The 72,089-nt window shown below is 38.2% G+C and overlaps 1 protein-coding gene and 1 long non-coding RNA gene across 2 annotated transcripts; both read right to left on the bottom strand.

Moving 5' to 3' along the window:
- Nucleotides 1-24,227: 24,227 nt before the first annotated feature.
- LOC121133266 (60S ribosomal protein L35a-like) lies at nucleotides 24,228-24,652 on the bottom strand. Its single transcript, XM_040729256.1, has one exon. The coding sequence runs from the start codon at nucleotides 24,592-24,594 to the stop codon at nucleotides 24,262-24,264; it is 333 nt and encodes a 110-aa protein (XP_040585190.1). The 5' UTR covers nucleotides 24,595-24,652; the 3' UTR covers nucleotides 24,228-24,261.
- Nucleotides 24,653-29,899: 5,247 nt separating this feature from the next.
- On the bottom strand, nucleotides 29,900-32,395 carry LOC121133338. The gene is made up of 2 exons (XR_005870170.1): nucleotides 32,238-32,395; nucleotides 29,900-30,133 (listed from the first exon to the last, which is right to left on the bottom strand). It is a non-coding gene; the product is annotated as an uncharacterized LOC121133338 (long non-coding RNA).
- Nucleotides 32,396-72,089: the final 39,694 nt, after the last annotated feature.

Raw genomic sequence — 72,089 nt, forward strand, 5'->3', positions numbered from 1 at the left:
AACACATGAGACTGAGCCTATGGTGACTATAACACAATCAAACCCTAACAAGAATGAAACATATTTGCTTATATTACCAGGATGTCCTTAGAAGATTGTAGTCCGAAAGATAGATATAGAGCCATTGGATCTGACCAAGTTCTTGTTTCACTGCAAAGGAGAAGGACACAAGAAAATGTCACCAGTAGTGTCCTTGGAGGATGCTCCTATCCTGTCTGAGCCAAAACCAAACAAAAAGAAAATGTAGGTTTACAGAAATGAATGAAACAACAATAAATATGTTGGTGAGAGAACTGAACAAAGACAACAATAGACATGATGAAGTGGACTAAGGAAAACCTGTGAGACTTCAGCTTCACACAAAGAAGTATAAGCGACTAAGGAATGTTAAAAGCAGAAGACATATTTTTCCCCAGGGAAGAGTATACCAAATGGTTATCAAATACCAAATGGTCAGCCTTGAGAACACACATACGAGTAACATTTTATAGTCAGAGCAGGCTGTATTTGTGTGTGTGTGTGTGTGTGTGTGTGTGTGTGTGTGTACATATAAACATACAAATACAAATAAATATACAAATATACAAGCCTGTGGAGAATATAACATAATCAAACTATACATATATATATATATATATGTAAAATTAATGACAAAAGTGGCCATGATTTTGAAGAGAGAAAAGAGGGATAAATGGGCAGGCATGGAAGGAGAAGGAAAGAGGAGAGGAAAATTATATAACTATATTTTAATCTCAAAAATAAAAGAATTTTTTAGAATCATGTTCTATAAAATTTTATATCTTGAAGCCATGCACATCTGTTTCTACTCTCTCGATTAGCAATGAAGAAACCCACCTCTTGGCATTTAAAGGGAGAGTGGTCTGCTAAAGTCAGACACCCTCACATTTAGTCACACTCTCATGGACACAGTAGCCCTTGATGGTCCTAACTCCAGACTACAGAGCTGCAGAGCACTTTCTCCATCCTTAAGGGAGGAAAGAGCACCATGCTCTCCTACAGAAGTAAATAGTCAACAGAGACATCACAGGATGTGTTATAGTTTTATCACCACATTAAATAAAGTATAAAGAGAACGTTTAAAATAGTTTTGAAAACAGCAAAATGACTAATGTGCAGCCTGCCTGAGACAAGGACTAAGTAAGAAGAAAAAGAAAAACTCAGGAGAAAAGAGCCTTCACTTTTTAAGTCAAGAAGCCCTCAGCCACCATTATATATGATATTTTATGCTCTTGGAAAAGCCCATTTTCCAGTCACAGAGTAACTCTTGATGCAGTGCCACACCACAATGTGAGAGGACTCTGAGAGGGCTGGTTAACAAATTCACAGAATGTCCTGCTGTCGACAAGGAACAGAGCTTTGGTTGGGAATAGGCTCAGCTTCAGATGCCACGCTGTTCGTGTGGCCTGACCTCCTGAAACTGCTTCTTTGATGTGTCTTATTCACTGGAGTTTGTTGAAAATAAGCTTGCATCAATCAGTGTCCAAGGTAGCGTGTTTCCCTAATGATTGTAGCAATATTCACAAGTGGGTAAATACAAACCTGACCTTAACACTTCCTTTTCAGAGGTAAGGCAGAAGAATGTCACATCTGCTTTGTAGACTCTAAGAGGAAGGTGCTTCCATCTTAGTAAGCTGGGAACATGCCACATGTTAATATAATTTGCATATTTCTTGAATCTTCAGAAAAATATGTTCCTTATTTTTATCCCCCTGTCAAATTATAAATCCCCATGTCCCACGGTGTATTAATTTATTATACTTTCATTCATTTAATTAAGCATTTGGTTCCTCAGTAAAGGCCTATTCCCTCTATCTTCTGTCACTGGTAACAAAATTCTACTCTATTTTTATGAGACGATTCCACACAGATATGGACCATGATATTTGTCTTTCTGTAGTTGACTTGTCTCACTTCATGCAATGTCCTACAGGTTCATCCAATAACAGAATGCTATTATTTTAAGAGGTGGATAGTGTCTTGTTGTGAATGTGTGGTGAACATAGTTAATAATCTTTCACACCAGGAAATTATTAAGTGAGAGTGTTTAAAATATTATTACACATACAAAATAATACTTGTTAATTTGACTCAGTTATTGTATTGGTTCTAAAACCTATTTTGCACATTTATATCATTCTCTCTAAGGCTTAGGAAGATGGGAGAGAAAGATATGCGAGAGTCCTTTAAGCAAGGGAGAAAGGGCTGAGAAATGCCATTTGCCGGACAAGACACTGAAATTAGAGCCGTGAACTCCTGGGCTGTGGATTCTGCACTGCATTTGCATGAGACAGCGTCCATCAATATTGTGTTAGGGAAAGTGGAGAGGCTCAGAGTGGTATCTCTTAGGATGCATGATTTGCTGTTGATAAACCGAGGAGAGTCACTTTTTTCTGTTGTATGGCCACTGATGAACCCACCAAGCTCCAGTGGAAAATTCTAACCCCTCCTTCACACAGAAGGCCCTGGTAAAACTAACTAACTGGGACACAAAACCTAAAGTCTTCAGTATGTAAAAGGGACTGGTAGGGATGGGGGTGAGGTTGGTAAGCATGGGATGGAGCCAGGAGAAGGTGGGATGGGACAGTAGTCAAAAAGTGTTGTTTGCATGTATATAATTGTCAAAGAAGAAACTTAGTAGAAAAACCTACATTGTTTTCAAGTCACCTTAAGACAAAAATAAATTCCCTTGTCCTTTAAGCAGTATTTTGCTGTGTGCTGGCAAAAGTAACTTTCTTGCTACTACTTGATTCACCTGGCTCAGAATAGATGCTTAGCATTCCCGAAATAGATTCAAAATTGCCTTACCCTTTGTGCTGTGTGTTACCAGGTAGAACAGTCAATATTATCATTCATTTTGTAAGGTGAAGAATGAAAATCTTAGGGCACTGAATAAACATTGTTCAGGTTATACAACAATATGCCTAACTGAATTCCACAGTCCTAAGGTGAAGAAAACAAGGTTAAAATGGAAACAAGACACGCTTTAAGCAAGAACAGAAATGCCGATATAGAAGTCTGTAGCAGAGCTACTCCAAGTTTGCTTGCAGCTGCCTGTTCTCTGCTTCTCTGATTGTAGTTCATTTACTCCTCAGAGTTCTCTCACCGAACTTTTCCCGTCCTTACATTTCTTACTTGAAAGTTCAACACTAACAATTGGAAGGAAATGCCAGCCCACTGTGAATTTAAATTTAGAAACAATAACCTGGCACATTCAAGAAGTACTCAAATTTACAGGTTTCCTTAATCTTGGGGATGAATCATTAGGCAATTTCAATTCTTTTACCATAATTTGAGTCACATAAATCAGTTTTTTCATGAGTGCTTTAGAAATTGTTCTTGTAGCTTTGATCATGAACATCAATTGCATTGAATAAATTTTTGTCAGGTGAGCAATGGAGAGTGCTGTGATGCTGATTCTCTGAGTCTAACCTGGCCAGCCTTTTAAGTCTCAGCATGAAATAGTGCATCCCCAGTGACTGATGAATATGCATTTGAAAGGAATGCAAAAAGTTGGATATAGGAATGGCTAGAAAACTGGCTTACTGTTTGGAGGTTGAAATTGTTTTATGATTTAAAGAACCAGTTAGGGACATAACCAAGGCTCTGTATGTGGTCATATCTGTCAGTTCAGAGACACCAGCATTGAAGAGATACATCTGTCAGGGCAGGCAGGACTGCAGACACTCCAGGCACTTACCATGATGCATTTGTCTTTTTCTCACCTTATATCACCAAAGTTAGAGGTATCATTGTGTAGGCTTCAAGGTGTATTTATCAACATTCCACTGAAAATGTCATTGCATCTGGAATACCTTGCTGCATCTCTTAAGTTCATCCTCAGTAGTGATTTCTGGATTTAGTCTTCTGGGAGTCAATCACAGAATACCAACAGTGTAGGCAACATCATTAACACTCCAGAATCTGCAGAGGATTCCTTGCAGGTGGTCCGAGCTTCTCTTTAAAGAGCATATGTGAGTGAGGAAGGAAGTTGATTGTACAGAAAAATCACACAGTTGCAAAGTGCTGTGGTTACCCGGCTGAGTATCACACCCGTGTTTTGAAAGTGCATTGTCATTTATAACAAAAAGCCCCAAGTGTAAGATTATTGGACCAGCAAGCAAATTTACAAAACACTTGTATAAACTTGAATCTCTATAAGTACAATGAAATTTCATAGTATAAGTATTGCTAAACAACATTTTGGGCATGTTTAAACCAAAAATATTGCTTGATTTACACATAGAGACCCACACCTATAATATGGGTAGGTTTGAGGATAAGGCTAAAGAATCTTAAGTTCAAGGTCATCATAGACCACATAGACTCTGTTTCAGAAGACATTTGCTTATATAAAATCCTGCTTCAATTGTCAGTTTTATAGTTCATTTAGCAATCCTATATAAGTGCAATAGCCTAGCTATGCCTCTACAGATAGTCAGAGGCAGGCCTACTGACTATGGTAGTGTTTGTGACCTACGCATGCCCTTGTCCATTTGTAGACTCAATCACAATCCCATTTTTGCTCTTTTTCCCAATCAGAATCCTCCACGAAGTTATATGAATGAGGTATACCTACCAGTACTTCAGATGACAAGACCAATCACTTTGCTCCTGGCAGATCCCAAAGAAGCCCTCAAACACAGCAGTTGCCCCTCTCAGCAATAGTATGAGAACAGTCACACCTGATGTAGGGCCCATCATGTTAAGTCCATCCTTACTCTGTAAGGCAAGCCTGCTGACCTTTGTTCCACTGCAGACTCAGGTACTATAACTATGCTCTAGCCCATCTTAACCATCTTAGCTGTTACATGTAAAGAGTGTTGCCTTATAAAAGACTTACTGGGTAGCTTGACCATCCATTCTGATGGCATAGGCTTGCTGACCTTGGACCCAAAACAGATCCCAAAATGACTGTGAAACATTGATTTTTTTCTTTGCTGGGCTATGATCATAGTCAGTACTGCTAACACTCCTACTTCATGTCACTCCCACACACAGGAATTTAGAACACTATCTAGGGACCTTAGCATTAGCTGTAATTCCTACATCCACCCAAAATTCTATTTCATCTTATTTGTGACACAAGTGGACTGTGACCTGTTCAGAGACTAACTGAATTACATAATATATACCCTGACAAGGACCAAGAGAAAGCCATATCTGCCCGTGTGCTTGATAACGTGCCTGAAACCTGTCAAGCTTTTCCTCTACTAATTGCACTGACCTAGGAATCAGGCAGTGACCCCAAGGAAAGGGATATAAAAAAATGACCTGACAAAGAATGCAGAAGAGTTGTCTATGAGACTCTCTTTAAGATGCAAGAGGAAAAAGTGATAAATAACTAAATGAAACACAAAGTAATGTAAAAAGAAAGAAGTTTAAGAAATTGCTAAAAAAGACTCAAAAGAAATTCTACAGCTAAACAATATGATGATGTAAATGCAAAATATAGCACAGTGAGTGCCTCAGAAGCAGACTAGACAATATGGAAAGGAACCAGAAAAAATTTAAGACACATTACTGGAAATTAGCCATTTAGAGGAAGAGAAGATAAAAGTAAATGAGAGAAGATGAAGAAAGGTACAAGAACTATAAGATGTTGTGATAGGAACAAATACATAAATTATGGGACTGAAAAAAAATGAGAAAAGGGCCGAAACCTTAAAGAAACAATGATTGAAGACATTTGTCAATTTTTATGAAGGACATCTATGTTAGTGAATTAAATCAACTTGAAGCAATGATTACATTATTCAAAAGAAGAAAATTTGAGACATAATATAGCCAAAATATTAAGATCGAGGCACAGCAAGGGAATCTTCCAAGAAGCAGAAAAAAAAGAAAACCTTTATACAAGGGAAATACCTAGAGTGGGTTTCTCAACAGAAATCTTTCAGTCTAATAAATAGTAGAATGGTATCTCAAAATGCTAAGAAAATCAACCTATCAATCATCAATCAATATTCAATACTATACCTAACTAAGCTTTTCTTCAGAAAGGAAAAGAGAAATACAATATTCAATCTTCATTGAAAATGTCTTATAACAAGGGTCAGGAAAGTTCTTCAGATTAAGACAAAAATATGGTAAGTAACATGTAAAAAATACTGATAGAGCTAGTGTATAGTCAAATTCAGAATGTTTTAATAGTAATTAGTGATGTGCAAGTCATTTTTGCATCAACTTTCAAGGTCAAGAAAACTATTACTATATACAACAATTTTCGATAAAATCCACAACACAAATAGATAAAACTGTTGTATCAACATACAATATCAAAATTAAGGAACATGTCGGAAGGAGAAATGACTCAGTCATTAAGAATGCTCACTGCTCTTATTGAGGAACCAGATTCAGTACCCAGAATCCACAGGGTGTTAAATAACAGAGAACTTTTATAGCCTAGTTTAGTTAATAGATAGATCACCTAGAATCCTAGATACAGACAAACAAATACAGAATAATATCTCCATCAGCATTAGAACACACATTCTTCTCAGGAACAGGTAGATCAACTTACAGGACAGATAATGACACAAAACAAAACAAATTTAAACCTGAAACCACATTATACATCTTGTCTAACCATATTGCTATGAAACGACTCCTGATGTTGCTGTTTAAGTTTTCCCTCCTGATGGAAAGTTCCTTGGTCATTGTTCTTAAATTCTTTGGCAACAAATACTCTTAGCTTTTTTCCCTGGGGGTGCATTTCTTTATCTTTTATTCTGGAAGACCATCTTAATAGGATGTAGAATTTCCAGTTGATTGCTCTTTCTCAGTACTGAGAAACATACTATTTCCTCTGACCACTGTGGTCTGTGATGATTCCAATATTCCCCCTCTGTGGACAAGGTCGTAATTTCTTTCTCACTGCTACCAACATTGCCTTAGCCATTAACCAGAAGTTTGTGGATTTCTTTCTATTAATCTTGTTTTTAGTTCATTAAATTTCTTCTATTAATCGTTTTAAATTTGGTGTGTATTCTGAACACTGTTTCTTGAAATGTATTTTTGACCTCACTCTTTCTTTTCTCTTCTGGGATCTAATGGCCCAAATACTAGGTCAGGATATTTACATCATATGAAAATTACTACCTTTATTTATAAACCATTCAGGTAATACAGATTGATTTTAAAGAATGTGGAAGCATCTGATTGCCGAAAAGAAGGAAATATAAATGATATTTATTATACTTCTTCGACAGGATAAATGTCTTTTCCACTAATAAGTACAGATCTGGAAATACACACACACACACACACACACACACACACACACACAATCCTAAATGCACACAGATAAGTAAATAACATGAAGTCAAATACCACAATCACTTTTATGATCTACTCTTCCTGCAGAACTTGAGATCATGAGATTTTTTAATTACCCTCCTATTGCATGTCACAATCATGTTCAATCCTTTAGCCTTGGAAGCAAAGTATAGCACAACCACCTCTATTTGGGATGGAGTCACCATCTCTTCATTTTGTAGCAATCCAATCTTCTTCTTCAAGTCTGTCTCAGGGAATTAACTGTACACTTCTATGGACTGATTTTGTCAGATTTCCAGCCCTGCCACTGCTTCCCACAGTGAGCAGCTGATTAGAATGTTTTCTTCCTGAGATGCTGACTATGGTTCTTAACATCTGCTGTGCTACAGTGTTCCTGCCAGAAGTGTAAGCTGAAGGGCAACATTGTTTTTCCTTTTTAATTTCTGTGCTTTCATGCAATACTTTAAACCTGAAAAGGCAATGAACAAAAGTGTGCAATCTCAGTGCAGAACTCCCAATAATGTTTTCAACTAAATGTGATTAACATATTATAGCTGCATTGCCACTTTTAGCTCTTACAATATATGGAAAGTATGTTGCGTAGATTGTAAAAGGCTAGCTTAATTTTCTTTTTAGAAAGTTTCAGGCTCTTGATATATGTATTTTATGTGAAAATGATAATGTAATTATTATCCACTTATGTATGCTATTAAATCAGATTCCCCCATACTCTCATATTGTGTCCTCGACATGACTTCTTATCATAAACAGGGTATCTGAATATCAGGTTCATGTTGTAGCACTTCATCTCTACACTGATAACACATACACTGTCCTGATTTAATTTCTGCTGCTATGATAAAATACTGGCCAAAACCAACTTAGATAAGGAAAGAGTTTATTTGGCTCGCACTTTTATGTTCATACAGAGGGTAAACAAAGCAAGAACTTAATGCTGAAGCATGAAACAGAAATCATGAGTAATGCTGTTTAATTAATTTCTCTTCTTCCTTTCATAGAAAGTCCCAAGTACACATGCATAGGGATGATACTACCCATGATGGGATGGGCCTTCACACATCAATTATTAACTGAGAAAACTCTTTTTATGTCAAATTGGTAAGAAATAATCTCTATCATCTATCTATCATATCTATCCATCTATCTATAATCTATCTGCTTATCATGTATCCATAAATACCTTATTATCACCACCACCACTATACCACCACCAGCATCATTACCATCATCATCACCAGGCATCACTTGACACCTTTGAGCCTTAATTTCATCTTAAGGGCACAGAATGTCAATTTTAACTTAACAGAATACTGAAATTCATGCATTGTAATGTATTTACTAAATGTTTGAGTGTGGATTGCTCCATGCAAGAGCAAGTTCTTGCCGGTGCTTTAGAGAAGCTGCAGTTATGACACAGGGTAAAATAAAAACAAATTATAGTCAATTAGCATTTGAGTAAACAAGAGTTAATAAATTTAAACTATTTTGATATTATGATTACATAAGCATTTCTTAATAATCCATTTCACAATTAAAAATATTCCTGTGTCCAATGTAGATCACAGAAATCAAGGCAATGTAGTTATTTTATTTACTTTTTGCTCTTTGCCACATAGTTCCCCCCCAAAATACAGATACTTATTCTTACTTATGAATGCCTGGCCTTAGCTTAACTTAACTGAAATTATCCCATCTCAGTTTTGCCTCTGGGCTTTTAACTTTCTCTATTCTTTGTACTTTCTTTATTTCTTACTCCATGGATGGCTGTGTGGCTGGCTGACTGGCCCCTGGTGACCTCTCTCCTCCTTTACTTGCTCCTCCCTCTACTCTTCTGATTACTCTGTCTGCCTGGCAGCCCCACCTATCCTTCTACTGCTTAGCTATTGGTAATTGAGCTCTTTACTAGACCAATCAAATATTTTAGTTAGGCAAAATAACACAGCTTTACAAAGTTAAACAAATGCAGCATAAAAGAATGCAAAACATCTTTGCATCATTTCACAGCATGAACAAATGTAACATATTTTAAACTAATAATCCGCATTTCCCTTTTTTGTCTAAATAAAAATGAAAGGTTTTAACTTCAACATTGTAAAGCTACATACGACAAAAACAGTTACCAAGTGCAAATTGCATTTACAATATTCAGTCCATTTGTATTTAGTAAATTCAGAGAAAATACTACATTATCTGTCTTAGTGACTTCAAAGTTTTATACCTAATTTACTTTCTATAACTAGGAAAATTGTAAATCTAACTATGTAGTTTTTAACTACTTTCAAAGATCCCAGAAGGATGTAATATTGCCTAACAACAGAGACATCTGGCTGCCTGAAAGTCACCCTAACTTCCTCTGCAATTTTGGGGTGTCAGTGTTGGGTCTACAAAACATAAAAACTTTCTCTGATACCCACCATCCTTTTATGATGTAAATTGGTGCTGTCAGGAGCAAATGTGTCTCACTGTCATGAAAATACTTAGGTTAGCTGGGCATTGGTGGCACACACCTTTAATCCCAGCACTTGGGAGGCAGAGGCAGGCAGATTTCTGTGAGTCCAAGGCCAGCATGGTCGACATAGTGAGTTCCAGGAAAGCCTCCAAAACAATACAGAGAAACCATCTCGAAAAACCAAAAAAGAAAAAACAAGAAAAAGAAAATACTTAGGTTATTAGGTTATTAAAGATCTTAAATGCTATATCCTGTAGGTCTTTGAGGTGTTTCAAAATCATGTCTAAAACATACCAGTTTAACTTTGAAAACACACCAAATATGACAAGTTTGATTATTATAGACTGACAATTAACTTATTTATTAATTATGCATTGCATTTTTAAATGAGCTCCATAAGTACAATATATAAGAGTAGAAGCAGATATACAGTGTAACAAAAGTAACTGTAAGTTTGCATCAGTATACCAAAATCTATGCCAATGCAAAATATTAATAGTTGTCTTTTCATCCTATATTCTTATATTCCCCTAAATGACAACAAACATCCATAACCTACCAAATAACCAAAAACCATCAGCATTCCAACTCTTGGGAATGTGGGAGTCATTTTCTCTAGACTGCTTCCTATTGTCTGTGGGCAAAGGCATCTTTTGGGGTCCCCGAGAAAATTGAGATAATGGCTAAGTCCTGGGAAGACCAACTGTAACCTTTGTTGATATACATTACCTGTCAAAATTGGGAGGTCTTCCCAGATCAAACCTTATCCATATATCAACAGCCTCTCATTTCCTATGGAAATGAAAGTGAAACCTCTTCTCCAAAGCAATAAATTTTTTGTTTTATTTTATAATACATTTTTTACTTCCATTTTAAAGTTTAGGCACTCCTCAATTATATAGGCTAGTTTAATTAAGCAGTCCAGTTCACACTCCCATGTTTGTCAGCAGCTGTCATTAGGTCATCTGTATTCAAAAAGTTCAAAACCAACACAAGACTATATGGGATACAGACTCCCTGTGTATTTTCCATCATTCCGTGGATTTCTTTAATATTACTTTTACTCTGTCCTTAAAGACATTACTAGCCACCTCTGCATCTGTCTACAAAGTAAAACTAGCCCATGGTTAGTCACAGTTCAAATCTCTCAGCTTAAGTGTGCCTGCAGTTAGTGTGAGCTGTTCTACTTGGACAGACAGTAGTTTACACTTGAGATTTGGGGAAGTCACTAGGAATGGAAAAGATTTTATTCTTTAATTTAGAAATTTCAAATAAAAGATACATTAAGCTACAACATTTCAAATTTACAATCACAATTTAATACATTTGAAATTATTGCATTTTTTATTCATGATCTTATCACCAAACATAAAGAAAAGGATTTTTTGCATACTAAATATCAACTTAAAGCCAGGGTTTTTGTTTGTTTGTTTGTTTGTTTTTAGAAAAGAGGGGCTTGGGAAGTTCATATGAATCCCTAGTTTCATTATCTGTTACTTAATAAAAGTCTGAAAGAGGTCGGACCTTATCCTAAATGGTTTAATTGTATCATTCAATATTATTAACCTCACTTTTCCTGCACACCTTGATGCCACCGCTAGCACCACATGTTCAAAGGAAGACTTACCATTGTTTATTAGAGCTTCTCACCTTCTCTCCTTTACTATAGACATTCACTTAGTTCTACCCTCTCAAAATGGAATTATCCAATGGCTTTTATCATTCCTTCTCTTTGGGAGACAAAACATATTCTTAGTTTACTTTTTATAAACTTCTCACATGAACTAGGTTATTTTTGCTTATTATTTCTAGCAATCAGTATTAGAGATGAATAAATTTTCCTTTGCTTCATACATTGTGATGATTAGTTTTTTTATAATTTACTTTTAGTTTATGTTCATTGGTGTTTTGCTTCCATGTACGTCTGTGTGAGTGTGACAAAAACTCTGGAACTAGAGTTACAGACAAGTGTGAGCTGCCATGTGGTAGCTGGGAATTGAACCCGGGTCCTCTGTAAGAGCAGATAGTGCTCTCAACTGCTGAGCCTTCTCTCTTGCCCAGTGATGGTTAGTTTTTTAATTGTCAACATGATAACATCTAGAATCCCCTGGAAGATGAACCTCTGAGCAAGTCTGTAGGGGATTATCTTTTCAAACTTATTTTTTAATTGACATACATCATGTTCCGTCTTCCATTTCCTCTCTCCAAGCCCTTATAAGCTCTCCCTTGACCCCTCCCAAATACATGGCCTCATTTTCCTTGCTGTTGTTCACACACACAATATACAAATATCTCTTTCTAGGTCCGTTTAGTGTTACATATATATATATATATGACACTAAAGCTGACCATTTGGTATAGTATAACCAATTAAGGCGTTCATTCCTGAGAAAGACCATGTCTCTTGCTGTCATCATTTCTTGTTTGCCTGTAGTCTTTTGTCTCAGCTTGTTGGGTGATCTACATAGTGTGGGTGACACCTCCCCTAACTGGAATCTAGGACTATACAGAGGAAACAAGGGAACTGAGCAGTTATATGCATATCAAGGCTCTGTCTTTCTGACTGTGACCCTTTGCTCCAAGATCCCAAGATCCTGTTTCCTTCATGCTCCCATTTTGGATTGAGGGCTACAGTAATCCCTCCCATCTTTGAGCTGCTTTTGCCATAGTATTTCGTCACAACAGGAAAAGAAACTACAACATACATTAACTGGTAAAAAGACAGACAATAGTTAAACAGCAGGCTATGTATACACCCTATCTGTTGTAGTAACAAGCAGCAGTAACTTAATCCAATGTTGATACCTGATACAAGATAACAAACACTATTTTTCAGTGTTACTTTGTTGTACAAATTCTTAACTTTCTGGTTGCTCTACCCAGTCTTTGCAGATATGTATAAAATTACCTTAACAATTGAAATTTGCTGTACCAAATTAGCTCCTCTTCCCTCAATTTCTTTTTCTTCTACATGAAAAAACAAAAAAGGCAATCACAAATCTATAGCTGTGAGTCATCAGGTGAGTCTGGAACCTATGCTCAATTGAGCAACCAATGGCAATTAAAGATTTATCTGAAACAGAGAAAGGAAAGATTAACGCTCACTTTATCAGTTCAGTTTAGATCTTTCTCAAAACCTCAAAAACCTTAAGAGAAATATTGCAGTAGTATGTATGTTTATACATGTATGTATGCAACAGAAATTAATTTGAAAGAGAGGATGCAAAAGAAAGTGAAAATTATCTAATTAAAGGCAAAAGAAAATGAGCTATTCTGCTTTGTTCTAAGCAGCTCCTGTGACCCATTCTTTGTATCATTAATATGACATGTCATGAACAACAACAATTTTTTCTCCTTTGGTTTTTTGAGATTGGGTTTCTCTAAATAGCTCTGGCTGTCCTGGAACTCACTCTGTAAACTAGACCATCCTCAAACTCAGAGATCTGCCAGCCTTTGCCTCCCAAGTACTGGGATTAAAGATGTGCACAAGCACTGCCCGGTGACTTTATAGAATAAGTAACGCCACATGAAAACCAGCAGCTAGGCCTCGGGACCACTGCACTTCCGCAGCTAAATATTTAGATTGTATAGCCATCCTCACATCTTGCTTGTTTCAACAAGTTCTAACCTGTGTCTAAGGGGATAACTGTGACCATTTTCACAGCATGGCTATCTGCTCCAAATTCTCCACATAAAAATTTCCATTAATCTAATTCAGAAGGATTTTTCACAAAACAAATTAACGGACTGGAAATTCACGGTGCATTAATTCCAGGTCGTTCTGCTCTGCAAAGTTGCCTTTGTTCCAGGGACACTGGTTGTGGGGATGTATTCTCCTGTGCTCTGGTCATCCCAAAGATTTGCAGTGAGGTAACCAAAGGTCAAGTAAATGTCACTTGTAATCTGCATAGGGTTCAGGACAGTGCAGATCTCAAATTCCTGCTCCTGCACAGTTCAGGAAGTAACAAAGAAAACGCCTTTCTTGGTTCATATGGGTAATACTTCCTCAAGTTTACTGGGTGTTTTCACATCAATAAGATATTAATGTACATTAAAAATTAAATATGTAACAGTTTTATTTATAATTAATCTGAATCTTCTGTATCCCAGGTGTATATTTAAGTGTTTTATTATTTTGAGATTATAATTACAACATTTCTCCCTTTCCTCTCTTCAAAGCCTTCCTTGCTGTCCTCTAAATTCATGGGCTCTTTTAGAAATGATGAGCAAAGGGGTCAAGACCAGGCTAGAGAAACTCACTGAAACAGCTAACCTGCACAAGGGGGAGCTCATGGACCCCAGAATGATAGTGGGAAACCAGCATAAGACCCCCTGAATGTAGATGTCAGTTTGGAGGTCTGGGCAATCTATGGAGCCTCTGGTAGTGGATCAGTATTTATCCCCAGTACATTAATGGACTTTGGGAGCCCACTCCACATGGAGCTATGCTTTCTCAGCCTAGATACACATGGGGAAGGACCTAGGCCCTGCTCCAAATGATATGATGGACTTTGAAGATTCCCCATAGAAGGCCTCACCCTCCCTGGGGAGCAGAAAGGAAATGGGATAGGGGATTAGTAGGGGACAGGGGAAGAGGGGGAGGGAGAGGGAACTAGGATTGACATGTTAAACAAGTGTGTTTCTAATTTAAAGAAAAAAGAAAGAAAGGAACTAGAGAAAAATAATGGAAAAACAAAATATTGCATAAGTGTTACAGAGTGAGGATGAATGGTCAAGTTATGAGATTTTGTGGTGATCAAATCAAAATAAACCTCAAATTTAGTTGAGCTACAATTTTTTTTGCTTTTTATTTTTTTATTATTTTAATTTTAAATAGCTTGTTTTACATGTCAATCCCAGTTCCCTCTCCTCCCCTCCTTGTGCACCCACCACCATCCCCCCCCCAGCCTCCCACCCTATTGCCACTTCCTTCCACATAGGGGATATCTAGAGTCTGTCATTTCACTCAGGGCAGGGTACAGGCACTCCCCTAAGAGTCCAGGCTGAGACAGCATCCCTCTTTGTGTTATGGACACACGATGTCTGTTTGTATGCCAGGGATAAACACTGATCCACTGCTCAGGGCCCCATAGGTTGCCCAGGCCTCCTCACTGACTCTCACACTCAGGGGGTCTGGATCCATCCCATGCTGGCCTCCCAGCTGTCGGTCTGGGGTCCAAGAGCTCTCCCCTGTTCAGATCAGCTGTCTCTGCTGTTTTTGCCAGCCCATTCTTTGCCAATTTGCTCACTGCTCCTCTCTCTGTGTCACTGGGTTCCACGGGTTCAGTTCAGTGTTTAACTGTGCTACAATTTAATAAACAAAAGCAGACTAGATTTAAATGAGATATATAGCCTGAGTTTAAGGAGATAAGTTCAGGTATATTTTGTTTGTTTTAATTTTTTTATTTCTTTTTGAAGGTTGCAAGTGTGTGTTTGTGTTTTCCTCTAACACTGAGAGTGCATATGTAGAAAAAACAAATAAGTTCATGAAATCCATTTTTATGCCACATGATTTTTACACTAAAGTGGCCTTAAATGGTGATGGAAAGATGACTCATTTTGCTGCATAAGCATGCAGACCTGAAAAATTATTCCAGCACATACTCAGAAAGCTTGCACACCTATAAGCACAATGTAACAGAGGCAGGGGAGTTACCAAGATTTCTGGTACTCGCAGGCTTCTTTCTTAGCTCTGGGTTCTCTGAGGGACAGTGTCTGAAAGCAGTAAGAAGAGGAGTGACAGAGCAAGAGAGCTATACCCAGGTCCATGCACCTGAACACAACATGCACACTCACCACACAGACACTACACTTACACAAATACACACACAATCTTAACTGAAAAGTCATAATGAGAGAAAGTAAGTGAATGAATAACATATGTGTGTGCTCCCGCCACAGGAATATTAGTAGGAGAAGTAAAGAACTCTATTCCATGCTGAAACAAAAGAGGTTGGGCGTAGTTTCTCCATTGATTATGCTGCAGTTCACTCAATTTTTTTCTTTATTTTTTACAAAAGGAAGAATAGATCTTGGTGTTGACCTGCATCTTCCTGTGTCTTTTGCAATGCCAGTCTAGACACACACATGCACACACCCATATATATACATATAAGTGTATGAATGTATATATACAAATATACATATACAAATGTATACATGTGTGTGTGTGTTCTTTGTGAAATATGTTCCACATTGCAAAACCCTGTCTAAACTTAGCTCCTAAAAAGCATATATAGTAGCAAGTTTGTTGTTACAATCTTTGCCAAGGAAACCTTGAGAAAACTCATAAATTAAGTGGAGATGGATTAGATTACATCTGGATTCAGCATGAGGTTTAAGTCTGTCTTTGAATGCATCTTTATCATCTATTAGCTAAGCAGGGTACCAATGGCTAATTGAGAGGCAATTAGTGTAACCTAGTTGAACCTGTTTCTTACTCTAAAAATTAGTGCCAATATTTATGTTTTGATTTCCCTGGCATAGTAATAACTTATTTCAAAGTAAACATCATCAATATGGAAAACTAAATATTTCCCTCATCTTCAATACTCAGGGATATTCACAGATCCCTCCACTAGTCTAAATACACAGGCATGCTCTCCCTTTTTACAACTCACTTCCTGCATAGATCTGAAGAAAACCATGGCCTCCAGACGTTTGTCTGAAGCATTATTTGTAGCCACTCTTTAGTAAAAAGCACAAAAAACACTTTGATGGTAACTTTTTTTTTGCCTTAAACTTATCAATAAAATATATGATTAACTTTTGATTCATTGACTTTTAGGAAAGTTGGTGATTGAGATTTCTTCGTATTTATTTTAAAATCTTTGTTTTTTTATCATCTATTGTAATCTTAATGTTACATTCCCTCCCCCTTTCATATATGTTTGCACATGTGTATATTACTGTCTCACTTTATTCTTCATGTCTCTGTCCTTGTGCCAAATACTATCCATATTATCTCTCTTCTTAGTTTAATGATTTCTTTACCTCTATCTTTACAGTTCCTTTAAACACATTGGTTTGCCTTATCATTATTCCCAATCATTTGGAGGCCATTATCTAGTTTGCAATTCCCTAACACCTATTGTGTCACCAAGTAAACAGGAAAACAGGGTAGGGATTAGCAGCTGATGTAAAATAACACATTGTAATTCTCACTCTGTAGCACGGAAATGGTAGTGGAGTGATGCTGATGATTCAAAAGAAGTATGGAAACCAATGACTTGGAGCTGAGAAATGATTCAAAGAAACTAAATTTTAAGTTATATTTGGTTCTGGGAATTAATGAACCATCTTACTTCACCTGTATCTTCCTGGTTTTTTTAGACCAATGTTGATGGATAATAAAAGCCTTGGTCAAAATAGAACTACAAAGGTCCTTCCAATGACTATCAGATAAAATACTGTTTATTCATCAAAGGCATTTTAGAGACAATGAAGTAGGACATTTTTCCTTCACTGACATGGCTGCTCAAAACCACCTAATGTGATGACTCTTTCAATGAAAAGTGGTGGTCTTTCATTAACTACCATCCATGTTGCTGTGTTGTCTTTTTTTGTAATTGATTAATCCATGCATAATTTCCCTAGGAATTTCAGTCAGTTTATTTCCTTATTTTGTGCCAATTCAATCATTTGGATGCTCAGAGTAGCATAACTGAATAAAAGTCCACTCATCATCAAAAGCAAATATACATGTGGCAGAAAGATAGCTCAGTAGTTAAGAACATAGGCTGCTCTTCTACAGGACCATAGTTCAAGTTCCGGTATCCATATGGTGGCTCGCAGCCATCTGTAGCTCCAGACCAGGAGATATAATGCCATCTACTATTCTCTATAAACACCAGGCACACACAAAATACCTATCCATATAGAATAAAGACAGAATAATTTAACAAATACACATATAATGAGTTGTGGCCATGTAATGAGATAGTGATTCCAATCCAGACCCAGATAATTTCTTTAGACACAAGAAATTTAATGATTGTTGTACTTCTTTTACAAAAATTAAATCTTGGAATGGTTTCTATTCTCATCTTGGTAAAAATTGCTCCTGAAATAGAGAATTTTCCAACCTTCTTTACTTGTCGGGGTATTGTAAAATACAATTTGTGGTTTTATAGAAACACTGATCTCATTAAGAGAAAAGATCCTTATTGTTTAATTTATTTGACTGAATGAAGATAGAGCCTTTAATATATAGATTACCTTACAAGGAATGTAATGGCATCTCTGTATCAGAGGATTTCAGTTCCAAAACCACAATATATTTATTACTCAATACTTTCAATGAGTACCGATTACAGTGGGACACGCAATATACTGAGTACCAATCATCTGAATATTAACAATATCAATTTCCTGAGCTTAATTGCACAGCAAAATATTAAGTTGTAATAACATCCTGTCTATTAGTAGCTTCAGCTGAAAGTATCCTAAGTGTATTTCAGAGGCTAAAATAAGCAGGTAAGTTTTTCTTTTCCTATTACTGTAGAAATGAGAAGATGACAGTGATACAGTGTTATTATCAAGGAGTACGGATCCAGTAGTATATAATTCCACGCAGCATCACCTTCATTTTCCACAGAAACAAAAAAGGAGCCACTAATTTTCAGATTTCAAGTAAAGATTAGTCCTGTGTAAGCCTGGCCTGGTGTCTCAGAGTTTGAAGCATCAGACTCTGAGACTAAGACAGAACCACAACCTTACCTTGCCCTGCTCCTACCTTAGCCATACTCAAACCACGACCTCACTTTATTCTTGTCTTAGGCCCACACCCAAACACCGTTCTTCCTCTGCATAGGCCCTCATTAGCCCTGCCATTCTCTTCCATTGCCCCTCATTGGCTGCTGCCTCTCTGCCACAGCCACACAGTGGGGTTACCCCCTCATTGCCCATGGCTCCAACATCATCCATGCTCATTCTAAGATGCATACAAGAGCATGAAGTTCCCTATGCAGTCTGAACTAGGTTGTGATCTGATGAGTCTTAGCTATTCTGGTTCAGACACGCATGCTGTGGAAGCCAAGTTCCCATTTAAGTCTGTTTATCCCTTTTGCTGAAAATTCATCCGTGTAGCTAAGGATAAGAAATGCTGAGAGCCTGTGCCAATTTCCAAGTATCTGTTCTGATAAGGATTTCTGCCCAGCCTTTATGTTTTGAAATCCCATGGTCACCAGACACTGTCCACATGATCACCCTACTTAAAACTCTTCTTAGATTCCCCTTCCTTTCTTCTAACCAAACCTTGAAATATTAAGAAGGTAGGTACAGTAGTGCAGAGAGAATAGTAGTGCAATGGTTATGGTAATAGTTGAGTCTAGAGAGAACAGAGGAAATTAGAAGAAAAGAAAAACAAGGATGAGCTGTCTTTTTTTACCTATTACTCTAGAAGTAGATAAATAATCATGACTCAGTGCTCATTCCAAGGCCCTCTATTCTTTTCAATACTCCAAAATATTCAGCAGGTTCTCTTTATGCTTCCAAATGTATAGCTAGAGGATTGATTCTATACCTTTCCACTAGAATAAGTTGTCCACAAGGAGAAAACATAGTCCAGAGAAAAATATAAAGAGAGAGGACTTCTATCAGAAAATCATCCTGTTTCTCATCCTAGATCATACTGTCAAGACCTGGATAGCAGAGTTTCCTGATCATAAGAATAGCTAGAGGAAAGGATTCTCTGTCTTACTACATTATTATCAAAGAGGAAATATTGGAATTTCTTTAAAGGTAGGATGTTAAAGGAAATAGAACAAACAACTTGAAGTAGTTACCAAAGTTCTGATGCCAGGCTATAAGAGAATAACTCACCACCATGTATGTGGATCCCCAAGAGACTGGAGGTCTCTCAAATATCATTGAAGATATCATTTATTTTCTTGTACTACCACAACATGAATGCAAACCGTACTTGTGTGAACATTTATTACATTACTCTATAAATAGAATATTTTTGGTGATCCTAGTCAAATCTCATCATCTTGTTAATGTCATATTAGTGGCTCAATTGAAAGTACCTTCATTTAATTTTCAATGTACTTATGGGTACACAGATTTTATTAGCAAACTGGGGCGAGCAGGACATGGGGGAGCAGGAAGGCTGAGTCGGGGGAATAATAGAGGAGAGTAAGATAAGAGATACCATAATAGAGGGAGTAATTATAGGTTTGAGAAGAGATCTGGTACTAGTGAGATTTCCAGAGATCTACACAGATAACACCAACTGGCAAAGTAAGCAATAGTGGAGAGACTATCTTAAATGCCCCTCTCTGGTAATGAGTTTGATGACTACCTTATATACCACCCTAGAACCTTCATCCAGTGACTGATGGAAACAGAGGTAGACACTCACAGCTAAACACTGAACTGAACTCCTGGAACCCAGTGACAGAGAGGGAGGAGTGATGACTAAAGGGGTCAAGATTGGGCTGGTGAAACCCAGAGAAACAGCTGATCTGAACAAGGGGGAGCTCTTGGACCCCAGGCTGATGGCTGAGAGGCCAGCATGGGACTGATCCAGACATCCTGAACATGGGTGTCAGTGACCAGGTCTAGGTAACCTATGGCCCTTGGGTAGTAGTTCAGTATTTATCCCTTACATACAAATGGACTTTGAGTGTCCGTCCCACAATGAGGGATGCTCTGTCAGCCTGGACTCTTGGGGTAGAGCCTAGGCCCTGCTCTGAAAGAAATGACAGACTCTGGAGATTTCCCCATGGAGGGCCACACCCTCCCTGGGGAAGGGAGTGGGGATTGGGTGGGGGCCTGGGTGGCTGGAGGGTGCAGGGAAGGAGGGGAGGGAGAGGGAGCTGGGATTGACCTGTGAAGCAAGCTTGTTTCTAATTTAAATTAAAAATTAAAAAAAGAATAGGAATGTGTGTATCAATGCAAGATACATGGGAAAATAAACTATATTACATAAAAAAGGAAAGGAACATTTGGTCAACCCTGGCAATGCTGTTCCTCTCCATCTGCTATGTTGTTGCATGAAACCAGAGAACTCTGTTTATCATTTGGCCTGTCTGCCATCCTTCCTTTAACTGTCATTGCCTATCAACAATATTTACTCAGCATGGCTACTCAAACATAATGTTAGTGACAGAACTGATTTTCAAAGCACCTGAGATTCTGAGGGCAGTCAGGTGTACATTAAGGTAAATCTGAAAAGTGGCTGAAGATAATATTTAAGGGGGAAAATGGTGGAAGAAAATTCAGCCATCAATTATTATGGAACTTAGTCATCTTCTAATTGCTGCCATCATTTTATATTGTACCTTAAAATTGTCCCATGCTTCTGTCGATGGAAAACACTTGGAAGCTTCACATTATAGACAGAGCCTATGCAGATAGGAAGGGTTATGTCTTATAATAAATCTGACTTTTGCAATTATGATGGGATCTGTGTTAGCTATACAAGTATATGTAGTCCTATAGTTGTAATAGTTTTCAAAGATATATTTTAAATAACTTCAGTGTTGGGAACCATGAGTCTTTAGGCAAAAGCACAAGTACAGGCCTCATTAAGTTTCCAGTTACCAGGTCTCAGTAAGTTTCCATACCCTGAGCTTTTTCTCAGAATTCAGATAACCCCCTGTGGTCAAGCTATGCACCAAAGATAACCCCTTGCTTAGCAAGGCTTCCAGCCTTTAACAACATCCTGCATTCCTCTGCCCCAACTCCCTGCCTTGTTCCTCTATATAAGCTGGTACAAATTTTTCAATAAATGGAGATTGATCATCCATTTTGTCTTTCTCTCATTTTCTGTGTCTCTTGTCCATCATTTGTCTTCCCTCTAGGATAACCCCTGTTGACTGTGTCCTGGGGGCTGGGACAAGTCTTCAGTACACTTACATTTTAATTAATTTGAATGTTCATGCTTATATGCACAAATTTCTGCAACTTATAAAGTTACATTGTTTCAGGCTAGAGAGATGGTTCAGCAGTAATGGCACTTGCTATTTCCAGATAACCTGACTTTGGTACCAACACCTAGTTGGGGTGGCTCACAACCACCTGTAACTCTAGCTCACAAGAACAATGACAGACACACATACACATGACTGGAAAAAATTAAATTGTTGGATTACCCTGTAAAATACTACAAATGAACTCTTAGCATCTCTGTACAAGTTAATGTCAGTGTTTTATAAATGATTACTCAATAAGAATGTAGGCAGGATCTGTGCTAAGATAAATTCCCACCTACTGTGAACATAACAATATTTCTGTGACATAGATATTTATATTACATTCCATAGTTATATCAGATGGGGCTGTCAATCTGCTGTACTAGCTGAAATGTGCTTATGATGTCTTAAGAAAATATGGGGTTGTTTCTACCTGATAACATGAAATCTAAAAACAGCATAGTTATTGTACAGTATCCTGCATGTTCTAGCCATCCTATGCTTTCTGCTTTACCCCATTGTTGTCTCATAGCCACTCCTGTTCACTCCTATGGGTTCTGCACCTGCAGAAGAACTTACTGGGAAGATTCCCTTTCTCATGCCAAAAACTGAGCTTGTAACTTGTTTGGAATAGCAACAAAGGCATACAGTTTTATTTTGTTTTACCTGATCCTAAACTTTAATAAAAAGCATTTCTTTCAATAAAACAGAAAAGATTCCAAAAACTAAGCCAAAAGGCGAGTTTTGTAGTCATAAACACCTTTAAAAAAATCAGAAACCAGGAAAAAGGAGAGTTTTCATATTCCAACATTATTTTCTCTGCGTGGTATGAACAGAGGGAAAATCCTCATTAGACCAATTCTCTAACTGCTGATTCCTGACTGGTCCACCTAATTGCTTCATCTTGGGAAGTTGCTCACTCGGTTACCAGTGTAATTATGCATCACCTATCTCTCCTGTCTCAGATATGACTAAATTTGCTCTGCTGGAGACTAATGCAGGGGCTCTTTCCAAAAGAATAGCCTCCCATTAATTTTATTTTATGTCTTATAGTCTTTCCACAAATACTATCACAGTATGTTTTGTTGACTCCTAAATTACACCTGATAAGATTCCAAAAGTTAATACTACTTCAAAGATGTAAATGATTTCTGGTCTGACAGTGAGGTCACTGAATAAATATAATTTCTCAAGATGGAGCAATATACTGCCAAATAATTTAATGAGATAAAATGCAATGATTCCTGTGTGACAATTTGTATAAAAAACGGTCTTCCTCTAGTCTTCCTCAACACAAAAGAGAATGTAAGTATCAAGCTTAATGTTCCTTAGTTACATAATTATGAAATACAGAGGAAAATAAGTCTGTTCAAATACTCAAGAAAAATAGATATGTTTAAATCTAATAGTAAAGATATAGTGCTGAGTTTTTATAATAAGAAAAATGCATAAACATCTGCCTATGCCTTCCTACCTCAGGAGAATGTCCCAACTTTCCAAATTTTCAAGGCAATATTGGATAAATCTATCATTAAGCTCTTCTATGAATTAGTCTCATTCACTATGTGACTCAAGAGTTAGTCTGAACACAAATTCCTGCTGCAGCCATGCAAAAGCTTCTACTTTTGACCACAGCTAAACTAAGCTTCAAATTGGAACTGAAAAATAACCAATGCCAAACTAAAAGTTCTACATTTCTAAAATCAAATGCATGCAAAGGTATCTTAACACTCAGCCATGTGATTCATGCTCAGACTCCATAATCATCCCAAAATTGCTGGCAAATTATCATGAGCTCAAGGAGACAACCAATAGAATAATTTTGACACATTGTAGACTTCTTAAAACATGGTAACAAGAAATATAAATATAAATACACATACTTGCAGGGTCCCCCATTAGTTACTAGGGGAAAAACACACACTGAGTTGGGAGTCGGTCGAAGCAGGATCTGGATTTATTCCAACATGCAGGAACTTATATAGACCTGAGGTAGGGGATGGGAATCTTAGAATAGGGTAAGGTGACATGAGAAGTAAAGGGCCAATAGTATTCTACCACCAGGCAGGTAGCTAGGCAGGGGGCAAACTTGCATCAGATCTGGCTGAGTCACCCCCACATGGAGGTTACATGTTTAGAGACAGGTCGCTAAACTCTAGCCAGGCTCAGGAGGTTACACTGGGCCTCACATCCGAGCCTAAACTCAAGTCGGGCTCAGGAGCTTACATTGGGCCTCGCATCCAAGTCCTTCTTAGGCCCAACATATACCCATTTTTATGGAGAAATCAAGCAAACAATTTTTGAAAGATTTCAACATTTTTATTTTTCAAGAGTATGTATTTCCATCAATCCCACAATAGATTACTCTCATAGCAATTCTTCTATTTCTCAAAATTAATGCTACAGGACAGCCTGCCAAGACACTTTCCATTGTAGGAAAATATGTGAAATCATAGTTCAAATGAGGTAGACTAGATGATGAGGAATATGAGTAGACTGAGTAACTACTTCACTCCTAGACAATGAACAGCCAGTTTTTTTTTCAAATCCACTTTTATTTATTTACTTTTCATTAGTTTAAATTCTGGAAGGGTACAGCATCACACGGATTCTGTGTCCAATGGCCTTCGCAGGAAGGTTGCTTCGGAATTTGGCACGAACCATGCCACTGTTTCCGTGGGCCCGGGTTACTTTTCCCCAGATCACTCTGGTTTTGTTTGGTTTGCCTCCGGGTGTCACTGTGTTGTTTTTTGCTTTATACACGTAAGCACATCCCTTGGCCAGGTAGAATTCAGTTTCATCTCGGGCATAAACACCTTCAATTTTAAGAAGAGCCGTGTGCTCTCTCTGGTTCTGGAGGCCTCGCTTATAGCCAGCAAAAGTGGCCTTGCACCACAGCCTTCCAGACATATTTGCCTTTTAGAAAAGTCCTGTTCCCAGCAGGCCTCCACAGGCGCCAAGATGGCAGAAAGAGTGAACAGCCAGTTTTGATCAGAAAAAATATCAACTCATTGCTCACAGATCTGGACAAAGAACTCTTTTAGGTATCACATCTCTTCCAGTATTAACCTAAACTTGCTTATCTGTGCTTATGTCTTCCACAGTTATGTTTAAGGTGATTGGATAAAAGGAGTTGAAGGTATAGTATATGTCCTCTATGTATAGTATATGTCTTATATGTCCTTAGCATCCTTAGTATATAGTATATTCCAGGATGCTAAGGAAATGATAATTTTCTTAAATTTAGAAGATACTGTTATCATTTTACTTTGAAAATGACATATTATTTCATAACAATACGTGAATTTGAAGTGTTTGGTGTTGTGGCAAACTGATCATTTCAAGTTGTCCTTTGCATAGTGAATTTCCTTCCAATAATGTATTTATAGAATCCAATAGTAGCCGGGCATTGGTGGTGTATGTCTTTAATCCCAGCACTTGGGAGGCAGAGGCAGGCAGATCTCTGTGAGTTCGAGGCCAGTCTGGTTTACAAAGTGAGTTCCAGGACAGCCTCCAAAGCTACAAAGAAACCCTGTCTCGAAAAATCAAAAAAAAAAAAATAGAATCCAGTAGTAATAAGTATATAGACCAAACACACATCAATGACTAGTAAGGTAAGCCATAAATTCTCCATTTTCACAAAGAGTTTTGTGTAAATCTGCATGAAAATATCATACAAACTACCTTTCAAATTCAGGGAACTCCTAAACCTTTCTTTGTAGGTTATAGAACAACAATTTTTCCTGAAAGGTGAGGGAAACGCAAATGACAGCTATCGAGAGTTGGGATTCTGTGAAGTGACAACAACCCAGGAAGCTAGTAAGGAGCAGTGAAAAATCTAAAGTCAACAACAGCATCCAAAACTCTGCAGTCTACAATGACCACTAGATTCTGATACTTTACTGACGAAAATGTGTGCAATATTTTTAGTTAGCAAGGTTCTCTCTCTACCACTTAGAAATAGATACAACTAAAATTTTAGATTCAGAGACCCCCTCTGCATTGCCACTGCATTGAAAATTCAATATTTTCAAACACTGCCATCCAGAGTTTTGCATTCTACATTACAGAATGTCAAGGACTAACTAAAACCACTATCAAGGGTTAATTAGTCATCACTAGGGAATAAATTAAACACATTGAAATAGTTTAAAATAATTACATGCAATTTAGCAATGATTGAGAATGTAAATAAGTTACAATATTGTGAAAAATGAGTGCCTCATATCAACAACATTAATTCAACTCCACAATGCTGGATGAACAGATTTGTTAGGTGAAAAAGACAAGCACATTTTGCCTCATGTTCCTTTCTAGTGGTAATACTGACTTGTCTTTCACTCCAAGTTCAAAATTCATGTAATCTTCACTTAATTTTGAATTAAAAAATCAAAAGGCTGAAGATGTGATGGTACATGTTTATTGTGAAAAAATAGAACAAAAGCAGAGGTAAGCCATTGTCAGAAAGAATAAGCTGAAAAATGCATATTCCCTAGATGAGAAAAAATAAATTTCACCTTAGATGCTCATGAGTTTGCTCTGCAACCTGGACATTTTCATGTGAGTATCAACACTGTGAAATTAAATGTGTATATTTAAGCATCTTGAACATTTTGAACTAAATTTTAAAACAGAACAAAGTTTAGAGAATCCAAATGGTCCTTGACCTCTCAAAATAATTTTAAAATCTTAAAATAACTTTAGTGTAAATTTTTATAATAGAAGAAATACTCCTAAGAATATTGGTGATAGAACATGAAAGTTATTTTAATATGCAGGAAAAAAGTAATTATTAGGAACTGGAGAGATGTCTCCATGGTTAAGTGAACTTGAAGCTCTTGAAGAGGACATGGGTTAAATTCATATCACAGCATCCACATGGTGACTCACAAAATCCTTTACCTCTACTTCCAGAGAGTCTGATGCCCTCTTATAGCCTCTGAGGGCACTGCACACTCATGCTGTTGGGCACATACACATGCACAAAAAAACAAATAAATCTATAGTTCTCCAAATCAATAGGCCACATTTAAGATGAAGTTTATCAACTAAATCTGTGACTCCAAACCTAATTCCTCTAGGTCAGGATTTGATTAGTGACTCAATCACCTCTATTTACCATTGCTGACCAATAATAGAATCATGGTTGCATAGTAAAAGCTGCTTATTGTATATGCTGAAAATAATATTTTCTTTTCCCTATTATATGAAAACTTCTTGCCATAGTCATGACAACATCATTTGAAGAATGTTATAGATACCTTAAATTCAATTTAAATATTTGCTGGAAATATTTACTCATGCAAACAAATTCTTCAAAGTATATGGTCAATGTCTATTGGCTTTATATGATTCCAAATATTAAACAGGGGTTCCTAGGTTTAAGATAAGGGAAAGCAGTTAATAGAAGTTGTTGTTCAATGGGCCTAAATTTCTACTTGTGCAAGATGAATTAGCCCTAGAGGATCTATTGTGCAACAACAAGCCTATAGTGAGCAGAACCATAATATTAAAACCTCAGCAAATACTTTAACTTTGCTAAAAGACTAAGTCCCATGTTACAGGTTCTCTCCACAGTAGTGATGTCAAACAAACCTGGACTTCATGATTGGATGCATGAAAAATAAAGTGATGATGATGGCATCGCAACATAGCTTCAAATCAGTTTCCAAAAGTTCTGGTGTGTTCTCATGATTCACAAGCTTGCACTTCTGTTTGATTATTTTGTGAAAGACAACAGATTACTATTCCATTGCCAATAATCTAAACCTTGTAATAATAAATATTGTTAAGTTGCTGCAAGCAAATTACTTTTATTCATACTGCTTTTGTTCCCATCTACATTATAGGTTGTATTATCTGTAAGAAATTATAATTTTGTTGTAAATAGAACATAATTTTAAGTCATAAATGTGACATATTTAACATTAGCTTTAACAACCTTTCTTGAACAAAATCCCTTATAGAAGAACCTGAATGGTGATAGAGGAGAGCAGAAATGCATAGGTTTGAGCTTAAGTTTCCCAACCTTCTGTGTGTTTTCTTGGTAAATGCTAGTCTATTTATAATGTGAACATGATAAATAAATTCAATGGATAAAAACCAGACAAAAGGACTGAAATATAATTGAAAGGCAAAATCAGTGATAGTTACAAAATAATTCATTGTGATTCTTATTAACCTCCACATTAAGCATGAGTAGTTCTATTTTTTGTTTGCATAATAGTTCTATTGATCATTTGGGACTTTCACATTCTGAACGAGCATATTCACATCCTAGTTCTTCCAGGTCCACCCCTACCACCCTTGGTACCTCCCTTCACCCAACCCCATAAAGAGAAGGAAGAGGAGGCAAAGAAACGAGGAAGGGAGGGAGGGAGAGCTAGAGAGCCAGCCAGACAGACACACAGAGAGACAGACAGATGGACGGAGGGACGGAAGGAAGGAAGGAAGGAAGAAAGACAGAAAGGAAGAAAGGAAGGAAGGAAGTCTAGCCCCTTAAAGAAAACTGTCTTTTCCACTTGCAACCACACCAAAATACCTCAACTATGGAGAGCTACACTTTAGCATCCCCATCACATTTTTTATTTTTTTGGTTTTTCGAGACAGGGTTTCTCTGTATTGTTTTGGAGGCTGTCCTGGAACTCGCTTTGTAGACCAGTTTGGCCTCGAACTCACAGAGATCCACCTGCCTCTGCCTCCCGAGTGCTGGGATTAAAGGCGTGCGCCACCACCGCCCGGCCCCCATCACATTTTTTAAGAGTTCTCTTTGATGGTCTCTTGTCTAGGCTGTTACTTTTCTTTTGTATAAATGTAGGCACAGGCAAGTCAGGGGGGTGGTGATGGGAGTTGTCACAGAAGCCTCCCTGTCCCTCTTTCTCAACCGGGGTTCTATAGTTGTCAGTACTATGGCAAAAGTAGTTTCCTTGTCCCTCATAGTCAATAGAAGCATATCATGGCTTTCAGTGTTAGCATGGACCATGGGTATGCGTATGGTGTCAAGCATGTACTATGGACCTCAGCATGGCATCCAGTAGCAAGTACAGACTATGCTGGTAGTACAGGCCACCTCCATCAGTATAGCCCTGGAAGGGATCATGACCCACAGACATCAATATAGCCTCAAGTTATAGCACAGACAAGGATATCTACACAGTCTTTGGTGGTAATATGGGCAACAGACAATAACACATATCCCAGCTTATCAGGACCACAGACCCAGACATGGTCCTTGGTGACATTCTGGATCTGGACATTAACATAGTCACAAGTAGCAGCACAAGCCAACAACATCAATATGACTCCTATGAGTCTACTTTTATACATAATATTCTTCCATAAAACAATTATCTAATGAACATTTTGTTACTTTTGTACTGTTTTATTGTATGCCTTAGTTTTACTCAAAAGTTGCTAACTATAGCAGATTATCTTGGAAAACCTATCTTGTTACAAATCATTTTTAAGCTACCTATGCCATTCATTCATCTATTCATTTATTGTTTTACAGTTGATTATTTTCTGTATTCAGTGTGTCCTGACTCCTAAGCAATAACTTTCTGTCTTCTCTTACAAAGTTTTTAAAACTCATTTCCCTTATTCTAATCAGTGTCTTAAATCCTGCCTAACTTTGGTGGGGTGTGTTCTTCTATATACATGTTTCTCTTATTGGTTGATAACTGAAACACTGTTATCCCAGTAGCCAGGAAGAAAGGACAGGCAGGGCTACCAGACCAGGAGAAGGCTGGTGAGAGAAAGGCAAAGAGAGGCCACAAAGAGATGCCATAGAGCTGCCAAAGGAGTAACAGATCCAGGCATTCTCCGGTAAGTCAAGACCACGTGAAAATACATAGATTAATAGCTACGGGTTAATAATTAAGAAAGAAGTAGCCAGTAAGAAGCCTAAGCCATAGGTCAAACAGTGACTAAATTAATATAAGTCTTTGTGTGTTCATTTGGGGTAAAGCAGCTGTGGTACCAGGTGGGACAGAAACCTCCATCTACATACCTTAGCCTCTTTCACCACTTCCTGCATTCCTACAAGTTATCTTTTGTTTCTTTAGTTTGCTTTTTAATTTTAAGGAGTTATATGTATATGAAAAATATAAAACCAGCAAGTACAATTCTAACTTAGCTTTAATCTAAGCTATTGCTAGTATCTTAGATAGCAGCACTGCATGCACCAGAATAAATCAAATAACCCAGAGAGCAAGACTGCTAACTAAACTGCACAATTTATTACAAATTCCTACAATATCACTTTTTCATTTGGGGTCCATTTCAGGATCAATTTTGCATGTAGTTGTGACATCTTCATGGCTTCTTTCAAGCTGTGATAATACCCCGGTCTTTCTTTGTCTTTCATTATGTTGATATTTTTATGGATCATGGATCCTGCATTACGGCTTTGAGTCATTTTTCTCATTGGTGGAATGATGCGGCATATTTTCTGTAAGAAAGCAAGAGAATTTAGAGAAGATGTGGTCACTTGTGGATCATGCCAGAGGCTATGTGTTTGTGTCATCATTGCTTAATCCTTATCACTTTCTCTAGATAATTTCCCCCAAAACAATCCTTTAGACTGCCCTCATCAGTGACAAACACCTTGTAAAAATACTTTGAAGTAACACAAATACCCTGTTTCTTCTCAAAACTTTATCCAGTGGCCTACCATCTTTGGCTTCTTATGTCTATATGTCTTATTATCTTGATGTTTAGTGAAGAGTACTTTTCTGTTGTCCTTTATTTCCTGTAAAGAACAACTTTCCATTCTTCCCCATTTGTTATCTAATCAATTGTTTATATATTTTGACACATGAATATCAACTTTACTTTATTAGGTGTGATGTAACATTATAGATATGTGTATTATTCTTTGGGATCTTTTGAGCGCTTTACAGTGTTATCTTTTATTATGTTCCCATCTGCTTTGTTGTTTCATGTATTCTCGCTATGTATTTATAGTTTGATCTGGTTACAGTAATTTTGATTTGTGGCCATCATTATTAAACTTTAGAACCCTCACAGAGCCTCCACTGAGTGAATTGTGTAGCTTCATGATCAGATACTGACATTGGTCCATATCATGAATGTGCTTGACATCAGTAATAACTGTTTGAGACAAGTCAGGTGCATTGAACCTGGATGAGTTGAGTTACTCTGTTCTCTTTCTCATCCAAACCATGGACTCCAATGCTATTGGTGCCTCTCAAGATCCCATTTAATGTCAATGAATCCTCCACAGAATTTCACTTTGCATGACAGAGTCTATTTGCCTCTTTCTGTCTTGGAGTAACTCATATATTACAACTGTGTTTTTTGTGTAGCAATGAAATATTCTCTGATATTCTAGGTTCATCTTATATTCTCGTGGTCTAGTTCCTCTACCATAAGCATCTCACCAAGAAACCTCTTTAAAAAAAGAAAGTAAATGGAAATAAAGATCTGAACAAACTAGCAAGTATACAAAAGAAATTATATATTTGAATTTCTTCTTCTAAAAGTGTGTGTGTGCGTGTGTGTGTGTGTATGTGTGTGTGTGTGTGTGTACCCTTATGCATCTGTCAGTTCACTCTGATACATCTGATTCTAACCAATAGTATATGGGCTATTTATTTGCTTTTCCTTTTCTTCCTGATTTCCAGGTTTTTCTCACATAGCAGATTCAACATCAGTGAAGTTCAATTGTCTTTATCTGACCTATGCTTAGCTATTTTGCACACACCTTGTCCTACTTAGTTTTCTGTTGCTATGATAAACACTATGACCCAAAGCAACTTGTGGAGAAAAGGATTAATTTGGCTTACAGGTTCCAAGCCATCACCTCAGGTAGCCAAAGCAGGCACTGGAGGCAGGCAGCCTAAGAGTTTCCTAAAGTTTCATCACACATTGCCAAAGGGAATAGGTGACAGTCAGGTGGCTTGTTGGTCTTCTCTAATCTTAGAGTCATGATTCCCAAGTACATGGTAGCAATAAGAACACTTTCTGGAATTCTGACATGGAAGTTGCTTTTGAAGAGACAGGCACTGCATCTTGGGCTTCTCTCTCCTCACACAATGATCTCAATCATTATTCTTCACGAGCCTCAGTTTTCCTCTTGGGTCATAGTGGCACACATGCCTTGGGACAGTAGCTCCAACAGTGGGCTGTACCTTCCAATATCAGTAATTAATGAAGAAAATACCCTGTCGACATGGCTACAGGCCAATCTTATAAAGCCAATGCCTCAACTTAAGTTTCCTTTTCCCACGTGACTCTAGTTTTTGTCAAATGGACAAAAAGTAACCTACACAGTTCTGGTGTAAACTTTAAATATTTTCAAAAGAGTTAACACGTACTCTAGAGAAGTTAGTAGAGTATTATCCTATCCTTAAACTACCCAAAATGCTAATGAAAATACCAATTTTAATGCCATTAGCTTAGACTATCTTGTCTTCTTCACTTTCTGTGGTTTATTTCCCTTCATGTTCCATTATCATTCTAGTCTTTCTCAAAAACTTCAAATAAATAAATAGATAATAGCTCATGAAGGAAGAAAGAGACGATCTTGTTACCTCGCCCTTTTTCACTTCAGTCTGGATGATAAACCATATTGTTCTTCTGCAGGACGTATACTATAGTAAAACAAAGGAGATCCCAGGGATGATTTCATGGCAAGTAGAACTCACAGATCCACTTCAGACCCTTGGTGCAGCAATTTCCTAGAAGTATTAATCTATAGGTAGGCTTAATAAGAAAAGGGTAAATGCATTTGGCCTAGTTAGCTTTCTATTGCTGTAATAAACACCATGATCGAAATCAACCTGGGATGGAAATAATTTCTATCATCTATGGATCCCAGGCCATTAAGAATGGAAATGAGCTTGGTATTGACACAAAAATAGACAGGTAGACCAATGGAATCAAATTGAACACCCTGAGATTAATCCACAAACCTATGAATACCTGATTTTCAACAAAGAAGCTAAAATTATGCAATGGAAAAAAGAAAGCATCTTCAACAAATGGTGCTGGCATAACTAGATATTGGCATGTAGAAGACTGCAGACAGATACATGTCTATCACCATGGATAAAGCTTAAGTCTAAATGGATAAAAGACCTCAACATAAATCCAGCCACACTCAACCTCTTAGAAGAGAAAGTGGGAGGTACCCTTGAAGGAATTGGTACAAGAGACTGCTTCTTGAACATAACACTTGAACAATAGCACAAACACTGAGATGGACAATTAATAAATGGAACCACCTGAAACTGAGAAGCTTCTGTAAGGCAAAGGACACAGTCAGCAAGACAAAAAGATACCCCACAGATTGGGAAAAGATATTCACTAATTCCACATCTGACAGAGGGCTGATCTCCAAAATTTACAAAGAACTCAAGAAGTAAGTCTCCAAAACACCAAAGGATCCAATAAAAAAGTGAGATAATGAACTAAATAGGGAATTCTCAATAGTGGAGTCTAAAATGGCTGAGAGACACTTGAGAAAGTGCTCAACATCCTTAGCCATCAGGGAAATGCAAATCAAAACAACCTTGAGATATCATCTTACTCCTGCCAGAATGGCTAAAATCAAAAACACCAATGACAGTTTATGCTGGAGATGATGTGGAGAAAGGGGAACACTCATCCATTGCTGGTGGGAGTGCAAACTTGTAAAGCCACTATGGAAATCAATATGGTGAATCCTCAGGAAAATGGACATCAGTCTACCACAAGACCTAGCAATTCCACTCTTAGGCATATACCCAAAAGATACCCATTAACACATCAAGGATGTCTGTTCCACTATGTTCATAGCAGCATTATATGTAATAGCTAGATCCTGGAAGCAACCTAGATGCCCCACAACTGAAGAGTGGATAGAGAAAATGTGGTACATTTACACAATGGAGCACTACTCAGTGGAAAAAAACAATGGAGTTTTGAAATTTGCAGGCAAATGGATGGCACTAGAAGAAACCATCCTGAGTGAGGTAACCCAGTCACAAAAAGACAAACATAGTATGCACTCACTAATATATGGATTTTAGATATGGATCAGGGGAATGTCAGCCTACAATCCCATGACCAGTGAGTCAGGGAAACAGGGAGGTTCCCAAGAGATATCCATTATACCCCAGAGAAGTGAAATGAGGCAAGATCTCCTGAGCAGATTGGGAACATCGGGGGAGGGGGGAGGGAGCCAGAATAAAGAGAGGGGGATGAGAGGAAGGGAGAAGGTATGGGGGAGCTGGACCATTGAGTCAAGGTAAGAGCAGAGGAGATCAGGATGAGAGATACCATAATAGAAGGAATCATTATAGGTTTGAGGAGAGAGCTGACACTAGTGAGATTTCCTGATCTACAAGGATAATATAAACTGGCAAACTAAGCAATAGCAGAGAGACTACATTACTAGCCCCTCCCTGATGATAAGGTTGATGACTACCTTATATGTCATCCTAGAACCTTCATTCAATGACTGATGGAAGCAGAGATAGATACCCACAGCTAGACACTGAACTGAACTCCTGTAACCCAGTAGCCGAGATGGAGGAGTGATGAGCAAAGGCATCAAGACCATGCTGGTGAAGCCCACAAAGACAGCTGACCAGTCAAAGGGGACCTCTTAAAATCCAGACTGATGGCTGAGAGATCAACAGGGGACTGATCCAGACTCCATGAATGTAGTGTCAGTGAGGAGGCCTCAGAGAACTCTGGGGCCTTGAGTAGTAGATCAGTGTTTACCATGGCGTTTGAAGAACTTGGTGATCCCATTCCACATGGAAGGATGCTCTCTCAGCCTGGACACATGGGGAGGGGTCTAGGTCCTGCCCTGGATGAAATGACAGACTCTGGAGACCCCCCCATGGAGGGCCTCACCCTCCCTGGGGAATGATGTGGGGATTGGGTGAGGGCCTGGGGGAATGCTGGGGTAGGGACAAGGGAGGAGGGGTGGGAGATGGAGCTGGAATTGACATGTAAAGCATGCATGCATGTTTCTAAGACATAATTTATTTTAATAAAAATAAAAAAGAATGTAGATGAGGGCAGAAAATTGAGGTTGGGAACTTGAAGGCATAAACTGAAGTAGAGGCCAAGAAGGAATGTTAATAGCTTTCTCCTCATGACTTATTGACTCTGCTTGCTTGCTTGCTTCCTTTCTCCCATTCTTTCTTCCCCCCTCTCTTTCTTTTTGAGACAGAGTTTTTCAGTGTAAAACTCTAGCTACCTTGGAACTCACTTTTATAGACAAGGTTGGCCTCTAACTCACAGAGATTGCCCCTGCCTCAGCCTCTGAAACCTGGGATTAAAAGTGCATACCACAGCTGACCTTTCTTTCCTATATATCCCAGGATCACGGACCTAGGGATGGCATCTCCCATAGGAGTATGATCCCACAGCAATCATCTATCAAGAAAATGCCCCACAGACTTGCCAATATGCTAATCTGATGAATATATTTTCTAAATTGAATGCTCCCTCTTCCCAGAAGCCTCTAGTTTATGTAAAGTTGATGAAAACAAACAAATAATAAAACTAAACAGTCAGTGCATGTTTAATATTGACTGAATGAGTTTGTCCTATTTGAATTTAGATATTAGTTCTTCCTTGGATGCAAATTCTGTTCTAAAGTCAATACTTAGCATGAGGATGCAGGGAATGCCTGTCAATTACCACAGTTCCTCTGAGCAAGACACCTGCCCAAAATAAAGCATTTGAGCAATCTCCCGTAGCTCAAGCTTATGTGGATTTATATCTAAGTATCTGATTCTGATGCTCCCCACCAGGCCTGCTACCAGCTCTTATTTTCTTTCTGCTTTGCTTGCATAAATATCCCACTTCTTGTGGGTTTCACAACTAGTTTAATCTTCAATGAAAAGGGATCACCCTCCTGCTCAATAACATAATCTTTTGAAAATAACTGGGGATCAAACTTACTTGACATCTTACTGTCCTCGCCTTGCCGAACCAAAATACATTAAGGGGTGACTTTAAAGCTGAGTTAGCTGCAGTCGTAAACAAACTAAAAGGGATGAGACGATTCCAGGGTAGCCCTGTAGACTCATTGGAAGTCTCTTCCAGTTTATAACATAGACTCTATCCCCTTTTTACCAAAAATAATAATGAATCAAATGACCGTTTTTCAGAAGTATACCTTAATAACTCCCTTACATAATCAATTCTAGTACAAATATTTCTTTAGATTTTAATATCTTTGATATATGAGTTAAAATGTAATAAGTCAGTTCCCCTTTGAAATAGTACTAAAATAATATTGTCAGCCAAAAATCAAGATCTGTTCACCATTAAAGTTGTAGAACACCCCATTCAAATGACAATATGTATTGTCCCATACTCCTTTCTGTTGCTGTGATTAAACACTGTGACCAAAGCAACTAGGGGAAGAAAAGGATCTGTTTGAGTTTACAGGTCCCAGGCCCATCATTAAGGGATTTCAGGGCAGGAGGTCAATCAGAACTCAGGCAGGTTGAGGCCCAGAATTAGCTTCTTATAATGGACTTGGCCTTCCTACATTAATTAAAGATCAAATGAAGACAATTCCGCTAGACAGACAGGGCAGTTTGATCTGGAGAGTTCCTTACTGAGACATCCTTCTTACTTGATTCCAGGCTGTGTTGTTGACAATTTATGCTTGCTAGAGCATATATCAAATGAAACATAGATGTAGCCCAAGAATTGTGCATCATGACTTTACTATTCAAATATGAGCCTGTCCAGTGTCCTCTTACTCATAGATGGCATCACCATTACCTATTTGGACAAAACCCTAAGTCTCTGACCACCTGCATCTATTCCCTGAACCTTTACCTCTTCAACACCTAGTGTTGACTATGACATGGAAATATTAACCAAATAAACCCTCTCCTCACCAAAGTTGTTCATAGTCATGGTGTTTATCACAGCAACGGAAAGCAGACTTAAACAGGCATATTACTTTAATAGACATTTAACAAAGACTATATGTTTTATAACATGGGAAATTTTATCAAAAATTAATTAGTTGTGTTACATTACCAATTGTGTGAAACATATAAACAAAAAGAGGGAAACTAACAAAATTTTTACAATATTTTTACTAATGAATTTTGACTATTTTGACTGCTGAACATTCTCTGGCTCTTCTTACTTTATTTTTCTGTTTGCTCCACACTGGGACAGTCAAAGAGAATACTCATATCCTCTCTCTAACAGTGACACAAGGCAGTCGGATCAACAAGGTGAACACTGTCTTACATGTGGAAACCCTCATGTAAACAACGCCTTTTGGCCCATCATGAACCAAAATGACTATCAGCAACTCCTGTCTCTCTCCACCTCAGTAATCATTTGAGTGAACAACCAGAACACCCTTTGAAATCTCCTTATTGTAAATGGTATCTTAGATTCTCAACACTCAAAAAACCAAAACAGTAGTTGAGGGACTCTAGAATCTCTTCCCAGGTTGGTTACACAGGACAGGAACTGGCAACAAACCCTAAAAGACGGTGCACAGGTGTGGACGATGAACATGGTAGGTATATGCTTCATGCTAGGTCAGTATTTGCTTCCTGAGAAGCTTCATGTCCTCTGTAACCAGAGAGACCAACTTGTACCTACTCTTCTTCCACAAGAAGTTTCTCTATGTAAATAAATCATAATGCATATTTCTCAGGAGTATGAAGACATTAAAGCAGATGCATTTTTGATTGATGGGAAAATTGAAGAAACGAGCAACCAAACATGCAAGAACATCAATATTAATTCAGACCACACCCTTTGAGCAAGGTAAGGTTATATTACTTAGCGTAACTTTAAGGTGACTGCTCGGGGGCCTCTGGTAGTGGAATAATATTTATCCCAGTACACAAATGGACTTTGGGTGCCCATTCCACATAGAGGGATACTTTTTCAGCCTAGACACATGGGAGAGGACCTAGGATCAGCTCCACGTGATATGACAGACTTTGAAGATCCCCCATGGAAAGCCTCATCCTCCCTGGGGAGCAGAAAGGGGATGGGATAGGGAGTTGGTGGGTAGCAGGGGAGGAGGAGAGGGAGGAACTTGGATTGACATATAAAACAAGCTTGTTTCTAATTTAATTTTTCTAAAAAAAAAGGGGGAAAAAGATGACTGCTTGATTACAGGCAGTGGTCTACAAGCTGAGCAAATCCTAGGCTGCTGCCTCCACTAAACCAGAGTCCTGGAAACGAAGGGAGCTAAAAAAATTTATGTTTCAACAAGCTCTCTTGACTATTCTGATGTATGCTGACAATTAACAACAACCACCACAGCAACTAAAAGGCAATTGATTGACAAGGAGTAATGAAGGCCTTGCCAACAACAGATTCCTAAGCAGAACAGTCTCCTAAGCATTCCTTTCGAAATAAGACAGATCTAATAAAAACTACAGCAGAAACTAAATCATAAAAATGAATATTAAAAAGAAATAGTCTTTAGTTAAAAAGTAAATTATGTTATACGTGAATGCTTAAAGGGAGTAAGAAGGATTATTATTTATGTGAGGTGTACTAGTGCAGTGGAGGCTTCCAAATGAGGATGTATAAGTGTGAATGAAAGTGATTAAAAGGAAGAAAGACAATCGCATGGAAGTAAAAATTCTAATTTAAGCACTTGAACTGTTACAAAAGACTTCTACTTCTATATGACTCTAACCACAAATGATTAATTTTAAAATGCACTTCCTGTTCCCACTGTTGCTGACCCAGTACAAGCCAGAAGCTCTCTCATCTGACTCCCACCACAGTTTCCTAATTGGATGTATTGACTCTGCTTCTGATGGTATCCAAAACATTTTCCACACTATAGTCAAAGAGAGTTTGGTCAAGAGAATCCTTAATTTCTAAACTTATTCAAATGTTACCAGCGTTTACAACATGAAGTCAAAACTAGCCATGAACCAAAATGGCTTAGGCCAATCACTCTGTATCAGTTCACTGTTCATGGATTCTTACTGTCATATTCTTATAAAATGTCAATGTGTATAAAATGAACATTGAGCATACAGATCATTTTATCCCTAATTTTGGTTACTTAATGGACCTAATAGAAGCAGAACAGAAACTCTGACATCCCAAGCCCTGCAAGTCTATGGAACTTCTTCCTGAGTACAGTAAAATCTGTTCAACAAATTCTTGTTGAACTATGCAAAAGCTTACTTTAACACTACCCTTGAGTTTTTGTATTCCACCAAATTTATAAAAATCCAATTATCTTAAAAAATTTCATTGAATTGATCAGCACACACACACATTATCCACTCAGTTCATTCACCAATTAATAAAGAAATAAGAAAACTCTATATTTGTATCAGTATTTCAAATATATAACAAAGCTCGTTTATTCCAATGTAGATGGGTTATAACCAAATGTCTCTCAGAATATTTGTGTTAGTGAAATAAAATACATTGAGAGTTCAGAATGGCAATCTCATCATCACATGTTGTTCTTTGTCGATCATTTCTCTCTTGGTTAAGACACAGTAAACAAATCTCATGGCCAAATTTCAGTACAAATGAACTTGTGTGCCCCACAACCTAGAAATACACTTAATAAATTAATGAAATAAAAATCACAATAATGGCACATTAAAATTACATGAAGTGCAGAGCTGTAGAAAGAAATATTATTAGGAGTCAGGTGCATTGCTTGCATATCTATTTTCTATTCTGTGACTCTGGTGGAGATGTCAAGACTGCAGGAGCATAGTGCATGTGTAAATGGAGTACTTAATTGGTCTAATCAATAAAAACCCTGAGTCAGATATAGAGGAAAATGCTAAGAGATCAGACAGAAGGAGCAAGACACCGCCATAGCTTACCTACTTAGTGCCCTGGAAGACAAGAGAGGAAGTTCCTGTTTCTCCCTGCTTATATGCTGTTTCCGCCCAGCTATCTTCACTTCCTGTCTGTGGTACAGACCTCCAGACCTCTTTGGTTATCTAGCTGCAAGCTCCATTCTCTCTAATCTTCAGACAGGTGCACAGCTACATGCTTGGTACGCTCGTTTTTGCTAACATAGGTTATCACATGCCTTGTTGAAAGGTTCTGTTTACTTAATTTTATACCTTGTCAGTCAGAGTATGAGCTCCACTAGAGAATATGTGTTCTCGAAAGTTTAGCGCATTATTGTTGGTAATTCTTATTTGTGGAATTTTTTCATGAAGAATAGATGCACGAGCTTGTATTTAAAATATACAAACACAGGCAATTTCTTTCTTTAATATTTTCACAGAACGAGAGCATATGATTTTTATGGTCTTGCCAAGGACAAATACCCTGTTTCTTTAAGAAATTAAACTAGTACCCATGCTATTTCATTCTAAGAAGGATCTCTGGGTTTCTTTGAGCAATGAAAAGGGTTAAGAGATGCTAGCTGCCCGCTTAATTTCTCTATTAAAAATCCCATTGATTTAGAGGGAAGATCTGTCATTTCCTGAACTTGAGGCACTTCTGATCACAAAACACTTGGACGTAAGGACATAGGGCATGATGGAAGAAGACTAACTGATTGTTCTGTGAGATGATCCAAGTCTGAGAATTAAATCTTTACCGCAGACTGAAAACAGTACGTGTAAGCCTACATCCTGCTGTTCAAAGGTGATAATCCATAGGCTGATTGTTAGTGCTAGAAATACAGCTAATCCTCACATGAACATTACTGTCATATATTGTTTTCTAACTAAGAGAGGCAAGGATCGGTAATACTTCTTCCATATAATACGGTAATTCATTAATGAGGGAAACGTTCATGGAAACCTTCAAGCAACCATAAAGAAGGTTAAATGAATCCAGTAAACAGAATGTTTATGTGTTGAGTTTATTTGTTCCTTGAATCACCATCACGTGCAGTGCTTTCAGGTATTTGTGTATTAAATTCCCAGTAGCTATCTGTTTGTTCTGTTCTATGATGGGTATTGGATTTGACCTTGGTGTTTTTAGTAGATCCTTAGTGAAAGTTATGAAAAAATTTTAGTAATCTAGATATAATATATTTATTCCATTCTGTCAATTGAACAAAGATTTGTCTATCTTGTTGACTTTCTCAAAGAACCAACTTTTTGTTTCATTGATTCTTTGCAATGTTTCCTTGGTTTTTACTTGATTGATTTCAGCCCTCAATTTGATTATTTCCTGGCATCTACTCCTTCTGCATGAGTTGGCTTCTTTTTGTTCTAGAGCATTCAGTTGTGCTACTAATTCTCTAGTGTGACTGTTCTCCAGTTTCATCATATGGGCACTTACTACTATGAACTTTCCTTTCAGCATTGCTTTCAGAGTGTCCCATAAGTTTGGATATGTTGTGTCTTCATTCTCAACGAATTCCTATGAACTCTTGATTTTTGACGAAGAAGCTAAACTTATACAATGGAAAAAAGAAAGAATCTTCAACAAATGGTGCTGGCATAACTAGATATTGGCATGCAGAAGACTGCAGATAGATCCATGAACAAAATTTAAGTCCAAATGGATCAAAGACCTCAACATAAATCCAACCACATTGAAATTCTTAGAAGAGAAAGTGGGAGATACTCTTCAATGAATTGGTACAGGAGACCACTTCCTGAACATAACACCAGTAGCACAGACACTGAGAACGACAATTAACAAATGGGACCTCCGGAAACTGAGAAGGTTCTGTAAGGCAAAGAACACAGTCAGCAAGACAAAAAGGCACCACACAGAATGGTAAAAGATATTCACTAACCCCACATCTGACAGAGGGCTGAACTCCAAAATTTATAAAGAACTCAAGAAGCAAGTTTCCAAAACACCAAAGGATGCAGTTAAAAAGTGGGCTACAGAACTAAATAGAGAATTCTCAATAGAGGAGTCTAAAATGGCTGAGAGACACTAAAGAAAGTTCTCAACATTCTTAGCCATTAGGGAAATGCAAATCAAAGCAACCTTGAGATATCATCTTACTCCTATTAGAATGGCTATAATCAAAAGCACTGAAGACAATTTATCCTGGAGAGGATGTGGAGAGAGGGGAACACTCCTCCACTACTGGTAGGAGTGTCAACTTGTACACCCACTTTGGAAATCAGTATGGAGATTCTTCAGGAAAATGGGAATCAATTTACCATAAGACCCAGCAATTCTACTCTTAGGCATATATCCAAAAGATACCCATTCATACAACAAAGACATCTGTTCCACTATGTTCATAGCAGCATTATTTGTAATAGCCAGAACCTGGAAGCAACCTAGATGCCCCTCAACTGAAGAGTGGACAGAGAAAATGTGGTACATTTACACAATGGAGTACTACTCAGTGGAAAAAAACAATGGAATCCTGAAATTTGCAGGCAAATGGATGGCACTAGAAGAAGCCATCCTGAGTGAGGTAACCCAGTCACAAAAAGACAAACATAGTATGTACTCACATATATATGGATTTTAGACATGGATCAGGATAGTTCCAGTCTGCAATTCTACTGACGGAGAGCCTGGGAAACAGGAAAGAACCTAAGAAAGGTATACATGATACCTCAGAGAAGAGGAATGAGGTAATATCTCCTGAACAAATTGGGAACACGACAGGAGGTGTGGGAGGGTGGGAGCTGGGAAAGGGAGAGGAGGAGAAGAGAAGGAGAGAGTAGGTCATGGGGGAACAGGAAGGTTGAGTGGGGGGTTGGAATGGGGGACAACAGGATGAGTAATACCATAATAGAGGGAGTCATATGTTTGAAGAGAGATCTGGCACCAATGAGACCTCTAGTGATCTAAAAGGATGATACCAACTGGCAAGCTAAGCAATAGTGGAGAGACTGCCTTAAATGCCCGTTCCTGATAATGAGCTTGATGTCTACCTTATAGGCCATCCTAGAACCTTCATCCAGTGACTGATGGAAGCAGAGGCAAACACCCACAGCTAAACCCTGAACCCATGGAACTGAGTGACAGAGAGGAGCAATGATTGGCAAAGAATGGGCTGGCAAAACCAGCAGAGACAGCTGATCTGAACAAGACCGGCAACTGGGAGGCCAGCATGTGACTGATCTAGACCTCCTGAGTATGAGAGTCAGTGAGGAGGGCTGGGCAATCTATGAGGCCCTGAGCAGTAGATAAGTATTTATCCCTGGCATACAAATGAACTTCGTGTGTCCATAACACAAAGAGGGATGCTCTCTCAGCCTCGACTCTTAGGGGAGTGCCTGGACCCTGCCCTGAGCAAAATGACAGATTCTGGATATCCCCTATGTGGAAGGAAGTGGGGATAGGGTGGGAGAATGGGGGGGGATGGTGGGAGGTGCGGGAGGAGGAGAGGGAGAGGAAACTGAGATTGACATGTCAAGCAAGCTATTTAAAATTAAGGTATAAAAAAAGGACTTACTGCTCAACAGCATACAGATTGTGATTGCATGATTTCAGACCTAGCCTCTGATGTTAACAGTTCAAACTATCAACCCAATTATCAGCCTGTTTTAAAAAATATAGTTTGTTGTTTTTAATATTTGAGACAGTTGAATTATGGTCTTACTTGGGAAGCTGAAGGCCCAGACTTTCAAAGCCTTTTTCTGACTCTATAGTAAACATCAAAACATTTGAAACTTCTGAGAGAAAGCTATTTTCAATAAGTTTCTTTCAGAAACTGTACTAGGTTCAAGATTTTTTTCTGTCTCCTGCTTAAACTTTGAATGTTCAGGTTCATTTTATTTTTAAAAAGAAAAATACAGAAAACTCAACCAATAATGCAAAAGGACATAGATGGCTGTCTCCTGACTCCCAGATTATTGATCTCTTATTCTATAGAGAATAGTAATGTTTTATACTATATTTTTATTTTTATTATTTATTTATATGTGCTTATCCTGAAAGTACCTCTGTGCACTATGTGTTGGGATAACCTTTTCGTACACGATGTAAAGATATGTTGCTCTTCTTCCTCACCTGCCCAAAGCACCTTCTGATTGGTCTAATATAGCACTGAATGGCCAATAGCAAGGCAGGAGAGGATAGGTGGTACTTCTGGGGAGAGAAAGGAACTCTGGGAAAGAATCTGAGCTGCAGATATTCGCCAGACAGATGAAGAGGAAGTCAGACATACGGTATTGAGGAGAGGTAAAAAGCCACATGCCAGAACATAGATTAATATAAACTGACTAATTTAAGTTTTAAGAGGTAATTGTAAACAAGTCTACGCTAAAGCCAACCTGTCAGAACTAGTCAAAAGTCTTTGAGACATTATTCTGGAGCTGACAACCCAAAGAAAGATCCATTAGGATTATGTGCATGCAGTACTCACAGACATCAAGAGAGGGCATTAGATCATCTGGAATTAGCAGTCCTGTGGGTGTTGGGAACCAAACCCGGGTCCTCTGGAAAAGTAGACTGTGCTCTTAACTTCTGATTGATGTAGTTTAAAATTTTGTCTTTTAAATTTTTACATAAAATTACAGAAGACAGTTCAACTATGTCAATAATCCTAACTCATTTCATGAATGAAAAAGGCAAAGCAGGTTAAGCTGTAAGTACCATATGGTTGGCACAAGCTCAGTTTGTTTAGCTTTCCTGCTACCATGTCAGTTCAGTAACTGAAAACATTCAGTGAGCATAACCCAGCAAGCACTACTCCCACATGTGGCTGTCTAATGATGTAAAAGGCCCATTGCCCAACAAAGAATAGGGGAATCTGCCAACCTATGCAGGCTAGCACTTTTCCCATAGTGAATTTTTGCTTGAGGTAAGATTGATTGAAATTGGCATTTCCTCCTTTGGCATTCTCAACGTGCTGCTTGTTTGCCAGCTCATTGGCTTGTTTGCATACTTGTTTTTGTCACTCCTAAGAAAGACAGATTTATTTTCCTACATCACTTTGTAAGGGGAACAGTATTGTCACATGCAAAGCCTGGTTCTGTCTCTTCCTAATGTTAGGATGTAGAGAACACTCCCTTTAAGGCTCATTTGCCTCATCTACAAAATATGCATGTTGGTATCTCTAAGGTTATAAATGCAAAGATACAAAAAATAATTTAAATAGACAAAATATTAATGGTGGCCATAATAAGGGAACAAAGGAAGCATGGGTTTCTTTATTTTTTCTCAACATCCCTAGATTTGCATTCATCAAAGTGACTTCCACTTGTAACTAGAATATTCATTTTTATCATTAGATAAGAAAGTCTGATTGAAGTTGTGTGGCATAAAATTGTCAAAAATTAAAAGAAAATAGATCAGAAACATACCCACCCCAGACAATTCACAAAGAACATTTTATAAATGACTATAATTTTTAAAAAGTTAATGGGAGTATTATTGTCCATTAAGCTTTGGTCAATGTTTTTTAAATGTCCTGACATATAGCAAAGTGAATTTGAATGGTACTTAAATTACTAAAGAAATCTGCTACCTGGGAATTTTTTAAAATTAATTATAGCCTGTGGAGTATTTTAAAAAGTCATCCATTCTCCTCAGTTGAAGTAACAGGATTTTACTCTGCTCCATAATTTAAAAAGTAACTATATGAAACACGGTGATGATAAAAATGTATTTTCATTCATGGTACTACTCATTTTGTGACATTCTTTCAGATAACAACATGTACCTTCAAACAATAATTACAATTTTAAAAGCTAAAACCAGATTAGAAAGCACATCAAAGCAGCTGGGTGTGCTGGTACAAACCTGTGTTCTCCAAATAATCACTAACACTAGAGAGTCCCAGACCAGACTGGCAAACTAAGGAGACCTCATAGGAATGGAGAAAGTTGTTACCTAACTAATCAAAGGATGCTGTTTCGCTATAGGCTACTGGCCAGTCTGCATCATCTTATTTCCAAGTATTGTATATCACAGACATTTCCTATTCAGATTTTAATCTGAATAGCTTTGCTATTAAGAAAATTATCGCTGGGCGGTGGAGGCGCACGCCTTAATCCCAGCACTCGGGAGGCAGGAGCAGGCAGACCTCTGTGAGTTCGAGGCCAGGCTGGACCAACAGCCTCCAAAGCAATGCAGAGAAACCCTGTCTCATAAAACCAAAAAAAAAAAAAAAAAGAAAGAAAGAAAATTATCTCCCTGAAACATTCCCATTTAGGAATCTGTAACAATCTGCAGTTCATGCCCTGTTTTTATATTTGGGGAATAGGTATAAGACACAACAGTATCAACTTGGGAATCATATCACAATGCATTGAAGTACAGGCAAGCCCAAAATGTAATAATTAACTTAATTCTTTATTCCAAAGCCTGCCCCTTAGAGTGTTTTCTGTTATAAATTTTTAGCAATTTTCAACAATTTTTATGACCATATTGTTATAAAGAGACCTCAACTCAGTGTAACTAACTTTGAGACCTGATTTGAACTGTGAAACTTGAAAGTAGAATAAATGCTATAAACAATGTGGTTATATTTGACCAAAGAAAATTCCATTGCCATGCAAATTAGAGTGTCACTCAGAACTTATTAACTTTGTAAAGAGATTTACAGAATAATCTCTAAAGTCTGGAGGTCTTTTGACAAAGCCTCACTATTTTATAAGAAGGTAAAGGAATTGATTTATGTATGCCACTCACGTTAATGATCTTATTGAACGCTAGTGTTCATAAAGGGTTTTGCTACATGAATGTTAATGGGAAGCATAAACAAGATGGACATTTACAGACAAATGTAATTCTGTTGAAACTAAGAACTTGTTTTTATTAATCACTCCTGCATTATTGACTATGCTCATGGTTCTGTGAATAGCTTCATACTCATTTCAACAGCATTATTGATACTATTTCTTAGGTTGGTGAGCTGCAGAGGCTAGAGATGTTTGCAGCAGGTATCATTTTCTTACAGCCTGAGCACTGAGTGAATTTCAGTTCCTAAGATATTACACTACAAAAAAGAAAAAGTATGATGATCAAAGAGCAGACCCTGAAAAGTGCTTGCTGAAGTGGATATTTCTAGGATTAAGTCTTAATGATAGATACAATTATTGATTCTAGAAAGGTATGATTCTCTTTCACAGTCAATGCTCGAGCATCCCAGGGAATCTGTGTGGAAACCTGTTCTCCCTGCATTGGTTAAAGAGATGAATATGTGTGTGGGGAGAGAGAACTCATACCAGCAACCTGGTATCCACAATGCAGGACCATTTCACATTATAAAACTTCCTCAGATTCATGGCTTCCAGAATGGGCCTCATAGAATAGGTTCTAGCAGATTCAGTCCTACTCCCCAAAGTCTACAAGATGACAGGAGATGAAGAAGTAAAGCCATAGAGAAAGAACATATGTTGATCCTATGATGAATATGATTTGTTTCTGAGTCATGCTGAGCCAAATGCCAGATTTGTTGGTGAATGAATTGTTAGGCAATCCTATCACCTCTATGGCAATTTTCTCCTAAGTGGAGATGCCAGACATTGTGGGACATAAGGAAGAAAACCTTAGTTTGCTCTTGCTTTGAATGAGAATGGCCTCCCTAGTCGCATGTGTTCGAATGCTGTGTCTCCAGCTTGTGAAACGATTTAGAAAGGACTAAGAGGTGTGTCCTTGTTAGAGAAGATGTGGCTTTTTGTTGGAGGAAGTGTGTCCCTGGGGGATGGGCTTTGAGGTTTCAGAAGCTCAAAGAATTCTCAGTTAACTCTGTTTCTCTCTCTTTGCCTCGTGGTTGTCTCAAAATGTAGACTCTACACTACTGCTCTACAGTCATGCCTCTCTGCCTGCTACCATGCTTCCTACCATGCTGCTCATGGACACCCTCTAAACTATAACCAAGTTGCCTTGGTCATGGTGTTTTGTCATGACAAGAGAAAAGTAACTATGACAATGTGTGAACCTGGCAAGATGACTGTTTTAAGTTCCTATATATTTGTTACTTTGTTATATAGCAGAAGGATCTAGACAACACATTGAGTTATTTAACAGTGTCCTAATCTATGTGGTACCAACATGCTAAAAATTCCATAACTGAGCAGAAATGCCTTGTGTATTACCATGAGCTAGTGTAGACAGAAAAAAATCTTCCTGACAGAATTATGGATCACTAAAATAAATTTAGAAAATTACGAACTCAAAATAGTCAAACAAGACAAATTTACAACAGCCAAAATGCACCTCTGGATAGATTCGAGGATAGGGATAACCATAGAATTCCATCCATATCTATGTCTCCCTTAGTGTCACAACAAGCATGATGAACTTTGGTTCAGATCTTTAATTGGAGAAGTCCAGAAGTATTGACTTCCAAAGAAGTATCATTCAAACTGTGCTTTTGGGTGTAGCATCTCCCAGAGCCTTCTGACTAATGTGTACAGTGATTTCCTTAGGCAAACACTCCCTGCTCTAGATGGAAATCATGCCACTATTCAAACATTCTAAGCAGTAAGTCATAGACAACACTTCCTAAGAACCACACATGGAGATTGCTTGTGCAGTTTTATTTGAAAACTAATAAAACTGTTATTTTTTATCTGAAACATCAAAGAACATTGCCTTGGGGGTGGTGTGTGTGCATTTTTATTCAATATTTGTCCTCACTGCTAGTTTCTTATGATATATTATTTTAAATGTTTCTGATATTAGCTTTTACATTGCTTCTGTTTTCATAATATCAGGCACACACTAAAAATAACACCTATGAAATATTTACTAAGCACAACAGGGAGGGAAATTCCGGAGCAAGTTTAGAGCCTAGTTTTTCTTTCTCAAATTAAATATGAGTCTCAGGATGCTTATGAATAAATTCTGATTTCTTTGTACAGTCCAAAACTAACAAAATGTTGGAAATAAATTTCCCTCTAGATTCTAGAATCTAGAATACAGAAGCTAATGATCATTTCTTAGACATATTTAGAATGTAGAAAGTATCTATGAAATAAAAATATCACAAATTTTCTCCAGCACAGTGAGAAGAACAGTGTAGATTCTCCTTCTGGTTTATAATTATACAATCCAGGTCAGACTTTTACTGTCATTTTTTTTATACCAAACTACTACCCACTATAAAGAATGCATGAGTCTTCAGCTCTGACAGAATGCTTGGAGCTTAAACTAATGCAAAACTCAAGGACATTGTAAAATTAAAATTTACTTATTTGTGCAAATGCAGTCTATAGTATAAAAATGGATGGTGTTCATTAACCAAATAGATAACTATTAAGAAATAAAACATTTTATTTGTCAAGAAAAAAAGTAACTATATTAAAAATATAAATGGCGGGAGCTGTTTTCTTCACATGAGCTAAGGAGTTGTCAAAGGCAAACCCATGCCATACTTGCTCACATCATCCCTATAGTATAAACGTTATTACTACTCATGCTTCAGAATATATAAGGTTACAGAGAAGGTGGTCCACAGCTAGTTAGTATGTGATGTGTTCCAGCTTTCTCACTGAGAGCTAGTATGCCATGTTGCATTGAGTCAAGGTAAAAATGTAATCTAAGGGGTTAGTTTTCAAAAATTAAAAATGGATCATGATGCATTTCTCATCTATAACTGCCATTACTGCAGAAACTAAGCCTCAAATCCTTAAAGGCAGTCCTTGAAGTGACAAATTAACTTTTCTCCTATTCATTTAGAATGATGCAACCCTGTATCATCTTTGGAGTAGACTGAGAAGATAGACACTCAGAACTCTTCCTGCATCCTAGGACTCAGATAATTATCTGAGAAACATTGCATATTCTCTAAATGAATTTCTAATTCTAATTCATCTTTTCACTAATGGATGACAAGTATCTTTTAGTTGCAAATGACACAAACCCATAAAAAATTGATAAAAATTAATAATCATTTAATTCATGCAGCAAGGATGAATAAAATTATCTACCATAGCACTATAGTTCTCTGTCAATAAACAGTCTCTATTTCTACCATGTTCATGTGTCCCTGATCCAATTTTTTGTATAAACTAGAACCCAAAGATCTCCATGGGATGCTTTCCAAATTAAACACTATGCCTACAACAATAGTGCTCATTCAGAAATAGCCTTATCATCAATTTCAAAAAAATTATTAGTAAGTGATCAAACTTTCTATGAAAATATCTTGCCTAAGTAGGGGACTTCTAGAAGTATCACCAACCTCTGCTCCCCCATAAGAGCCAAGAAAGGATCACTCAGAATATCCCTGCTCTTGCAGAATGGCACTACCTATGTAGGGAACTGCTGGGCCAGTGTAGCAGGATTTCAGGGCTTCCTTGCTATACCTTCATGTAGCACAAGGAGGGAAGACAGGAGTGCTAAGGAGCAAACTTCTTCCTGCCACCCCTTTTCACAAAGACACCAATCTAATCTATGCATTGGTGGTGTAGCCCTCTTGACCTAAACAAGTCCTATTAGGTCCCATCTTCCATACCTGTATGTAGCCTGGGGGATGTGCTTTCAACACGCGCATTCTAACAGATTGCTGTCATACCAAGAACTTTTTGCATAGTGCTTGTAGGGTAGAATAATAGATATTTTCTTGACCAAATCATCTGCAGGTTGTACAAAGGAATAATGAATGAGACCCCGCTGAAGTCCTGAGTGCTGTCCCGGTGGCGGGGCATATACAAACCTTACTTCCGGCTCTCAACCTCAACCTCAACCTCAACCTCAATCTCCTGCTTCCTTTTAGCGCATATCACAACGGTACCTAGAAAGGCAAAGAGAGGCATTGCATCTGACCAAGGTGAAAATGTCTCCAAGTTCAAGGATGTACATGAGCTGGCAGAACTCTGCAGCCTGTCATCCATCTGTGAATACAATGGGAATCTCCTGGGGGTGTTCTAATAGTTGAGGAACTGTACTAAGCCTTCCAGACCCACAGGAGAGGAACAGCTGTTTTCATCTATGTAACTTCTGAAGCAGGACTTCTCTACTTGTGCAAAATGGCAGCTTTGCAGAGAAAGCTGTTTCCATAGGTCAGTGGGGAAAACTTATTAGGGAAATTGCTAGATAGAAAAAGAAGCACATGGCTAGATTGAAAAAGGAATGTGTGATTCTGTGAGAAAATGCAAGATAGTCTCAGTTTAGCAGTAATGAAACCTATTTTTACATTCTTTATATTCAGGTTTTGATAGCCAATAGCTTTTAAAATCTGATTATTTTTCATATTAAAATACAAATGCTCAGGGTGTACCTGCCTTGCCAGGACATACTTGCCACCAGGTGGAGTGCTATGAACTTTCCTTCATCCATCCAAGGATGACACCTCACGTTGTCCTTTCCAACTCCCTCAAGTCTTCTGTGAGCCAGAGAACCATAATATTTCTTCTACCTTGAGTGAACTCTCAGAGGGATTGTTTGTTGTTGACATCCAAACTTACCCATGATACATTGTTATTAGAAATTTTTTCATTGCCAAATTTTGTGATTTCACTAGTTCTTTTTCCAATTAGAAGACAACTCTGTGAAAACAAAGAGTGGGACAATAGTTCTTTCTTCCTAGTCCAGCCGCTGGGACTTCTGGTAAGTGTAGGAGAATACCTGAAGGAGGAAACCTAAGTTGGAGGGGTAAGATGGCTCAGCAGATAAAGGAAGTTACCATCAAACCTAATGATTGAGTTTTATTCATGGGATCTGTATAATAGAAGGATTTAAGTCTCTCCCTTAGGTTGTACCTATGGCCCAATATGGACACCATGGAATGCACATACCCATGCATCATAAATGCATACACATATACACACATACAGAGAAGTGGTAGAAATAGTAAATAAATAGGATAATGGTTCTATAGAGCAAATACTTGGGCCCTCCTGCTTCTTGTATTCAACATTCCTCCCTTCCTAGAAAGATAGCAGGAATATGTGAGTATGTGAACGCTGATTCTCAGTGCCACCTGGGGGCCTTTGTTACTAAAGAAAATTTCTTTCCCACTTTGAACATTTCATTTCATCCATATAAAGAATATTTACCCATCAATCCACAGTGTTAATGCAGATTCCATAGGATTGCGTTTTATGCTTCACATATTATCTCTACCTGCCTGTGGGTGTCTTTGTACACTCTATAATTTAGATTTAGACCTTTTTTCTGAGTCACCCTCACCTCTTGTCCCCAGTCCGTTCCATGTGTGTGTTCCTAAACCATCAATACAAACCTGTTAGATGTATCACATTAAGATGTTTGCCTGCAAATTTCAAGATTCCATTTCTTTTTCTGCTGAGTAGTACTCTGTTGTGGGATTCCTGCCTGGGTTCCATTGCGGGTTTAGCCCACAAATAACACACAAGACACTATATTAATTATGAAGCTGTTGGCCATTTGCTTAGTTTCTTACTGGATATCTCTGACTTAAGTATTTAACCCATAATTGTTAATCTAAGCATTTCTTTTACCGGAGAAAAGGGTCCGGACCTCTTATTCCTCTGGCAGCCTATATTCTGTCTGCCTATGTCTCTCTTTCCCAGAACCCTCCTCAACTCCTAGTCCCACCTATCTTGCTTTCCTATTGACCAACAGTGCTATATTTAAACCAATCAAACACATATTTACAGAATGACATCTCCCAACAGTACTCCATTGTGTAAATGTACCACATTTTCCCTATCCACTCTTCAGGTGAGAGACATCTAGGTTGCTTCCAGGTTCTGGATATTACAAATAATGCTGCTATCAACATAGTGGAACAGAAGTCCTTGTTGTATGAATGTGCGTCTTATGAATATATGCTTAAGAGTGGAATTGCTGGGTCTTGTCGTAGACTGATTCCCAATTTCCTGACAAATCTCCCTACTAATTTCCATAGTGGCTGTACAAGTTGGCACTCCCACCAGCAGTAGAGGAGTTTACCATTTCTCCACATCCTCTCCAGCATAAACTAGCATTGGTGTTTTTGATTTTAGCCATTCTGGCAAGAGTAAGATGATCTCTCAGAGTTGTTTTGATTTGCATTTCCCTGATTGCGCAGGATGTTGAACACTTTCTTAAGTGTCTCTCAGCCATTTTAGTCTCCTCTATTGAGAATTCTCTATTTAGACCACTTTTTAATTGGATCCTTTGTTGCTTTGGAGACTTGCTTCTTGAGTGATTTGTATATTTGGAGATCAGCCCTCTGTCAGATGTGGAGCTAATAAATATCTTTTCCCATTCTGTGGGCTGCCTTTTTGTTTTGTTGACTGTGTCCTTTGCCTTGCAGAAGCTTCTTAGTTTCAGCAGATGCAGTTTAATTGTTGATCTCAGTGTCTGTGCTACTGGTGTTATGTTCAGGAAGCAGTGTCCTGTACCAATTCGTTAAAGGGTACCTCCTACTTTCTCTTCTAAAAGGTTCAGTGTGACTGGATTTATTCATGGTACCCCAGAGAAGGTTGAATGAGGCAAGATCTCCTGATCAGATTGGGAGCATGGGGGGAGGGGAAAGGGAGCCAGGAAAAAGAGAGGGGGAGAAGAGAAAGGGAGAAGAGGACATAGGGGAGAAGGAAGGTTGAGTTGGGGGAAGAACAGACAGAAGCAGGAGAGATACCATAATAGAGGAAGTCATTGTAGGTTTGAGGGAAGATCTGGCACTAGTGAGATCTCCAGAGATCTACAAGGATGACACCAACTGGCAAACTAAGCAGTAGTGGAGAGACTACTTTAAATGCCCCTCCCTGATAATGATTTTGACAACTGTCTTATATACTGTCCTAGAACCTCCATCCAGTGACAGACGGAAGCACAGGCAGACACCCACAACTAAACACTGAACTGAACTCCTTGAACCCAGTGACAGAGAGGGAGGAGTGATGAGCAAAGGGGTCAAGATTGGGCTGGTGAAACCCAGAGAAACAGCTGACCTGAACAATGGGGAGATCTTGGACCCCAGCCTGATGGTTGACAGGCCAACATGGGACTGATCCAGGCCCCCTGAATGTGGGTGTCAGTGAGGAGACCTAGGCAATCTATGGGGCCTTGGGTAGTAGATCTGTATCTATCCCTGACATACAAATGGACTTTGGGTGCCCATCCCACAATGAGGTATGCTCTCTCAATCTGGGCACTTGGGGGAGGGCCTGTGCCTTCCCAGGAATGAAATGACAGACTCTAGAGATCCCCCATGAAGGGCCTTACCCTCCCTGGGGATTGGCTGGGGAGCTGGGGGGCTGGTGGGGGGAGAGGGTGTGGAGGGGAGGGAGGGGGAGCTGGGACTGCCATGGGAAGCAAGCTTGTTTCTATTTTAAATATATAATAAAAAATTGTTTAAAAAAAAGATGTTATGTTGAACCCTGACTCAGGAAGAGCTTCTGGTTTCCTACAAGAAGCTTCACAATTGTGCTTAAAATTTAGGGTTTCACTTTTCAACCATCAATCCACATGCGTAAATTTCCTTCCTTGTGCTCCCTTTTTCGTTTACCCAGTTCTTGATTAATTCTCTTATTTCTCCTCAAGCACAGTAGAGTCATTCATAGTTTTGTTCTTCCTATTTTCCTGTCTCTCCTTCCCGAACACTTTCCCTTCTTATTGCTTAATGCACGCAGTCTGTGTTGACCTCCACTTTAAATAGGAATGAATTATAGTTTGTTATGTTAATGGACACACAGAACAGATAGTAGTGCTTTAGAATTAGGTATTTAGAAGTTTCAATTGATTCCTTCTAAAAATAGATAAAATCTTCTACTAGACTTTTTTCTTTCCAAAGAAAAGAAAAATTTATTTCTTTTGGCCTCCAGAACTGTAGAGTGAGTATTACAGACGTTAGAAACTCCAAAATGATACAACTTCATCTGTAACCCAGTTCTAAATTACTTAGGTTGGGGAAATAATTCTGTATACATGGAATTAACAGAATAAAGCATGGGGAGAGAGAGAGAGAGAGAGAGAGAGAGAGAGAGAGAGAGAGAGAGAGAGAGAGAGAGAGAGAGAGAGAGAGAGAGGTAACAGCTTTTAGCTCAGCTGCCTGGCCAAATAATGACCACAAGAACCCATTTCGATATGCAGCCTTCATCAAACGGTATCTACTCCTAGTCATCAATAATTGACTGGCTTAGAGTAATTAATTATGACTACTTTGTGACTATCCTTAAAGGTCACGAAAGGATGTTTCTTTTCAGACATTTGAATTGTCCCTAAATTTGGCTGAATAATTAGAAAATAAACCTTTTCAAAGGAGCTAGAAGAACCCAAACACAAAGTAATGAAATGCTAATTACCTTGATTTGATCAATACACACTGTATGCTGGTATTGAAATATTTCACTGTCCATTATAAACTGCTCAATTATGTGCAAGTCAAAAACTTTTTAAATACTAATGAAATAAAATTCTTACTTCTTTGATTTGATTACAAACTATATGCATGTAGCAAATTGTCCTACTATATCCCCAAATTCATATAATTTAAATAACTAAACATTTTGCCAGTATGAACAATTATTTGAATATGTATAACACGTTGACTTAATATTGAAAGTTATTAGTGGAATTAGCTTGAAGTTTTCTTTCTTCCCTGTCACTTACTTTGCTTTTGCATAATTAGTTGCAGTCTCAAGCATGGAAGATTGTTTGGGTCCCCAGTAAAGCCTAAAAACTGAAACATAGCAGAACATCCCTTTATTCCTTGTATCAGAAAGCAGAGCAAAAGGATCCCTGAAACTTCCAGGACAGTGATGGCCAAATCAGGGTTTAGTGTTAGATCTTCTCCCAAACAAATGAAGACCAATAGGATATTGATCTCTAGCCTCTACATAGACACACGTGCACACACACACACACACACACACACACACACACACAAACCCAGTCTATAGCATTGTTCTCTCTGATCTACTGAACTCAGTGATTCACCAGTTGTTTCACTGACAAACGTAAGCAATGATGCAGGAGCACAAGAGAATTTGAAGAAAATGCAAAATTAGGAAAACAGATAAATCGTCAACATAAGCTAAATATGAGGTTATGTTTTCTTGGTAATGTAGTGAGATTTGATGGGTATTCGTTTAGATAATACAACAACAACAATAGCCCAGTATGTGGTATGGAAGCAAATATCACTACTGGAGGCCAAAACAAAGACATATGATCCAGAGTTAAGTATCTATTTTCTCTGAATACATAATAGCTGTCCCTGATATTTCAGAAGATAAACACACAGATATATAAAAACGTTACTAGTTCTGACAATAATAGAAAAGTAGAAAACATGTAAAAGCAGCCTGCAACAAATTAATGTTTCTTATCACACACAAAAAAGAAAATGGCATGAAGGATGATTGGGAAGGAAGACATGTTAGAAACAAGGCAAACATTTTGAAATGAGAACCAGCCATTGTGTATGTAACACTCTTGAGGGTTTTTTATTTTAATGCTACCAAGCCCCTGGTGACTCATTATCAAAATGTTGTTAGTAATGCCTAAAAGTCAGGAAATAAGAATTAAAATTACAAATTTACAGACTAGGGCCTGAAGAAATGGCTCAGTGGGTGGAGTGCCTGTCATGCAGCATGAGGACCTGAGTTTGGATCCCTGACTCTCATGTAAAAAGCCAAATGCGAGGGTGTTCCTGGAATGCTGGTTCTGGGGAGGCACAGACAGAAGGAACCTTGCAGGTTGTTAGTCAGAAGGTGTAACATCGTAGATGAGCTCTGAGATCAGTGAGAGACTCTGTCAAAAAGTACGGCAACAAATGAATGAGGAAGACACCCAGTGACAAACTCTGGCTTCTGCATGCATGTGCACACTTTAGCATGAACACTTGACCATACATAAAGACATATAAATGAACACAGCACAAACATAAAAGTCCAAATTAAGTATACTTCTGATAATTAAACAGTGTTAACAAAATCAAAGGGATTTGAGGAAGAGGGGAAATTCATATAGAAGGGAGAGTTCAATAAAATGCAAACAAACAAAAAAACCCTTGTCTTGTCTTCAATGCTACTGTACTATGCAGGAATATCCCATTTAAGTGACTCACAGCTGGCTTCATGGCCAGCACAATGCTGGGTTTAAGTGGGTCCTGTGGGACCTCAATTATTCAGCAAATGAAAACTGGAGAAGATAGAGGAAAAAGGTAATGCACAAATGCTGTTCTCTTGAATTTCTCAGAGCAGTTTAATTCAACAAACTGAGTTCTATCACATACATGTTTTTCCCCATCATGGATATCTTTCAACAATAATTCCTGAAAATCATAGCTTGGAACATGTCAACTCTATTTTTAATTTTGCTTCTTTCATTTTTTTTTGTCTTTTCAAATGCCACAGAATATGTCTATCCGTGCACAGAGTGAAAAGAGTGAACTCATTGGTGAGAAATATTCATGTCATGCCTTCCTGTGTTTGGGATGATATTAGTGCTATGTCATACAATCATAATCATTTCTCCATATGAATTTCTGGGACGATACTCATGAACCTGTCCTGTGCTCAGGGAATTTAACAGTGTCACTCATCTCAAGCAACTGTTCTTGTCCATCCAAACATTTTGAAAACTGCTTCTGCTTTGCACATGCAACACACACACACACACACACACACACACACACACACGCTGATGGTGATGCCCCTTCTGCACTATCACCCCTGTTTAAAAAGGGGATCACCTAATTTACTCTGGTACTCATCTTCACAAACCAAAACCAGCTAGTTTGCATAGTACCTAAAGGTCCTTCTGTGAGTTTTAAGAATTTGAATATGGGGCTGGTAAAGAAATTCTTAGGTGCCGAGACAGTAGTAGAAAATAACCAACTCCTTAAAGTTGCCCTCTGACCTTGACAGGTATAAAAACACACAGTAAATAAACGAATACACAAATAAGTTAAAAATAAAAATAATTTTAAAGAAGGCATGTATGAGTGTCCATGAGGGATGGGTCAGGCTGGCCTGTGCACACATCTATGCAGAATTTTATTCATTATATTAAGTGATATAGGAAGATCTGGTCTGTTGTAGATGGCATCACCCCCTTGGGTTTGTATCTTGAACTGTCTAAGAGTGAACACAAGGAACTGAATAGCAAGCAAACAGACACTCATTGGTTTCTGTTCTTGATTGTGAATATAATGTGGAGAGAGAAGTAAAGTTCTGTTGCCTTAACCTATCACTGTGATAGGCTGTAAACCGGAATTGTGTGCTAAAACAAACCGCAGTTCTTTAAAAAGGCAGATAGCCACTTCCAAGCATGTCTCTGAGAGTAACGGGGTTATAATGGTCATCCAAGTTTTGTAGTTCAGTTTAGCTTTATAGACAGAAAACATGCATCTGTCATATTCAAAACACCTACAAGGTCATTTAGGAAATACCATGTTCAAGAAAAAAAAGTAAGTCTAGTTTTTTACATAGCTTTAAAGCTTTAGAACCCACAGGAATTATGGGGACCAACTTACACCAGAATACTAATCAAAACTGTCTCTCCATGTACCAGGTCCAGACTGTACAACTTAAATATGTTGATTCCTCTCACCTACAATGATCCACTAGTATTTGAATTGTTGGTGTTGTTCTGTATGTTCATTCAAGCCTTCTGGTCCCAGTTAAATCCTAGGGTACGTAAAATGCTAGAAGTGCATAACTACTTTTTGAACTTACATCCTTTTAGTGTTGTTACACTAGGCTAAAGTTACATTGTGTAACTTAAGATAAAAGAGGGGAAAAAAGTTATGGAACTCAAATTTTTATATGAAACACTTTTTGGGTCGAGAAATAACTTCATAAAAATGACAAGATGAAAACTTAGGGAATTTCAGCAGAAATGACATTCTTTGGAAGTACCCATGAGCCCCCTGGAGGATGTATCCAAGGCAATCCTGGTCGCTGGATGCTTCATGACACCTGAAATTGGCCTTTCATTCTCCTGGTCCTGACTTTGTGGGAACCTGACCAAAATGTCACTAGATCATTTCCATGTTTCCTTTCTTTCTTTGATTCGGGATTTCTTTTCCATTCTCATACCTCAATTTATTTATTTTTGGCAGAGAACAACCACCATACATGCTTAAGAAACTGACTGGAAGAGCAATGACTTAGGAGTCAATCAGATCTATGTTCTCGAGATATAGCTGTGTGAGTTGTGGGGAATGTTGTGTAGAGTTGGAATCAGAGAGCCACTCCACCAAGCACACTAAGTAGCACAAAATGCTCAGTTGTCAATAGCAGCATCTTAGTGATCCAGAAGAACTTACTGTCTGAGTTCTCATTGACTCAGAAAGAAAATGGTTGGGAGGTCTATTTTGACTGCCCCCTGGACATTGCCAAGCATGGACAAAGTTATGTTATGGAGAGAATACCCTTCCTTCCAACTACTTTATTTGTCTTTGTATATTGACCTCTTTGTATATTTAGGTGACATGAAACAGCACTTAAATCAACCTACCTCTTAATATCCCTCTAGGCCTTGACATTTATAATTTATATCTCTAATTCAGTCTCAGCTGCATCAACCCCCGGCCCTGGGAGGAGAAAGAAAATGGAGTTCTGCTCCCATTCCAAAACTAACTTTGCATGTGAAGTAAAATCACAAAGCTATTTTTAGAAAGTCATATGCCAACTGATAAGAAAAACATCCCTTCTTTAAGACAAAATCAATGTGACTACAATTCAGATGTCTACAGACCCTTAAATAACCAATCCATAGAACTTCTAGCTAGTCCTTGGTTTGGGTGAATATGGTAATATTAAGTGCAGTTGTGTCTACTCTTTTGGTATGGCCGAGAATTCATTCACCTGTGTATGAAGGACAATGTCCATTTGTTTGGTATCTCTAGTAGAGATGGCAATTAAAATTTCAGTTGTGCTATTGTTTACCCAAATATAAACATGTCATAAAGTTCTATGAAAATCATTTTGATGGAAAGGGAAAATAAAATATAATTTTAATCTTATGATCTAATACTTCTGTGTTTTTAATTGTTTACTGTTGTGACATAGACTAGGCTTCATCGGATCCATCCATTTAATGTCTCTGGAAACAACAGTAGTTTAGAAACCCTATAATGTCAAAGAGTCTCCCATCTTTCCTCCCTCACCCTTTTTTTTGGCCATCCTCTTCATTGAGCCACTATGTAACACTGATTTAGGTTTAGAGTGATAAAAACGCATTGTACAGGGAGGCTGGAGAAGAGAAACGCAGTTCAACCTGTCACTCTAATGCCATGTAACCATTTCATTTTTAGTTTTAATTTTCTCTTTTCTTCCTAGTATCCAGAACTTAATTGCAACTTTTAGTAAAACCTGAAAGCAAGCATTGATTTCAATAGAAGAACTGATTGTGTTAACAAGTTTGACAACAGGCATAGACAGTGGGAATATTCCTCTCTTTCTTCTTCTCCTCCTCCTCCATATCATCACCAACACCAAGGTCGTTTTTTTCTTTTTTACATCCCCTAATGTTCAAAACCCGAAGTCATATTTTGGAAGCAGCAGCAGTGGCAGCAAGAACAACAGCCTACAGGAGCCTAGACACTGATGGATGAAGATCTCTGTTGCCTTCTTTTCCCCCGCTCCTTCCTCCATCCAATTGCACCTTCCCTCGACTCCTGTATTTTAATTCACACCAAAGACAGGCAGCATTGCTAAAGGGGTCGTCCAGGGACACGCCTGACAGGCCATGTGATGGTAATTCTCTGCAAATGGGGGATTGCATAAGTCTGACTTTGCCTCTGCTCTTCCAAAGATGCTGGATTTCTCGGCAAATCTTGTTTGGAGGGAACTGAGGAGCCTGAAAGCATGAGGACTATTTAAAACATTGCAGAGCTTGCAGGCTTCACACTGATGGCACCATTATTCTTGAGTAAACTCCCTCTTGAATTGCTGCAAGCTTTTAGTTAACTTTTATAGAGTCCTGATAAAACTTACTCAGCTCATTCTTTACAAATTGTTTTGTTGCTTTTAGGGAAAGGATATTTGTAGATGTCTTTATGCTCACAATTTATTTTTTAAAAGATGTATTAATTTATTATGTATATACTGTTCTCTCTGCATGTATCCCTACAGGTCAGAAGAGGGCACCAAATCTCATTACAGGTGGTGGTGAGCCATCATGTGGTTGCTGGGAATTAAACTCAGGGCCCCTGGAAGCGCTGTCTGTGCTCTTAACCTCTGAGCCATCAGCCCTCATACTTTCACTAATAAGACACACGTAGAGATTTATACCTTTGATGATATTTAAAACGACTGCTTACTATATCCCTCTACCCTACCACCACCACCCTCCTACTCCAGTCCTTACCCCACTCCTTTGTGGAATACTCTTTTGGTACCCTGTGAAAGTGTATCACTCTGGTTGGTTTAAAAAAAGCTGACTGGCTAATAGCTAGGCAGGATTTCCTGGCAGAATGGATGCTGGGAAGAAGGTGGAGACACCAGCAGATGTAAACAGGATGGGCATTGCATAGATGAGATAATAAGGCCACAAGGCAGAAAGAAAATTAATAGAAATAGGATTATTGAAGTTACAAGACCTAGTTAGAAACGACCTAAGCTATTGGTCAAGCTTTCATAATTCATAATAAGTCTACATATCATTATTTGGGGAGCTGGTGGTCCCAACAAAAAAGTATGACTACACACCCCATTCTTCCTTCTTGTTGAAATATTCTCTACTGACTTAAAGTCAGCCTTTTCATTCTGATAGTGATTGCTTTTCTTTTTATTTTTCTTTGAATTCACCAAGAACACACGTCACATTTTCTTCATAAAACTGACAATTAAAACATAAGTGCCTGGAACTGTCCCTGTCAGGTAACTTAAGAGCAGGTCTTCTGAAACCTTTCCATTTACAACCTCCTTTCACCTAAGAAATTGTTACGTATCCATCCTGGGGCACATAGTTGTATGAAGTGGGTATAGAAATCAAATTTTGCTTCTGACAATTAAACATTATTAATAAATTCATTGGGGTTTGAGGAAGACAGGAAAGGGACAGAGAATAAAGGACAGTTCAATTCAATAAAATTCAATAAAGCCTGCCTCGTCTACAGTGAATCTGCTAGATACCAGAGAAATGCAAATAGAAACTACATTGAAATTCCACTTTACTCCAATTGAAATAGGAAATATTCAAAAAATTGTTGGTGAAGATATTGGCAAAAATGAGTCCTTATATACTGCTGATGGGTATGCTAGCCAGGCCACTATGGAAATCAGCATGGAGGCCATTAAGAAATAAAAGCATATCCACCATATTAACAGATGTTCCCATTCTTAGTATTTACTCAAAGAAATCCAAGTCACCATACCAAAATGTATTGTACATCAATACCTAACTCAGCATTTTTTGGAATAGCTAAGAGATGGGAAGAATCTAAGTGTCCAGCATAAGGAAAACGTGGCCTACTTGTACAACAGACATTTTCCAATCATAAAGAAAAATAAAGCTGCCATTCACAGGAAAACAGATGCAAATGAATGTAATTAGTGCTAAGTGAATTAAGTCAGTCTCAGAAAAACAAATATTGCACATTTTCTCTCATTGTAGCTCCTAGGTAGTAGGGATACATGAAATAATATTTGTCCAAATGACATGAATGCAGAAGTAAAACTGTCTCTAGAGCAGTGACAACTTGAGTAAGTTTAAAGGGGAAGGACAAGAGTAGAGACCCATTGCAGGTGTCCAGTTGCCTCCCAGCTCCAATCACATCTGCAGTATGGCCTCCTGCAGAGGGGAGCGGGGGGAGATAAAGCAAAGCAAGCCCCCTTCTGGCATCTCCAGCCTCTGACCATGGAACAACTAGAGACAATTTCAGCTTGCATGTGCCTGGTATCCCCAACTGCTGACAAGGATGAGGCTGCTGAAGTTGCCAAGGATATTACAGCTTGTAGCTACGAATGAAACTGTTCATTCTTCCTTGGGCTATTTTACCCTAAGCTGACAAGTCCATTTTCACTTCATGCCTTTGATGTCTGCTCCTTCTGATATTTTTAAATTTTTCTTGAAATGAAAATATAATTACATTATTTCCTTCTTCTCTCCCCCATGTACTCCTCCTCTCTCAAATTCATGGCTTCTGGTGTGTGTCTGCGTGTGCGTACAGTCTCCTCAGTTTGCATGTTATTTGTATGTAAGTGATTTCAGGGTTGACTACTTGGTATTTGACAGTCAATCTAGAGGGTTCTTGCCACCACCAGTTTCTCACCACCCTTCATTGTGACACAGTTAGTCTTTATTGCCTCCATGACTTTTAGTTTTCGACCTCCCTCAGAAAACATTTCAAAGTGTTTTCTCTGTTCCATGTGACCTTATTAGGTGGTTTTGCTCCTTGCTTCTGTTCTGACCTCTGATAGTGATTTTGGATGCAGCAGATTTCCATATTCTTTAAACACAGGCAACAGCTACTGGGAGTGCAGGATGATCAATCAGACAGGAAAGAGATCAACGAATTGCTCTGTGGCAGAAATTTCCTCTTTCTTGGTTACTGGATTTAAGGGATTATGGTTATCAGCCTCCAATTTTCCATAAAATTTATTTCAAAATTTAAGTAATCCCTTTCATTTGTTCTATGTCGTCAGATCAATACCAAGTAAGAGAATATATCTGAGATTGCTTTCCTAAAGTCAAAATGAAGATGTTTATCACATTTCTCTCCAGTATGAATACAAAAACATATATCCTCTTAATATTCTTGGTCTGAATTCCAAAGAGAATAAATCCTTTTCTTATATTCATTTCCTGGAACACCAATCATTGATGTAGGAAAGAAAAGCAGCTGCCTGACATAATCTTCTTTTGATTACAATGTCACAGCAATAATTAACCTTGATACAAGATACATAACTCCATTCTGAGATATAATTCTGTCCGTGTATCAGAAAAAACACAAAGCCTTCATTATTTGGAGCTGTCCTGTTTCCTTAGCAGTTAGCAGACATTAATTTTAAATAGTAGTGGGAATTACTCGAATGTTCCTAGATTCAGGATTGTTTCCAAATTTTATCTTCCCAGTTGTAGGTAATCATCAAACTGAATTGTCTGAAGGGGTATGGAAGAGGGGCAGATGCCAGTCAATTACCATAACCTCATTACATCAGGGCACCTGGTACAGATAGTCTAGGAAAGCTGTTATTAGACTGGGGAGTGGAATCTATTATTTGGGTGAATTTTGAACTGATTTTTGCCTACCAGGGAAGAAATTAAAATCTGTTACTCAGAAAAACTCCTGGCCTAAAAGGGCCCTTTCTTTTGCAAACAGGTTCCTAGTTATTATTTGGGAAGCCAATTATTATTATAGTATAAGCCCAAGCATAGATGCCTGCAGAAGAGTTTAAGAAAACCTATGACAGAACCCTGACATGTGAGATTTATGAGTTTGTTTTTGTTTTCATTTTTTCAGAACTAGATGACTTCGAGCAACCTTAAAATTATGACTTGTTCTAGATACCTCCAATTAATAACCAAGATAATAATTACCCACAAAATACCAGGGAGCAAGAAGGGTGTAGAGAACTGATCTGACTTCATGTTGCTGAGTGTAATTGCAATGTTGTCACTAACAGCTGAGTTAACAGATTTGTGAGATGTACTGCGGTGATTATTCTGTCTGGGTCATCAGAAACTATCTCTTAATGATAGATGAAGCTTGGGTTTCTCTGCAAAAGACCCGGTACTCTGCTGTCAATCAACCTAATAAAGTTTAATTATGAGGAAAAAAATCTTTGCATTATCATTTTAGCTAATATTCTTGGGTATATAGAAATTAAGAGTTTACCCTCCACCTAAAACAAGATGAGAAAGAAATGTAAGATGCAACAAGAATTCAGATTTGATTTCAGGGTTGGTAGTCTCTCCCACTTGGCTGAGCTCATCAGGTTTCTTCGTCAGGTTTCTTCCTGGTTCTATGTTTTATCTTTCCCTTTCATTAGGACAACTACTTCAAAATTCTCTCTCATCTTCTTTTTGTATAAATATTTTTACTTGACTCTCAGCAATTTAAAAACATGAACTGTCTTCTTCTTACATATCAATCTCAGTTCCCTCTCCCTCACATTCTCTCCTGTCCCACACAGATCCCCCATCCCATCCCTCATCTAATCCCCAGGGAGGGTAAGGCCTTCCATGAGGGATCATTAAAGTCTTCCAAGTCACTTGAGGCAGGGCCTAGACCCTCCACCATGTGTTGAGACTAAGAGAGTAACCCTCCATGGGGAATGGGCTCCCGAAGTCCCTTTGTGCACTAAGGATAAATATTGGTTCTACTACCAGAAACCATACACACTGCCCAGGCCTCATAGCTAACACTCACTTGCAGGGGCCCTAATTCAGTCCTATGTTGGTTCCCCAGCTGTCAGACTGGGTCCTTTAGCTCCCACTTGTTTAATTCAGCTGTTTCTGTGGGTTTCCCCAGAATGGTCTTGAGTCCTTTGTTCATCGATCCTCCTTCTGTACAACTGGATTTCAGTTCAGTTCAGTGCTTAGCTGTGAATCTCTGCTTCTGCTTCTATCAGCTACTGGATGAAGGCTCTAGGGTGGAATTTAAGGTAGTCATCATTCTCGTTATAGGAAAAGGGCATTTAAGGTATACTTTCCACTATTGCTTAGATTCTTGGTTGGGGTCATCCTTATGGATCTCTGGACATCTAGTGTCAGATTTCTCTTTAAAGCTATAATGGCTCCCTCTATTAAGGTATCTCTTTTCTTGCTCTCCTTTATTCTTCCCCCAACTAAATGAGATCCCTCATGTACTTCTCCCCCCTCTTCTTCTCCCCTCCTCTACCTCCTATGCCACCCCCTTCCTCCCCCGCGCCCCCCCTCCCAATTTGCTCAGGATATCTTGTCCCTTTTCCCTTCTCCGGGGACGATATATGTCTCTCTTAGGGTCTTCCTTGTTTCCTAGAGTCTCTGGAGGTGTGTATTGTAGGCTGTTAGGCTGTTAATCCTTTGCTTTATGACTAATATCCATATATGAATGAGTACATACCATGTTTGTCTTTTTGTGACTGGGTTACCTTGCTCAGGATGGTTTCTTCTAGTGCCATTCATTTGCCTTCAAATTTCAAGATTTCATTGTTTTGGTTTTTTTTTCCCTGCTGAGTAGTACTCCATTGTGTAGATGTACCACATTTCCTTTATCCATTCTTCTGTTGAGGGACATCTAGGTTGTATCTAGGTTCTGGCTATTACAAATAAGTCTGGTATGAACATAGTTGAAAAGATGTCCTTGTTATATGAATGTGCATCCTTTGGGTATATGCCTAAGAGTGGGATTGCTGAATCTTGAGGTAGACTGATTCCTTTTTTTCTGAGAAACCACCAAACTGATTTCCAAAGTGGTCCTACCAGTTTGCACTCCCACCAGCAGTGGAGGATTGTTCCCCTTTCTCCACATCCCCTCCAGCATAAACTGTCTTTGGTGTTTTTGATTTGATTTTAGCCATTCTAACAGGAGTAAGATTGTATCTCAGAGTTGTTTTGATTTGCATTTCCCTGACTGGTAAAGATGTTGAGAACTTTCTTAAGTGTCTTTCAGCCATTGTAGACTCCTGTATTGAGAATTCTCTATTTAGTTATGTAACCCACTTTTTAATAGGATTATTTGGTGTTTTGGTGACTAGCTTCTTGAGTTCTCTTCATATTTTGGAAATCAGCCCTCTGTCAAATGTGGGATTGGTGAAGATCTTTTCCCATCCTGTGGGCTTCCATTTTGTTTGTTGACTGTGTCCTTTGCCTTACAGAAGCTTCTCAGTTTTAGGAGGTCTCATTTGTTAATTGTTGGTCTCAGTGTCTGTGCTATTGGTGTTGTATTCAGGAAGTGGTCTCCCACACCAATTTGTTTAAGGGTACCTCCTACTTCCTCTTCTAAGAGGTTCAGTGTGGCTGGATTTATGTTGAGGTCTTTGATCCATTTGGACTTAAGTTTTGTGCATGGGGATAGATGTGGATCTATTTGCAGTCTTCTACATGGTTGCATCCAGTTATGCCAGCACCATTTGTTGAAGATGCTTTCTTTTTTCCATTGTATAGTTTTAATTTCTTCATCAAAATATCAGGTGACAGGTCTGGGGGTCACAGGTCAGGGACTCCTAGCGGGAAAGGTGTCTCTGTTTCTTCTTAGCATCTTTACCTATCTCAATTCACACTCCCCCTCTCAGGTCCGAACCAGGCAAGTCAGTTTGATCCGACTGAAACCCCACAAAAGATGAGTTACAACAGACTTCTATATTAGCTACACTAATCACCATTCCAGGAAGCAGTGAACAAGGTATCCTAACAACATCTCCTGCTTCCTATTATTACATACATGTATATAACGAAATATAATCATATCTACCTATCATTTCCCCCAGCTCCACTTTTTGTAATTTTTGTATTTAGATGCCAACTCCCTGCCAAGTTCATAGGCACAGCTGGCAAAGATTTTCTTTATTCTGTAGCCTGTCTTATCACTCATTTTATCTTTTGTCACACGAAATCTTTCTAACTGTGTGCCTGTGTGTGTGTGTGTGTGTGTTTATGTTTCAGTATGGAACTAAGTATGTATTCATGCATGGTCTAGTGCACATGAGATCAACATTAGATTTCTTCCTATATTGTTCTCCCCTTTTTTGAAAAAAGACTCTTTCACTGAACTTAGAGATTCAATAGACTAGCTGCCCTGCAAACCTCAGGGATTCTCCTATCTCTGTCACCACAGAGCTATGGTTACCAGCTCTTGCTGCCATGCCTAGCTATTTGCATGGGTTTTGGGGTTCTACACTCAGGTCCTCTTGTATGTGTGAAAACACCTTACTATGCTATTTCCAAACACATTTTTAAAATTTCTTGCAATCACATTTTTTTCAGTCCTTGATACTATCTCCTGAGCTGTTGCAGACTTTTACAGAAAGTCCATGGATATGTTCATATCGTGAATTATTTTCCCTATATTCCATTCCAGCAGTTTCAGAGTACACACTAAGCTATTTTATTGACATTTAATTGATTTTATTATATGCTAAGAAAAGTCTAGTTTCATTCTCCTACACCCAGTCTTCCTATTTATTGAGGCTGCTTTTCCTATAATATGCTTTGATACCTTTGTCTAAAATCAAACAGCTATCGTCATGTGGGATTATTTTTAGGCCTTCTATTCTATTCCATTCTTCTATATGTCATCCTGTGCCAATGCATAGTGCTTTTTGTTTCTAAGACTATAGTATTATGTAAAATAATGCATTCTGTTATTCCTAGAATTGGTCTTTTCACTCAAAATTGATTTGGCTATTTATGAGTCTTTTGCGCTTCCATGTAAATTAACAGTTTTCTGTATTTCCATGAATAATATCATTGGAATTTTTGCAAGATTTCATTCAATCTGAAGATTTCATTCAATAGTGTAGCCATTTTTATACTGTTAATTTTGCCAACATATAATTACGGGTGTCTTTTCAATTTTTCATACCTTCTTCAATTTTTTTCGTCAATGCTATAAAGTTCACATTGGAGAGATTTTCACCCCCTTTTTATTCTTATTCTTAATATTTTTCCTGGTTTTGTTTAATGATTTTTGTTTTGTTTTTGAGGCTACTCTTCACTACACAATTTTTCACACAATAGGTCTTACTTCATTTCTATCTCCTGTATTTCAACACCTACTAATGTTTTTAGGTATTTAGTAAGACAAGAGATGTGAGACAGTTTACGTGGTAGTGTTTGCCCCTCATTCACAAGGCCCTAAACTCAATCTCCAGATAAACCGAACATGCAGGTGATGATGGTACAAGCCTTTAATCCTAGGATGAGAAGTATGCACTGGAGCTTCAGAAATTCAGTGTCATTCTTGACTACATAACGAATTCCAGACAAACATGGGCTACATGAGACCCTGTCTCACAAGAAAGACAGGAAGGGAGGAAGGAAGTGAGGGGAAGGAGGGAGGGAAGAAGGAAGGGAGGGAGGGAAGGAAGGAAGGAGGGAAAGATGGAAGGAGGGAAGGAACAAATGAAGGAAGGAAGGAAGGAAGGTTGGTTTCTACTTTAATAGGTCAAAGTGTAGTGGTAGTTTCTCTGCTCTTTATGTTAGAAAAAAAGTTTACACTAAAAGGCATGTCAAAGTTTGGACTAACAAAGTGATCTCCTAAGGGAAAAACAAACAAATAAACAAACAAACAAACAAAACATTTATTCACCCCAGGCCTGTCCTCTGAAATAACAATCTGTTTCACAAAGATCAGCAGTGTGAATTTCTCTAGAGGAATAAGCTGCACATTGTAAACATGAGGTATTAAATCATCTGCTTACAAAACAAGTCATTCAGATGTAATATAAATCTCAAAACACAAAAAATTGTGCTCTTCATTTTTAGAAGAGGAGAACATTACCTCTTGATGTTCACCTGCTTTCATTAAAATCACTGAGCAATGTAATTGAACTATCTCCGTGTCACACTGAAGAACTAATCAAGTCAATAGACTTAAGCAAAAATGCTATTGGTAAACCTCCCTGGTTTCCAACTATTTTAAGCACAACAGAGGGTAATGGGAGTGAATAAAACTCCACAGTCCATCAAGATCCAGCCAGAATAAGTCACTTCCTTTGTGAACTTCTTTTTGGGGAAGGTGGAGATTGAGCCCTAGGACTTGTCCATGCCACTCAAGCCCTTTGCTACTGAAGGACATCCTTGCATTCTATAACTTTAGTGTATATCAGTTTCTACTCTTCCGCCACCTCATTTGTCTCCCACATTCAACTCTCACCAAGGTTTCATCTACTTTCCTCTCCAAAATGTCACATTCACATTGCATTTCATTCTTCTGAATATGTATTCTTTAAGTTCTCTATCTCCATTATCTCCCTGTAAAATCATGTTTTACAAAACTTTTTTTGCTAAGTGTGAAAATATTTTCATTTTAAGTTTTAATGCAATATGCTTGATCTTATGCTTTCTCCTCTGTCTACTCCTCCCATATCTCCTCACCCACCTACCACTCAGCATCATGTTTTGTCTCTAAGAAATTAAGAAAGAAACAAAATGAAACAAATAAGCATACACTCACAAAAAAGAGAACAAGGGGTGTGTTTTCTGTTGCCAAACTATTCTTGAGCATGAGATATTCAATGAAATATGCTTGATTTTTTCTCTCCCAGCAACTATTCATTACATATAATTTCTTTGTTAGGGGGATTCTGACTTTGTCACAGTTCTATTGTTGTGAAGAGACCAAGGCAACTGTTAGAAAAGAGAGCATTTAATTGAGGGCTTGTTTACAGTTTCAAGTCTAAGTCCATTATCATCATGGCAAATAGCTAGGTAGCACACAGGCAAATATAGTGCTGGAGAAATAGTTGAGAGTTCTATATCAGAGAGAGTGAGCCTGGGACTAGAAGGCCACCCCACTGATTCCCTTTCTCTAACAAAGCCATTTCTACCCCAGCAAGGCCACACCTCTTAACCCTAATCCCTTCAAACATTTCCATTCCCTGGTGACTAAGCATTTAAATATATAAGTGTATGTGGGCTATTCCTGCCATTTGGTACCCTTGCTGGGATTGTGTCTGGTTTGAACTTGTACAGATAGTCTACATGCCATCACAGTCTCTGTGAGTTCATGTATGCATCAGCCATGGTTTGTCTAGAAAAGTCTTTTATCTGGGAGTCATTCACCACCTCTGGCTCTTACAATCTTTCTGGTTTTGTTCTAAAGTTCCAACAGTTATAGACACCTTGAAGAAGTTGCTACTCAAAAAAAATCCCTTACAGCATATATACAGTCTTTTTAAGGTTTAAAAAGTAATTTGAATCACTACCAACCACTGTGCAGAGTCATGGATATATATATTCGATATATATATAATGTATATAGTGAATATAATTGTCTTAGAGTTTCTATCTCTGTGAAGAGACACCATGATCGTGGTAACTCTTATAAAGGAAAACAGTTAATTGAGCCAATAGCTAGGCAGTAAAGGGATAAGTGGGACTGGTGGTCAGTAAGTGTAAGTAGGAGGAGAAATCTAGGCTCAGGAGAAGAGGGAGAAGAGACAAAGAGAGAAAGAGAGGGAGGTGCCAGCAGCTGCCAAACAGACGCTGAGGAAGCAGGAATGAAGGACATACATAATGAAAGAAAGGTAAAAAGCCCCAAGACAAAATGTAGATGAGACGAACAGGTTAAATTGAGTTATAAATGCCAGTGGGACAAGCATAAGATAGGGTAAAGCATTTAAGAGTAGGAGATACAGCTGTTTCTGGCCCACATTCCAGTGCCCGGCACAGAACCACCTGAGGTCTCAGGACTGCATGGGGTGGATCCCATCCAGACAGGGTCCAGTCCACCCTGAGACTGCCAAGGCCTCCGTACTAGGAATGCCTCCATCAACAAGAAGAGGAGATCTGGCAGTGTATTGGACCTTCTTTCACCCACCAGGAGAGGAAGAGACTCCTTCTACACTCACTGGAAGAAGGGATGGGAAGTAGACAATACAAGAACACACTCAACAGCAGAAAAACTAATATGACACCACCAGAGTCTAGAGACTCTACACCAGCAAGACCCGAACATCCCAAGGCAGATGAAGCAGAAGAGAATGGCCTTAAAAACAACTTCATAAAAATGATAGAGGCCCTCAAAGAGGATATGAGAAAATCCCTTAAAGAAATGGAAGAAAAAACAAACCAAAAAGTTCAAGAAATAGAGGAAAAGACAAAGTAAAAATTGCAAGAAATAATTCAAACACTGAAAGGGTTGAAAGCTGAAATAGAGACAATGAAAAAAAACTACAGTCTGAGGGAATGCTAGAAATAGAAAAGCTGGATAAATGGTCAGGTACTACAGATGCAAGCATAACCAACAGAATACAAGAGATAGAAGAGTGAATCTCAGGTGCTGAAGATACATCCACCAAAGCAAATCTTAAGTCCAACAAATTCCTAACACAAAATATCCAGGAAACATTGAACACCATGAGAAGACCAAAACTAAGAATAATAGGTATAGAAGAAGGCAAAGAAACCCACCTCAAAGGGGCAGAAAACATATTCAAGAAAATCATAGAAGAAAACTTTTCCAACCTAAAGAAAGACATGCCAATGAAAGTACAAGAAGCCTACTGAACACCAAATAGAGTGGGCCACAAAAAAGTTCCCTCACCACATAATAATCAAGACCCCAAGCATACAGAATAAAGAAAGAATATTAACAGCATCTAAAGAAAAAGGCCAATTAACATATAAAGGCAAACCTATCAGAATTACACATGAATTCTCCAGAGAAACTCTGAAGGGCAGAAGGTCCTGGCTAGATATTCTACCAACACTAAGAGACTATGGATGCCAGCTCAGACTACTGTACCAAGAAAAGCTTTCAATCACTATAGATGGAGAAAACAAGCTATTCCATGACAAAACCAGATTTAAATAATACACATCCACTAGCCCAGCCCTACAGAAAGTTCTGGAAGGAAAATTCCAACCCAAGGAAGTTAGCTACAATGAGAAACACATAAGAAATAGATAATCCCACTTTACCAACAATCAAAAGAAAAAAGGGATGGAAATTCACACTCAATTCCACCACCACCAACAAATCTAAAACAAGTATGAACAATCCAATGATCATTAATATCCATCAATATTAATGGTGTTAACTTGTTCATAAA

This window comes from Mesocricetus auratus, unplaced genomic scaffold, assembly GCF_017639785.1.
Source record: "Mesocricetus auratus isolate SY011 unplaced genomic scaffold, BCM_Maur_2.0 Super-Scaffold_100021, whole genome shotgun sequence".
NCBI lineage: Eukaryota > Metazoa > Chordata > Mammalia > Rodentia > Cricetidae > Mesocricetus > Mesocricetus auratus.

Bases quoted from the DNA above. Each gene is read 5' to 3' on its own strand.
- LOC121133266 (XM_040729256.1), bottom strand. From the start codon at position 24,594: ATGTCTGGAAGGCTGTGGTGCAAGGCCACTTTTGCTGGCTATAAGCGA.